Source organism: Triticum aestivum, chromosome 1B (assembly GCF_018294505.1).
Source record: "Triticum aestivum cultivar Chinese Spring chromosome 1B, IWGSC CS RefSeq v2.1, whole genome shotgun sequence".
NCBI lineage: Eukaryota > Viridiplantae > Streptophyta > Magnoliopsida > Poales > Poaceae > Triticum > Triticum aestivum.
The window spans coordinates 18,542,432-18,612,237 of record NC_057795.1 but is presented as its reverse complement, the minus strand read 5'-3'; the positions used below and the strand labels follow the sequence as shown (position 1 = coordinate 18,612,237).

Genomic DNA, 69,806 nt, shown 5'->3' with positions numbered 1-69,806 from the left:
CTTTTTCACTTTTTAGGGGCATATACGCAATATTTAACATCATCCGAGGGCCTGCGCGCAAAACCCCAACCACCAACCAAACACGCCCGAGATCTTCTTCTTCTCCAGTCCAAAAGAGGGAAAGACGACTATTTTCCTCCACCTCGATCCCATCGCCGTCTTCCCCCACACCTCGATCCCGCCGCCGCCGCCGCCGCCTGCCCCCACCCACCATGGCGCGGGCGAAGCCGTCGTCGTCGGCGGCGAAGAAGAGCCAGGCGGCGCAGCAGGGCGGCGGCGCCGGGCACGCGGCGCCGTCCGGCCTCGCGCGGTACCTCGACCCGGAGGCGCCATGGGACAAGGACCGGCTGCTGGACGCCGTGCACTGGATCCGCCAGGCCGTCGGGCTCGCCTGCGGCCTCCTCTGGGGCGCCGTCCCGCTCGTCGGCGCCGCCTGGATCGTCCTGTAAGCGCCCCGAATCTCCCGCCAGCCCCCCGCTTCTTCTTCTCTCTTTTCTTGCCCGTGGAGTCGTCGTGCCGGCAGCGGCTCCCCTCTCGCCTCACCGGCTATCCGCTCTCCTCGACCCCGGGCTCCGCCTCCGTCCCCTCCCCGGTCCGCGCGACGAAGCCGGCCGGAAGGCTCCTCCTTCCGGCCGCCACGCCGCTGACAGGGTGGCCTGGGGAAGCGGGAGAGGCGGTCACCGCCGTCCGCGCAGGCGATCCGCGGCGCCGCGGGGGCGGTGACCGGGGAGCGGAGCCGGGGCGGCGGGCGCGGCGGACGCGGGAGGTCGCGGTGGATGTGGTGGATGCAGTGGGCTGGTGGACGCGGGAGGTTGTACCGGATGCGTCAAAGACAGAGGAGCAGAGACTTGCCGGCGCAGAAATGCTGTGCTCTGGAGGAGCGTCCAGCCGCTCTTGCTCTTCTTGTGCTATGATTGCGGCCATGTAGAGTAGCTCCTCTTCGTCGGACGAGGAATCCAGGAAGTATTGCCAGGCCAAGCTGCGACGGTGGCGGCTCATTTCGTTGCGGGAGAGATGGGGAATGTGATGTGGAAGAGGAGACAGAGACAGGAGTGTGTGTGTGAGAGAGAGCGAGAGAGATATGGGGGATGAACTTGTGTATATGGACATGAAAACTAGCCGTTGGAGAAGTAAAAAAAGGGCAGCCCGGTGCATGTAGCTCCCGCTCGCGGGGGGTTCGGGGAAGGGTCCGACCACTTTGGATGGTCTTTGGTACGGAGGTGGCTCCCCTGACGTACCGCACCCTGCCAACCTACATGCTGGCCCACATGTCAGTGACCCAACTGCAGGGTGCGGTTTGTCAGGGGAGCCTCCTCCCTTTGGTATTTTGCAAGTGGCTGTTTCCAGGACTCGAACCCGTGACTCCAACAGCTTCACCGCTGCGCCAAGGTTCCCCTTCCTTGGAGAACTAGCCGTTACAAATGTTATTTAGGGGGTGCCATTTGGGGGTGCTGCTGGAGTTGAACGAATTTTAGGGGGAATATGTTGTTCAGGGAGTTGCTGGATTTGCAAGGCCTGAGCACAGCACACATGTTCTTGTAGTACCTCAATTGAGGATCTCCTCTCTTTTTTTTTCGGCCTGCCCGGGGTGTATGGTTCTTGCCGTTTCAGTTATTTCTGGGATTGTGAGTAATAATTAGCTGTTTTCAAATTTGGAATGCGTGCAAGGTTTTCGCACAAAATTGAGATCCAGTGTTGCTGCCATGAGCCCATTGAGATGTATTTTTTTGTTGGAATATATGTTTTCAGTCATTAGGGCCCTGTTTTGGGTACCTGTATGTGAGCTCTTGATGGTTATATACTGCCTGACTTCTCACAGGTTCGTGGCCATTTCTTCTGGCATAATTTACTGGTACTATGCGCACCTATTGAAGGTCGACGAGGAAGAATTCGGAGGCCATGGCGCGCTGCTTCAGGAGGGGATGTTCGCATCTTTCACCCTTTTCCTGGTAAAGCCTTTCATTCAACAGTTTTTGTTTCATCAGTTCCAATCTAGTTGTGTCCCAAGCAAATCTGAAAATCATTCTGAAACCCAGACTGCCTTTCTTGGTTCTTTCTACCGTCATGATGTTGCGGTTCTCACTTCTCTGTAACCATTCTGAAATCCAGACTGCCATGTGCAACTGCAGTAGCAAGTACTCCCTCCGTTCCTAAATATTTGTCTTTCTAGAGGTTTCAACGAGTGACTACATACGGAGCAAAATGAGTGAATCTACACTCTAAAATATGTCTATATACATCCGTATATGGTAGTCCATTTGAAATCTCTAAAAAGACGGATATTTAGGAACGGAGGGAGTACATAAAAACTTGAAGTAGTGGTAGCAGATAGCAAGCACATTACTTATTTGGCAATGCATATTCAATCAGAAGATGATGGTTACTGACAAACTGACAAGATGATTGTTGTTGTTGTGTTGCTTGCAGCTTTCATGGATCCTTGTGTACAGTTTGGCTCACTTTTGATGAGAAGCCCCTTTGTTGAACATACCGTGATTTGGGATCGGATTGGCTGGAGAGAAAAAAAATTCACCAGAACTCTGTAGATTATTGAAGAGCCCTAGAACAGCATTGTATCAAAATCGGTTCAGGCAGCAACGTCGTTTCTGAATCCCAGTGTAATTTTGATAGAACCATCTTAGCATATCAGCTGTTGGCAGAACATGTTCGGTATGCTTGACATGTAACTATTGGATATCATTCTCTTGCGTCGGTTCAATAAAATGTTTTAACATGTAGATCATCGTGAGATTTTGTTATTTCGTGATTTCGAGCGAGCACTTGCTTCCAAACGGATGAACAGACGAGCATGAGGTTTTGACAAACAAGACGAGAGTTATGATCAAAGATAATCAAACATTTTACATCCAAGTTACACATGACAAAATCCTGTGGTTGCACAGTAAATTAGTTGTCTAGCTCTCATGAGTTTCTTGCAAAAAATCGCTGCTGCTGTTAGTTTCATGATCCACCATCCATCAGGTGCTGTCTCCTGTGTGATGATCTTCTATTGCCATATGGGAATTCACTTCTTGGTGGGGAATTTTCTCCGTTTGGTCGGTCCTTGTCCTTCGCGTTTCTGTTCTTTCTTCCTCTTCTTGAGTTGCACCTGGTGCGACCTCCCGACCAGCGAGGGTTGCTCCTTCAACCCGAAGCTTCTCGCGACATGTCCCAGGTGGAGCTTCTTCACCATGAAAATCTTCTTCAGCTCACCGCGGTGGGCGGTGTAAGCGCGAAGCCAGGAACAGAAGGCATCTCTGGCAAGCTTATTTGTTGTGGCCTAGATAAGAGAATACGATAGCACACTTGTTGAGATCGGCAGAAGCATGATATTCACAATAAACGTGCAATCGGAGCTGTTCTTCCAGCTACTCGAGATGGCAAGAGTCCACCGAAGGAAGAAAATAAAAAGATGTGTGTTACCTCGGATGCGACGTAATTTTCCAGCGTTCTCTGTACAGAGAGTATCCATGGGTGCATATCTAAAGATATTGGCTTCCTCTTGAGAGGCTTCTCCCCATTCACGGGGAAACCGTCTAAAACCTTTTGGAAGGGGTATTCTGTCAGAGATACACCATGTAGCTCTAGGTCTTTCAAGTAGTCAAGTTCGACAGGTTGGAGAAACAGGAGGGCCTCTCCCTTTTCACCAATCCTTGCAGTTCTTCCAACCCTATAACAAACAACTGATGTTATTGAAACTGAAGCATGCCCAGACGAAGATGATAGTGCAGACGAAGTATGAGGTAAACTGTCTTTATTAGCTTATAACATCAAATCTTCTTTAAAAAAACTAGAAAACGCCATAGCGTTCACAAGAAAGAGCTAAACAGTGTACAAGATTGACAGTAATGAAGAGAAAGAACTATGTGTGCTTGCTTCATTCAGTTGCATATGAACAAAGAATCTGGCAACAATTATGGAGAAACTATGAGACCAGTATAACCTAAAAATGCATGACATGAGATGCTTAAGGTACCTGTGAACATATTCAGAAGCCTCCCCAGGTGAATCATACTGTATGATGCACCTAACTTTCGGAATGTCCAAGCCTCTGGCAGCAACATCAGTACATACAAGGATTGCAGATTTTTCAGAACTGAATCCCAGGTATGACTTTTTGCGGTCTTCCTGGTCCATGTTACCATGTAGACGGAACACCTTGCAGCCAAGAAATTTTTGCTTCTTATCTGTGTCTAATGCGAGGCCACGGCTCCACTCAAGCTGGCTGAGTACAGTGTGGTGGAAATCTACAGCGTCACATGTTGACATGAAAACAACAACCTGCCGAAGGAAGAAGAAAACTAACTCAATTCTCAGGACCTCCAGAGCGTACATTGTGACAAGCAAAACTTGCGGTAAAAATAAAAAGGCTAGTGAAAGTTAAACAGCTTCATGGTATATAGAAAATACCTTCTGGGACACTTGTCTTTCAAATTGAGATTTCAGAATGGTAAGGAGAACCGCAAGCCTCGAACCACATGAAACTGCATAAAACAAAAAGCATTGCGGTAACTACAAAAGCAAAACATGACAAGAATGTAAAGTTCCAAGCGAGCAAATTTCCGCTACCTTTAACATATCTTTGAACCAACTGTGCAGGAAGCTTAAAATCATCAACCGCAGGTTCCACTACATTATTGTGCTTTTTAGGCATTTCGTCCTCATCATCAGATAATAAGGAAGTGTGCTTCTTCCCTAGGGCACTGGACCTCTCAGAAGGCTTGTTTTGTTCGTCAAGTCCAATCATCACTGGGTTCTTCAAACTAATGTTGGCTAAGCGGTTCACCTTTTCGTTGAGAGTTGCTGATAAGAGAAGGTTTTGCCTTTGCATAGGGTCAGTTTTGCTTTTATTCTCATCGGAAGCATCATTCCTGGAACCCAAGAGCCCTAGTATATCCTCGACTGCTTTTCCAAAACCAAGCTCAAGAATGCTGCATGAATACAAATAAACACCGTTGCAGTAAGAGCTGTGTCCATTGGATAAGAACGTCAAGAAAACGATGAATTTATGACTAGCAGACCTGTCAGCTTCATCGAAAACTATCCAGCGCAAATTTGAATAAACAAATGATGAAGTATGCTGTAAGTGGTCCAGAAGGCGCCCAGGAGTGGCAATTAGGATTGATATTCCTAGAGAAAACATGTGGAGTCAAAATACAAGATTGTAGTATGAAGGCAACATTTTATATGAGAAGTTGCGTCAACTCCTTGACGGGACAAGATATACCTTTCCGCAGTCTTGCTTTCTCTTTTGATCTGCTCTCACCACCCATTACATACCCAGGGACAAGCCAGTGAAAGCGATGCACCAACTGCTGCGCAATCCCATAAACCTGCAAGCACAGCTCTCGCGTTGGAACAATTACCAACGCTGCAGGTCAAATAATTAGTAACATCATTCAGAATATCGAGGGTTCTTCACAAGGTAAATAGAGTGATTTACAGTTTTGCAGCTCCATTGAAATTTGATCGATGAATTTAATCAGGGACCCTTCATATAGCAACTGATAGAGTTCAATTATATAGTTATATGATATAGTTTCTGTTGGACCTTTCGGTTATGTTTCAGGCTTTCAGCCGACATATCAATCAGCTTATCAGCAACTTTCCTTGTAAAGACTGGTAACATAGCTGAATTCCATCAGATATAAGTAACTACCAACCAGATATAATGACAAAAAAAATACCATGATAAACAGAGCATATCCACCACGTATACGCAGCAAAAAAGAAAAAGGAACAAGAGCAGAGCGCAATGAGCCATTACCAAAAGTTCCGTGAGTTCTCTCGACACGAGGCTCCCTCATCTGGAGGAGGTGGACGATCGGCGCGAGGTACGCGAGCGTCTTCCCGGTGCCGGTCGCTGCCTTCACGAGCCTGCGGTTGGCAGCGCAAACAACAACGAAGAAACCTTTGAATACAGAAGCGGTAATGCATTTTATGCAGTCGAGCAAAATGAGGTTCTGATGGGCGCGTACAGGTGCTGCCCTGACATGGCGACGGGGATCGCCTGGGCCTGGATCCGCGTCGGCCCCTGGAAACCCATCTTATCTGCACCGGAGAAACGAGACCACAGAACCATCAGCAAGCAGGCTGAAGGGAGTAAGAAGTATACATTAGTTTCTGCAGAATGTGCACAGGCTGTGCTCGGCAGGATACAGAGGCATCCTACTTGGGCATCCCATACACAAAATCTCACCGAAATATGTGAGCTCTTCTGCTAGATTTGACCCAGCAGGCAGCAACCAAGAATCTATGCTCCATCCGTTCCATATTGGGACGGAGAGCCATGAAATTTGTGTTCTTTCTGCACTAATTTGACGGGATGCTGCTGACTAAATGCCTCAATTAGTCGCTGTTTCGACGGGAAGCTCGAACAGGAAGCGGAAAATACATGGAAGACAGTGGACTAGGGACACAGAGGCGTGGGGAGTTGGAGAGGGGGAGGGAGGGAGGGAGGGACCTTGGAGGTGGGCGCAGAGGGTGGGGTGGAGGCCGAGGTCGGCGAAGGAGCGCGAGGAGAAGAGCCCCTCCGCGTCGTCTTCCTTGGCCTTCGCCTTGGCCTTAGCCTTCGGCGCCGCTGGAGCCGCAGCCGCCGGCGGCGGCGGCCTGCCGAGCTTCCTCTTGGCGGCCATGGAGAGGGAGGTCGCGGAGGAGCAGAGGGGGAAGGGGTTTAGGGCGAACCGAAGAGGAAACAGAGGAGGCTTTTTTCCGCCTTCCGAGAGCGTTTACGTACTATACTGAGTCGTTGTTTGGCTGGGCCTGGGCTGTGTCATGTTAGGCCCACCTTGTCAGGCCCAGAATTCATCCAAGAAAAATAAGACCCTCCCCCCCTCACATTTTTAAAAAAAATCGGACCCACTTTCATCGGATGAACAAGATGTCCCTGCTGTCCAAAAGGAAAAGGTGAGCCCTAAATGAAATCATATGAAATGTGAATTATATATTGGGTGAACGAGTTACAATTGTTTTTTTTTATGCGGGAACAAGTTACAATTATAGGTGACTCGTACAAAAATATGATGCCTTTCTCTATGGAGATCAAAGAAAATACGCCATTGTCTGCCCATTTCTGTCGTTTTCGTCAAGGTAAACAGTATTTTGTTTTGTTATTATATATAAGAGCACGGACTCATATTACTTTTATCATATACGGCGCCGAGAGAATATATATACACTATTGTGATACCACGCTTTGTATGATACCACGAAACCAATATCAAAATATAGTGGAAATAGTAACAGAAAAAGGGATTATTTAATGAGAAGTATTGAAAAATTCAACCAAAACTATATAGTATCAACTATCAAGTGGAATGGAAAAAGGAAAAAAGGAAAATAAGAATAGTGCGTCTCCTTTTTTTCAGCGACCTCGGAATTTTTAACAGATTGCGTCTGGATGTCGCAGATGCATGGTTAACACTGCTGTGGATGCTGTAAACAAAATTCAGAGGTGTTTACACTCCTTGAACATTGGTACTACTGTACAACTGTATCGCTCAATTAGGAACCTTGATAATGACTGAAACCTTTCTTTATATGTCCGATGATGGGCCGTCGGGCCTAGGGCGAATCGACAGGATAACAGCTGTAATCTGGACCATCCTCTGTCACAATCACCATGGCTGTTGCTGGGAACAAAACACTTGGTTTACATCGCCACCACAGCTCAGTATATGCTCAGTTTAATAACAAGACCCCTTCCTCTCCCTCCCTTCTCCAAGCTTCTGATCTGATCCTGCTGCTGCTGCTTGATAACCAAAATGTGTGTTTCCCTGCTTTGGCTACTTGCTCAGATCAGATGAGGAGCCTCCTGCAAATAAAAAGGAACAATGCTATTAGGGGCGTCGTAATTTCAAAATCGCCGTGACAAGTACCAGAGGTGAGTCCTTTTTTCTGCTATATTGATGCTAAACATTCTAGGTTTAACCAGGTAAAATAGTAGTTATGCTCGCTTCCGCATGCCCTCGAAAATTCCTTTTTCATCAGTATGGCATGCCAAAATAGTCATAAGCTGAAGATGAGGGAAAATAATAAGTGCTCGCCGAGCGGAATTCCGTTTTACGGACAGACACCAACAATTGGAGTCTGGATCACTCCAGACTAGCAGATGAGCAATGTGAAGTAAAAAATTACCTCACATAAATAAGCTTAAATTTCCCTCTCTTTTTTTGTGTGTATGTGTGCAGGCAACAACCTGATTCATTTGCTGTGGTACAAAGAAAAATCGCATGCGTCTTGTTCAGTTCTGCCAGGAGAATCCTCCATTTGAAGTGGAAATAGGAGGAGGTTTTCCAGAATGGCGATCGAACCTCTCCTTGACGATCTGGACAGCGCCTCCTCTTCCCAGCAGCAACTCACCGTGGACAGCTATGACCTGAGTAGTCCGCTGTTCCTGGCCCAGCCAACAACCACTGGAGCAAGCACGTATCTGCATGCTGCAGCCACCGGCCCCGGGTTGTGCAACTTTAATAGCAGCCTTGTACAAAACCAATTTCAGATTGCCGCAGGGGGTAGTAGCCCTGAGCACCGCCGGATCAGATCAAACGATGCTCTTCACTGCATAAGCCAGATGCTAATGGAGGACGTTGATGAGACACTGGTCGGCATGTGCCAAGAGGAGGCTGCTCTCCAGGCTGCCGAGAAGCCATTCCGTGACATCCTTGGGCCGGTATACCCGCCAGCTACTAACTGGCCGCCATTGCATAGCAACAACGAAACAGGTAACTCTCATAATAGTTGGACCAGCCGTTACAAGAGGCTCTGGAGCGCTAGCTTCAGTAATGACAATTCCAGTTACAGCATGTTACAGCCCTTAACAAACCCGTTGAGTCCATATACCTGCAATAGGAGTCTTTCTCTACAAAAACATCCATTTATAAGTGTTGGACCGACTTTTAGATCTGGTTTCCCTGCCTTGCATCGTCAGAGAGGTGTCAAGGAGGCAACGATGGCTGCTCCAAGTATTGATAAGCTGGTGATATATTTAGAGAATGGCATACTTTCTATTACCAAACTGACTACAAATGAGAAAGTAGGAGAGAGGAGCGAAAATGCAATCTTTGAGGTGGCAGACCCAAGGGACTGGGATATCTTGGAAGGAAGGAGCAATAAACATCTTGCCTTCACCACTTGTGCAATAATTCGAAATGAAAAATTCGACCGGATTCTGCTATGCTATGGTCGGAAGAGTTTTGAACAAATGACAAGATCGCGAAGAGGGATGGCAGAGGAAGGCAACAAGAGCTCGATGAAAGGCCGGAGCAAAGGACATCAGAAGTTATGGCAGAGGAAGGCAACAAGAGCTCGATGAAAGGCCGGAGCAAAGGACATCAGAAGTTATGGCAGAGGAAGCAACCGAGGAGAGAGTTGGTTGATCTCGGGACTCTCCTCGTCCAATGCGCACAAGCTGTGGCAGAACACGACCACCTGGAGGCCAGTGAACTCCTAAAGAAGATAAGACAGCACTCCTCAGCAGATGGTGATTGTACTCAGAGACTGGCATTTTACTTGGCGGATGGCCTCGAGGCACGCTTGGCTGGGATCGGGAGTCAGGTTTATCGCAACCTCATGGAGAGGCGAACAAGTACCACAGATTGGTTAGACGCTTGCAGCCATTTTCATTCATCCTGCCCTTTCGACAGGACGGCACACTACTTTGCCAGCCAAGCAATTCTTGGTGTTTCACAAGGGCAACCAAGGGTGCACATCGTTGATTTTGGTATCGGCTTCGGCCTTCAGTGGCCATTAATGATTCAGAGGTTTTCACAGCAAGAAGAGGGAGCCCCTAAGCTTCGGATCACAGGTATAGACGTTCCTCAGCCAGGTTTCCACCCCTGTGAAATGATTGAGGAGACAGGGAAGCGGTTGGCTGATTATGCAAACATGTTCAAGGTACCTTTTCAGTATCAGGGCATTGCCGCTTCAAGATGGGATACCATTAAAATTGAGGATCTTAACATTGACGAGGATGAGGTTCTGATAATCAACTGCATGTTCCGGATGAAGAATCTCGGCCATGAAACCGAAGCCGTAAATAGTAGGGATAGGGTGCTAAAAACTATGAGGAGGATGAACCCAAAGATTCTTATTTTGGGCATCGTGAGTGGGTTAAGCTGTTCACCCTTCTTCATACAACGCTTCAAAGAGGTTATGTTCCATTATTCTTCAATGTTTGACATGCTTGATGCAAATTTTCCTCCACCGGACAACAAAGCAAGAAAGATGATTGAGAAGATACTATTTGGGCAGGATGCACTTAACATCATAGCATGTGAAGGTGCAGAAAGAACTGAGAGGCCAGAAAGTTACAGGCAGTGGCAAGCAAGGTGCCTCAAGGCTGCGTTCCAGCCGCTTCTTGTCGATCCAGCCACTTTAAAGAACATAGTACAAATGAAGAACAAACTTTCTCATGAGGAATTCTTTGTTGTTGAAGATCGCGGTTGGCTGCTACAAGGATGGAAAGGGAGAGTACTTTATGCTATATCTAAATGGGAACCTAACGAAACACATGATGATAAGTAAGATTCAAACAACTTTTCCTTTCCAGAGATTATATATGATGATAAGTACTTTATGCTGCTGAAGACGTCTTAAACTTTCCGGCAAAGGCTACAGTGGCCAACCACTCTGTTTTACCTTATCTTCGTTCTCATCCCATTTGTAAGGCCATAAAGCCAAAAGGTTTGAGAGACTTCCAGATTATTCTGCTTGTATTGGGGTGAACCCTAGCCGCCAGTGTTCCTGATTGGCCCTTATGGTGTTATCTGAGCTTCGCCCAAGTTCCTCGCAATCAAGCCCCGAATTTGCTATGTTCCGTTGTCGTGGGTGAGTGCTTCCGAATTAGTTATTCAGCCCATAGCTGGGTCTGTTGGTCATTGTTTTGTATAGTGAACAAAAAGATGGCTGTAAAATACTTTGCTTCTGTCGTTCTTTTTAATTCCTGATGAATAAAGTGGATCAGGTGGACCTACAAGACATGAGATTAATGGTAATACCATACCTAGACACTGGATTTGCTGTAAAGTAAAAACCGGCGATATGGAAGATGAGAGGATTGCCATTTCTGATTTTGAAGACGGCAATTGGACTTAATCTAAACTGGAATCCAATAGATTGCACTAATGTCAAACTTCTTGGTGGGTGACGCTTTGGACATGCCTTGTGTCAAACTTCTACTTTAAACTACAAAAGTACAAATATCATTTTGAAAACCAGGAAATCATATGTACATATTGTTTCTCAAAGAAGACGTGGACGACATTAGGTGGTGACCTCCTAGTTCCCCGAGCCCGAGGGGACTACCACACAGAGACAGGGAATGAGAGGGGGAGGGACCTTGGAGGCGGGCCAAGGAGCACGAGGAGAAGTGCCCCTCCTCGTCGTCTTCCTTGGCCTACGCCTTCGCATTCGCCGCCACCGCCAGCGGCGACCTGCCAAGCTTCCTCTTGGCGGCCATGGAGAGAGAGGATGAAAAGCTTCATATAGCTTAGTAACGCTAAACTAAGAGTGAGTAAAAATAGAGTAAACTGAAAACTAGAGTAACAGAGTAACAGAGTATACAAAATATAGTAATTTTTGTAAAAATAGAGTAAACTGAAAACTTGGCTAGTAAAAAAATATTTTCCAAATTACTACATTTTGTACACCGCTTTACTAGATTTTGTATATAGCATTACTAGGGGGTGTAGAATAAGCTAAAGTGCTAAAGTGCTTCTCCTTCTTTGGATTACCTCGGATTTTTTAACAATTCAATTAGGGAACCTTAATAGTGTTGAAACCCATGCAAGCGCTCCTAATAAACCCTTTTTTATAGGTCTGGTGGCGGCCAGGCCTAGAACTAATCGACAGGATAACTGCTGTAATCTGGACTCATTCTCTGTCACAAGAACCATGGCTTACGTTGGGAACGAAGCAACAATGGTAGAGGAACAACAAAAATACAGTATAAATCTAACCATAGCCTCACTATTCGTCTTTCATAGCCCACATCCTCATTACTCCTCTCAAAGCATTGGATCTGATGCTGCTCCTCAATAACCAAGGTGTGTGCTTCCCTACTTTTGCTACTAGCTCATATCAGATGAGGAGCCCCCTGCAAATAAATAATATGAATAGTGGTATTAGGCTTGTTCGTGGGTTCGCAAATCGCTAGGTGTGAAGTTTCTGTTATTGATGCTTAAACATTCTATGTTTAACTGGGTTTAGATTAGAAGAAATAGTTTTCTTGCCCCCCCCCCCCCCCCCCCCCCCACACACACACCATTGAACCTTGTCAAGCTCCGCCACTGATGGCATGCCAAAAAAATCATAAGCTGAATATCTAATAAACAGTAAGAAGCAGAGGGAAGCAGAATTCCATTTTACGGACATTCTAGATTTTAGCACATGGGCAAGGTGGACTGTCGTCTCATATAATTTACTAATTTAGCTTCCATCTTCCAGGAAACAAGCTGATGCATTTGCTGCGGGCCAAAGAAGAATCATATATCTAATATTGAGGTGGAAAGCCGACTTTCCAGAATGGCGATTGAACCACTCCGTGACAATCTGGATGGCATCGCAGCAACCGACCAACCATACGATGGTAATTCCTCTTCCGAGAAGCAACTCACCGTGTACAACTACGACCTGAGTGATCCACACTCGACAGTTCTTAACCCAGCCAACCAACCAAGCACATATCTGCTTGGTGGAGTCACTAGCAGCCTTGGACAAAACCAAGTTCCGATTGCTGCAGGGGGTAGCCCTGAACACCGCCAGATCAGATCAAACGATGCTCTTCACTACATAAGCCAGATGCTGATGGAAGACGTCGACGAGAGGGTCGATATATGCCAAGGGGAGGCTGCTCTCCAGGCTGCCGAGAAGCCATTCCGTGACATTCTTGGGGGGGTATACGTGCCGGCTACTAATTGGCCGCCATTGCATAGCAACAGCAAACCAGACAACTCTGATAAGAGTGGGACCAGCCGTTACAAGAGGCTCAGGACCACTAGCTTCAGTAATGACTATTCCAGTTACAATGTGTTACAGCCCTCAGCAACCCCGTTGAGTCCATATACCTGCAACAGGAGTCTTTTTCTACCAGACCATCTATTGGTAAGTGTTGGATGGACTTCTGAAACTCTCTTCCCTGCCTTGCATTGTCAGAGAGATGTCGAGGAGGAAAAGATGTTTGCTCCAAGTATTTATAAGCTGGTGATATATTTAAAGAATGACGTATTTTATACTTCCCAACTGACTACGAAGTTTAAAGTAGTAGAGAGGAGCGAAAATGCAATCTTTGAGGTGGCAGACCAAAGGAGCTGGGATATCTTTCAAGGAAGGAGCAATAAACATCATGCCATCACAATTTGTGCTATAATTCGAAACGAAAATTTTGACCGAGTTCTGCTATGCTATGGTCGGAAGAGTTTCGATCGAAGAACAAGACTGCGAGAAAGATGGCGGGGGAAGGAAACAATAGCTCACAGAAAGGCCGGAGCGAAGGACGTCTGAAGCTATGGCAGAGGAAGCAACCGAGGAGAGAGTTGGTTGATCTCGGGAATCTCCTCATCAATTGCGCAAAAGCTCCTGTTGGCCAGTAAAATCCTAAAGTTGATAAGGCAACACTCCTCACCAGATGGTAATTGTACCCAGAGACTGGCATTTTACTTGGTGGATGGCCTCGAGGCACGCCTGGCTGGGACCGGGAGTCAGGTTTATCAAAATCTCATGGAAAGGCGAACAAGTACCACAGACTGGTTAGAGGCTTACAGCCTTTTTATTGCATCTTGCCCTTTCGACATGACGTCATACCACTTTGCCAACCAAGCTATTCTTGATGTCTCACAAGGGCGTCCAAGAGTGCACATCATTGATTTCGGCATCGGCTTCGGCTTTCAGTGGCCATTAATGATTCAGAGGTTTGCAAAGCAAGAAGAGGGAGCCCCTAAGCTTCGGATCACAGGTATAAATGCTCCCCAGCCAGGTTTACACCCCTGCGAAATGATCGAGGAGACAGGGAAGCGGTTGGCTGATTATGCAAACATGTTCAAGGTACCTTTTCAGTATCAGGGCATTACTGCTTCAAGATGGGAGACCATTAAAATTGAGGATCTTAACATTGACGAGGGTGAATTCCTCATAATCAACTCCATGTTCCGGATGAAGAATCTTGGTCATGAAACCAAAGCCATAAATAGCACAAGGGACGAGGTGCTCAAAACTATGAGGAGGATCAACCCAAAGATTTTTATTTCTGGCACCGTGAACGGGTACCGCAGTTCTCCCTTCTTCATGCAACGTTTCAAAGAGGTTATGTTCCATTACTCTTCAATGTTTGACATGATTGATGCAACTGTTCCACCGGAAAATGAAGCAAGAAAGATGATCGAGAGGGTACTATTTGGGCGGGATGCACTTAACAGCATAGCATGTGAGGATGCAGAAAGGACCGAGAGGCAAGCAAGGTTCCACAAGGCTGGGTTCCAGCAGCTTCCTGTTGATCCAGCCATCTTAAAGAAAATAGTACGAAAGAAGAACTCACTTTATCATGAGGAATTCTTTGCTGTTGAAGATCGTGGTTGGCTGCTACAAGGATGGAAAGGGAGAGTAATTTATGCTATATCTAAATGGAAACCTGATGAAACATATGATGATTAAGTAAGATTCAAAGAGGTGACAAATATGTGTACTTGATCACTAGGGCCACATTTGTGTTCTTTTAAACGAATATTAACTATGTGTACCTGATCGTTGCCTTTGTATAGTGAACAAAGAGGCGACTGAAATGCTTTGCTTCTATCTGAGATTAGTGGAAATATCATACCTAGACACTGTCTTGCTGTAAAGTACCGCACTGAATATCTCTCAAAACTGGTGAATGCATTAACATTGACATATTAGTACTCTCTGAATATCTGAACGTTCTGGACATGTCTTCTGTCAAACTACGAACACCATTTTGATAATTCAGATTGGAAATTTGAAAATCATATGCATAAATTCTCCTAGCTCCCCAAGGGGACAGCCAAATCACTAGGGCCACCGAGACACGGGGAATAGGAGACGGGGGAGGGAGGGACCTTGGAGGCGGGCGCAGAGGGTGGGGTGTGGTGGGGGCCGAGGTCGGCGAAGGAGTGCGAGGAGAAGTGCCCCTCCTCGTCGTCTTTCTTGACCTACGCATTCGCATTCGCCGCCGCCGCCGGCGGCGACCTGCCGAGGTTCCTCTTGGCGGCCATGGAAAGAGAGGTCACGGAGGAGATGAGGGAGAACCCAAGAGAGAGAAGGCGTTTTCCGCCTTCGGAGAGCGATTACGCACCTGCTGAACTGCCGAGTCATGTTTTAACTGGGCCCTGGGCCCCGGGCTGTGTCATGTTGGGCCTATCTGATCAAAACTTTAACTCCTCAAAAAATATAGTACTATTAAAACTCTTCATACCACCAAAACAGAGTACCACAATGTTTGCAAGAACACGGGGGGCCTCCAAAAGTCAAGGGTTCAAATATAGTCCATGAATGATGAGGCAGAAAGAGAATGCTTTTTGTAAACATAAATGATTCCTGAACTCGGAGACATGAACATGGATTAATTAAGGCCAAATCTTACGGTTAAGGGCAATATCAGATTATGTGTGTGTGACGTAGATGTGGACGATTCTCTTTCTGCAATTGTACAGAAATAGATGAAGGGGGGCAAAATATAAGCCATTTTTGTTTAATCGTCCCGAATGAGGGTTGAAATGCAATTGTACATATTCAATCAAGCAAAATTAAATTCTGATTTAGATGAAGCAAACAAAAATCCATAATAGGGAAAAAAAAGAGAGATGCAAGGCTATGTATTGAATCAAGCAAAATGAAATTTACATATGAATCAAAAATCCAGAATAGATAAAGAATCAAATTGAAGGCTATGTATTCAATCAAGCAAAATCAATCTACTTCCTCCGTTCCTAAATATAATATTTTTTAGAGATTTTAATAAAGACTACATACGGATGTATATAGACATATTTTAGAATGTAGATTCTTTCATTTTGCTCTGTATGTCGTTTGCATTGGAATCAATAAAAATATTTATATTTAGGAATGGAGGAAGTATATACAGCTGGAGAGTTTGCATGTATGCACAGCTGGAGACGTACGCATGCAGACTAGCAGGAAATAATAGTTTTCCTCGCTTGTTCGTTCGACCACGTCGGTCACGTTAGGAAGCGTTCTGTTTTATCCCTAAAATTAGGACGATGGTCCGATATGACAGTTGTCTTTTTACATGTCTGGGGCGCAGCCAGGCCTAGGATTAATCGACAGGATAACTGCTGCAATCTGGACCATCCTCTTTCACAATCACCATGGCTGTAGTTGGGAACAAAAGACTTACCAAGTTTACATCAACACCAGAGTCCTCAGCCACCCCTCCTCTCCCTCCTTCTCATTCGATCGTGCTGCTACTCAATATAACAACCAAGGTATATGCCTCCCTGCTTTTGCCTACTTGCTCAGACCAGATGAGAAGCTTCCTGCACATAAAAAGGAACAATGCTATTAGGCGCGTCGTAATTTCGAAATTGCCTTGACAAGTACCAGAGGTGAGTCCTTTTTCTGTTACTGATGCTAAACATTCGAGATTTAACCGGGTAAAATAGTAATGCTTGTTTCCGCAAGCCTCCTTCGGAGATTCAGTTTTCATTATAGTATGCATGCCAAAACAATCATAAGCTGAAAATGAGGTAAAAAAAAGTGCTTGACGAGCAGAATCCCGTTTTGTAGGCAAAAAGCTGAGCAATGCGAACCAAAATTTACTCACATATATAAGCTTCAATCTCCCTCTTTTTTTCTTTTTTTTTTTGCAGGCAACAAGCTGATTCATTTCCTGTGCTAGAAAGAAGAATCAAATGCGTCTTGTTCAGTTCTGCCAGGATTTGAAGTGGAAATAGGAAGAAGAGATTTTCCAGAATGGTGGTTGAACCTCACCTTGACGATCTGGACACTGCCACAGCAACCTACCAACCATACGACAAAGCTTCCTCTTCCCAGCAGCTACTCACCGTGGACAACTACGAGCTGAGTGGTCCAGTATTCTTGGCCCAGCCAACAACCACTGGAGCAAGCACATATCTGCATGCTGCAGCCACCAGCCCTGGGTTGTGCAAGGTGAACGGCAGCCTACAGACTGCTGCAGGGGGTGGCCCTGAGCACCGCCGGAGTAGACCAAATGATGCTCTTCACTATATAAGCCAGATGCTGATGGAAGACGTCGACGAGAGGGTCGAAATATGCCAAGGGGAGGCTGCTCTCCAGGCTGCTGAGAAACCATTCCGTGACCTTCTTGGGCAGGTACACCAGTTGGCTACTAACCCTCCGCTATTGAATAGCAACAACGAACCAGACAACCTTGATAAGGGTAGGACCAGCCGTTACAAGAGGCTCTGGAGCACTAGCTTCAGTAACGACTGTTCCAGTTACAGCATGTTACAGCCCTTAACAACCTCGTCGAGTCCATATATCTGCAATAGGAGTCTTTCTCTACAAAACCGTCCGTTCACAAGTGTTGGATCGACTTCTAGATCTGGTTTTCCCGGCTTGCATTGTCAGAGAGAAGTCGAGGAGGCAACGATGTTTGCTCCAAGTGTCGATAAGCTGGTGATATATTTAGAGAATGGCATACTTTGTATTTCCAAACTGACTACAAAGGCAAAAGTAGGAGAGAGGAGCGAAAACACAATTTTTGAGGTGGCACACCAAAGGGACTGGGCTATCTCGGAAGGAAGGAGCAATAAACATCTTGCCTTCACCAGTTGTGCAATAATTCGAAATGAAAATTTCGACCGAGTTCTGCTATGCTATGGTCTGGAGAGTTTCGAAAAAACAACAAGACTGCGAAGAGGGTTGGCAGAGGAAGGAAACAAGAACTCACTGAAAGGCCAGAGCAAAGGACGTCAGAAGCTATGGCAGAGGAAGCAACCTAGGACAGAGTTGGTTGATCTCAAGACACTCCTCATCAATTGTGCACAAGCTGTGGCAGAAGACAACCATCTGTTGGCCAGTAAACTCCTAAAGAAGATAAGACAACACTCCTCAGCAGATGGTGATTATTCTCAGAGACTGGCATATTACTTGGCGGATGGCCTCGAGGCACGCTTGGCTGGGAGCGGGGGTCAGGTTTATCGCACCCTCATGGAGAGGCGAACAAGTCCCACGGATTGGTTAGAGGCTTACAGCCTTTTTGTTGCAGCTTGCCCTTTTGTCAGGACGTCATACTACTTTGCAAGCCAAGCTATTCTTGATGTCTCACAAGGGCAACCAAGGGTGCACATCATTGATTTTGGCATCGGCTATGGCTTTCAGTGGCCATTAATGATTTAGAAGTTTGCACAGCAAGAAGAGGGAGCCCCTAAGCTTCGGATCACAGGTATAGACGTTGCTCAGCCAGGTTTTCGCCCCTGCGAAATGATCGAGGAGACAGGGAAGCGGTTGGCTGATTATGCAAACCTTTTCAAGGTACCTTTTCAAGGTACCTTTTCAGTATCACGGCATTGTCGCTTCAAGATGGGAGACCATTAAAATTGAGGATCTTAACATTGACGAGGATGAAGTTCTGATAATCAACTGCATGTACCGGATGAAGAATCTCGGTCATGAAACCGAAGCCATAAATAGTGCAAGGGACAAGGTGCTCAAAATTATGAGGATGATGAACCCAAAGATTTTCATTTCAGGCACCGTAAATGGGTTACGCAGTTCTCCCTTCTTCATAAAACGTTTCAAAGAGGTTATGTTCCATTACTCTTCAGTGTTTGACGTGCTTGATTCAAATGTTGTTCGACGGGATAATAAAGCAAGAAAGATGATTGAGAGGATGATATTTGGGAAGGATGCACTTAACATGATAGCATGTGAGGGTTCAGAAAGAACTGAGAGACCAGAAAGTTACAGGCAGTGGCAGGCAAGGTGCCTCAAGGCCGGGTTCCAGCAGCTTCCTGTCGATCCAGCCGTCTTAAGGATAATAGTATACATGAAGAACACGTTTTGGCATGAGGAATTCTTTGCCGTTGAAGATCGCGGTTGGCTGCTACAAGGATGGAAAGGGAGAGTACTTTATGCTATATCTAAATGGAAACCTGATGAAACATAAGATGGTCAGTAAGATTCGAACTGTTTTTCGAGTGAATCTGTTGATCTTTTAAACGAATATTGACTATGGGTACCTGGTGTCCTGGTCATTGTTTTTGTATAGTGAACTAAAAGGCGACTGAAATACTTTGCTTCTTCTGTTCTTTTTAATTTCTGTTGAATAAACTGTATTGTGCCTTGAAGACATGAGATTAGTGGAAATACCATACCTAGACACTGATTTGCTGTAAAGTAGATCATTCCGCTGAATATCTCTCAAAACTGGCGGTATGGAATATCAGAGGATTGTAATTTCTGATCCAAACAAGGTTCCTATGCATGAATCCAACAGGATGCACTAATGTCCCCATATTATTACTCTCTCCACACAGCTTGGTGGGTGACCTTTTAGATAATGTCTTCCGTCAAACGTTTAGTACCTCTTAAACTAGGAATACTATTTCGGTCATTCAGATTGGAAATTTGAAAAATCATATGTACAGAATTTTCTCAAAAAAGACGTTGACGACATGAGGGGATTTTTTGTGTGAAGTACTCATTTCGCATAACAGGAATCCAATAGATTGCACTAGTATTCACATATCACAAATAAGTGGAGTTTGAACATGTCTTCTGTAAAACTTCTAATTTAATCCATGTATTTTGATCATTTAGATTGGATTGAAAATCATCTGTTCTACCAGGGAACTACCAAATCACTTGGGCCACAGAGACACGGGGAAGCACCTTGGGGGCGGGCGCAGAGTGTGGGCCTCCGAGGTCAGCGAAGGAGCGCGAGGAGAATAGGCCCTCCGCGTAGTCTTCCTTCGCCTACGCCGTCGCATTCGCCGCCGCCGCCGCCGCCGGCGACCTGCCGGGCTTCCTCTTGGCGGCCATGGAAAAGAGTAGAGAGAGGGACGAATCCGCCTTCGTAAAGCGTTTACGCATCCGCTGATGTGCCGAGTCGTGTTTTAACTGGACCTGGGCCCTAAACTGTGTCTGGTTAGGCCCACCTTATCAGGCCTCCCCTCGCAGAAAGAAAAAGAATCACCCACTTCCGTCCTACTCTCTCCATTTTAAAATATAGTGCCTATAAATGTCAAATAAATAGATAAAATATACATAGCGCATTGATTTCTTTAAAGTCAAAAGATATAAATTTGACCAAAAATTCAGAAAAAATATAAAAACGTTGAATACTAAATCACACCACTAGACTCATCACGAAATATATTTTGATATTGTGTATATTTGGTATTATTAAAGATATAGATAAAATTTTCTATAGACTTGGTCAAAGCTGTGACACTTGGCTACCATACAAACCAATGCGGGGTATATTGTGGGACGGAGGGAGTATGAAAGAAGATGTCCCTACTGTTATGTGTCCCTTAAATGGGTTAGATTTTATGGGCCTGGGTGCATTAAATCTTGCGCCTCGGCCCAATAAAATTCTGAAATTTCAAAGACCCTTTCAAATTGCATGGCAAATGTGTAAGTTTAGTACTAATCCGAATATATTAGGCCTAATTGTTCAGGGCTGTCTTTGACCATTGGTAAACTTAATAATATATGAGATGTATGCTGTAAAAATTATATCATTATACGCATACGAATTTTATGGTATACTTATTTGTAACATACACATCATGTATTATTGCTCTACCCGACGGTCAAAGACAGCCTCAAAAAATGGATTAGACCCTATATATTTAGACGGAAGGAGTACCATAATGCTAGTTGAGAAAGAGTAGCACCAGTATAAAACGTGGGTTGTTCAACCACTCCTTGTCGAGAGAGAGAAAAAAGAGTAACAACGTGCGTGTTCACTCACTCACTTCATGCAAAAGCGAGTGGGTCACGTCACATGAATTGAGTTCGAGCTTGAGCTGTGTTATATGTGGCAGTGCACAACCTAGCTCTCTGTGTACATGTCAATACTCGAGCTCGTTGTGGGCACACTTTCTACTTTCAAAGAGCTCTTCCACCATATGTTAGTTGCATTGCTTCACTCTCCTAGACGCTCTCTCTGTGTAGAGGAAATGAAAAGGAGAGAGACTACAAAATACACACAGCAGTATACAGAACACACACACACACGGCCGAGTTACTTGTGCTGACCTGCTTCTCTTGAGACCCCTTTTCTGGTGACCATGTGCACAACCGTCTAGGAGAGCAGGCCTGTCCAAAACCGAGTCCCTCGAGAACCTGCACCAGGTACGGGGTTGTAAGGTTTTTGGGAGTGTCTCGATGCGACTGCTCGCCCAAATTCGACTACATCCATACAGGGGCGGAGCCAGCATACTCGCATTGGGTTCAGCTGAACCCAATGAAATTTTCTGGCCAGGTATAGTATACACATACGTACATGCTTTGACCCCAATAAAAAATACGGTCTGACCCCATCAAGTTTAGAATCGCTCAAGCAAAGCCCAAAAAGGCACAAGGGAATTGCCACCGTGAAAAGCCTCTTTGTGGCTTCCTGCTCGTTTTCATTTTGCATCGAGGTTCATGCCCATTGTGTTGATCCCTTATTCATATTCTCCTGTACGTGTACACGGCAGCCGCATGACCTTTCGCCCTTCTTGTTCACTTCCTCGACTCTGTGATGTGATCTCTCCTATTTGCCATCAATTAGACACCACTCGACACACCAGCGACGAGACGACAACGAGGTCTCGACAGCGGCAAGACGACTATTATGGTTCAAATTCAAGGTATTGAGATTGCATCATTAGTCATCACATCTCCTTTCTGTTGCACATGCCCTAGTTTGCTAATTGCTTATTCCACCGTATCCAGATAATGATGCGGGCACTTCAAGGCCGCCCGCTAGACATAGGCAAAGTGCATCAAATAGCGTGGCTGTAAGCAGTCTTTAAAGCGAGAGGAATTAAATTAGATGTGTTGCCTTACGGCTAGTCGGAAGAGAATTTTAGAGCATGCATGATGATATTAGACAAAGATATTTAATCAGAGTACTAAAGTTGGTAATCAGTTCATGAGTGATTCTTTAATTTGCTATGTGGAGAAAACTATATTTTATACCATTGTATTAATGTTTTGTTTGATCTTGGGGCACTAAAAAATGCAAGTGACTTAACATTCTTCTTTTGCTTGATTTGATGGTGTTTATTTTAAACTTGCCATTTGATTCAATGTTTTCAGGAAGAAGAGAAACTACAGCCAAGACTTGAATTTATGAAGATTTTAAGTACCACTCTATTTACAATATGCAAAAAAGAGGTTCTTGTTCTAAGAGTGTGTAAAATTAGGATTTACACGTAATCGATTTGTATGAAATTCGCACAAGTCAGTGAGTGAACCCAATGGCTAAATTTTCTGCCTCCGCCCCTGCATCCACGGCGACAATTCGTCTGCTTCCTCGCGAGCGGGCAACCACCTCACCTTCAGCACTGTGGCCACCGATGTTGTTGGATGAGAGTTTCCGGTGAACTCATATGTTCTGAATCACTCTTCGTTGACATGTGCCTCTGGCCCTTATGCTAGATGTTCCTAGTTTGTCGTATGCGATTTTTCATGTTACTAATCTTGTGATAATGCTAACCTAGGTCGAGCTTAACCAAAAACTGCCTAATATCTTAACAAAATGAAATCTCCGTGTGTGTGTGTGTGGGGGGGGGGGGGGGGGGGGGGCGGGGGGGGGGGGCGGGGGGGGGGGGCGTGTGCAAGGGCACAAACCTCATCAATTTTACATCGATTTGTGTTAGTGGCCTTGTATAGCTGCAGATAGTAATTTTGATAGTGGCCTTGTACACAAAAATGGAGGGAGTATCAACAATAAATGGAAATAAATTTTACAAGTTAATTGAAGAGTGCCTTCTCTTTTTTTCAATTACGTCAGAATTTTTTAAAAGATTTTATTTTAGTTTCTTCTTCTAGTTTTTTTGACCTGTTCTTCAAGTACTCGTTCGATCCACATTACTTGTCACTGTTTTAGTACAACTTTAAACTGAAGTTGTACTAAAGCACTGACCAGTAATTTGGATGTGCATTTGCATGACCTGATAACTAACACTGTTGTCGATGTTGTAAATAAAATTCAAAGGCAGTTACACTAATTAAACATTTGGTACAAAAAATTAAGATACGGCAGAACATAAGTCAAATCTCATCAGACTAGCTAGGCTTGAAAACCCAGGCCAGCGCTCCTAATAAACCCTTTTTTATAGGTCTGATGCGCAGCCGGGCCTAGGACTAATCGACGTTGGGAACAAAGCCACAGTAATCTGGACCATTCTCTGTCACAATCTTATGACGTTGGAAACAAAGCCAGAAGGTACAGGAACGACAAATTTAGTTCAAATCAACACCGCAACCTCACTATTTATCCTCGCTACTCTTCTCTCAAAGCATTGGATCTGCTGCTGCTGCTGCTGCTTAATATCCAAGGTGTGTGCTTCCCTACTTTTGCTACTTGCTCAGATCAGATGAGGAGCCTCCTGCAAATAAAAAGGAACAGTGGTATTAGGCGCGTCGTAGATTCAAAATCGCTTTCATGCTGTTTCTGTTATTGATGCTTAAACATTCTATGTTTAACCGGCTAAAATAGCTGTTCTCGTGTCTGCAAGCCTTCGGATTTTATTTTTCAACCAGTATGACATGCCAAAACAATCATAAGCTGAATCTCTAATAAATAATTTAGCTTCCATTTTCCTATTTTCTCCTTCCAGGAAACAAGCCAGTTCATTTGCTGTGGGACAAATAAGAACCATAGATCTCGTATTGAGGTGGAAATTAGACTTTACACAATGGCGATTGAACCTCTCCGTGACAATCTGGACAACCTCGCAGCAACCGCCCAACCGTATGGTGATTCCTCTTCCCACCAACAACTCACCGTGTACAACTACGACCTGAGTGGTCCACTTTCAACAGTTCTCTCCCCAGCCAACCAAGTAAGTATCAACAGCAGCCATGGACAAAACAAATTTCAGATTGCTGCAGGGGGTAGCCCTGAGCACCGCCGAATCAGATCAAACGATGCTCTTCACTACATAAGCCAGATGCTGATGGAAGACGTTGACGAAGAGGTCGACATATGCCAAGGGGCTGCTCTTCAGGCTACTGAGAAGCCATTCCGTGATATTCTAGGTGAGGTATACGTGTCGCCTACTAACTGGCCGCCATTGCATAGCAACAACAAACCAGACAACCCTGATAAGGACTATTCCAGTTACAATGTGTTACAACCTTCAGCAACTCCGCTGTGTCCATATATCTGCAATAGGAGTCCTTTTTTACCAAACCAGCCTTTGATAAGTGTTGGATGGACTTCCGGATCTGGCTTCCCTGCCTTGCATGGTCAGAGAGGTGTCGGGGAGGAAAGAACCTTTGCTCCAAGTATTGATAAGCTGGTGATATATTCAAAGAATAACATAGTTTATATTTCCCAACTGACTACGAAGGCGAAAGTAAGAGAGAGGACCGAAAACACAATCTTTGAGGTGTCAGACCTAAGGGCTTGGGATATCTTTCAAGGAAGGAGCAATAAACACCATGCCATCACCACTTGTGCAATAATTCGAAATGAAAATTTCGACAAAGTTCTACTATGCTATGGTCATTCTGGCCGAATAACAAGACTGGAAGAAAGGATGGCGGGGGAAGGAAACAAGACCTCACTGAAAGGCCGGAGCAGAAGTAGGAAGCAACCGAGGAAAGAGTTGGTTGATCTCAGGACTCTCCTCATCCACTGCGCACAAGCTGTGGCAGAACATAGCTACCTGTTGGCCAGCGAACTGCTATTGAAGATAAGGCACCACTCTTCAGCAGATGGTGATTGTACTCAGAGACTGGCATTTTACTTGGCGGATGGCCTCAAGTCACGCTTGGCTGGGACCGGGAGTCAGGTTTATCGCAACCTCGTGGAAAGGCGAACAAGTACCGTAGATTGGTTAGAGGCTTATAGCCTTTTTCTTGCAGCTTTCCCTTTCGGAAGGGCGTCATACTATTTTGCCAACCAAGCTATTCTTGATGTCTCACAAGGGAAACCAAGGGTACACATCGTTGATTTCGGCATTGGCTTCGGCTTTCAGTGGCCATTAATGATTCAGAATTTTGCACAGCAAGAAGAGGGAGCCCCTAAGCTTCGGATCACAGGTATAGACGTTCCCCAGCCAGGTTTCCGCCCCTGCGAAATGATCGAGGAGACAGGGAAGCGGTTGGCTGATTACGCAAATAGGTTCAACGTACCATTCCAGTATCAGGGCATTGCCGCTTCAAGATGGGAGACAATCAAAATTGAGGATCTTAACATTGACGAGGATGAAGTTCTCATAGTGAACTGCATGTTCCGGATGAAGAATCTTGGTCATGAAACTGATGCCGTAAATGGTGCAAGGGATAAGGTGCTCAAAACTATGTGGAGGATGAACCCGAAGATTTTTATTTCTGGCACCGTGAATGGGTTACTCAGTTCTCCCTTCTTCATACAACGTTTCAAAGAGGTTATGCTCTATTACTCTTCAATATTTGACATGCTTGATGCAAATGTTCCACGTGATAATGAAGCAAGAAAGATGATTGAGAGGATCCTATTTGGGCAGGATGCTCTTAACATCATAGCATGTGAGGGCGCAGACAGAACTGAGAGGCCGGAATGTTACAGGCAGTGGCAAGCAAGGTGCCTCAAGGCTGGGTTCCAGCAGCTTCCTGTCGATCCAGCCATCCTAAAGAACATAGTACACAGGAAGAAGTTATTGTTTCATGAGGAATTCTTTGCTGTTGAAGATTGCGGCTGGCTGCTACAAGGATGGAAAGGGAGAGTACTTTATGCTCTATCTAAATGGAAACCTAATGAAACATATGAGGACCAGTAAGATTTGAATAGTTTTTCAAGTGCACAAACATGTCAGCAACTTACCGCCTCTTCAGCTATTTGCATGATTCTGAACACAATGGGTCTAAATTGCTGAATAACGTAAGATATTCTTTTGTCAGATGAGCATTGGGAAGTACCATCTTGGAAGGTGGGGATGGTGATTCGAATGTTGATATTCAACATCTTGGCAACTACACGACCATATGTAGCAAAAGGCAACTGTACATATTCAACATCTTGGCAACTACACGACCATATGTAGCAAAAGGCAACTGTACATATTCAACATCTTGGCAACTACACGACCATATGTAGCAAAAGGCAACTGTACATATTCAACATCTTGGCAACTACACGACCATATGTAGCAAAAGGCAACTGTACAATACTTTGTCTCTGTCGTTCTATTTAATTCTTGAACATACCAGACATGATGAGATTAGTGGAAATACCATACCTTGACACTGATTTTGCTGTAAAGTAGTAGATTATTATTGTACTGCCTATCTCTCAAAACTGGCGATATCAGATGATGAGAGGATTGTCATTTCTGATTTGAGACGGCAATTGCAATCACCCCCTCCGTGTCGCTGCTTCAGTACAAAATAAAGCAGCGACAGTTAATATGGATCGGAGGGTGTAATATAAACAAGGTTCCTATGCATGAATCCAATAGAATGCGCTAATGTTCACATATTATTACTGTCACCATGTCACAACTATGTGGGTGACGTTTTGGACATGTCTTCTGTCAAACTTCCAGTGCTCCCTAAACTACGAACACCATTTTGATAATTCAGATTGGAAATTTGAAAATCATATGCGCAGATCTTCTCAAAAAAACATGTGGACGACATTAGGGGGAATAGGGGGGGGGGGGGGGGGCTTGGATGCGGGCGCAGAGGGTGGGTCGAGGGAGCGCGAGGAGAAGTGCCCGTTCGCATACGCCGTCGCATTCGCCGCTGCCGCCGGCGACCTGCCGGGCTTCCTCTTGGTGGCCATGAAGAATTTTAACTGGGCGTGGGCTGTGTCATGTTAGGCCCACCTGATCAGGCCAGAACTCACTCATTCCAGAAAAATAAGACCCTTCTTGCGGAATGTATCTTCTGCACCGGTGCACCGGACGCCATACGGCCATAGTGCATATTAAAATGTCTCAAAAAATCTGAAAACAATATAACACATTCACACAACATTAATGTGTATGTTGCCACACAATTTCATACTATCCAAATTCCAAACATTTGCACGAGATACAAAAATGAGAAATTCCACATCATTGTGATAATGGGCCAAATCTAAAGCCCAACTTATGTCAAGTACTATTCAGTGTCAATTTTGTTTTTTTACCTCGACCAATGTTTTGAATTTTGATTTGAAATTGTGTGACAACATAGACCGATGTTGTGTGAATGCTTCAAATTTTTTAAAGATTTTAAAATGCGCTACGGGCATCCGGTGCACCGGTAGCACCACAAGCACCGGTGCATGAGATACATCCCCCCTTCCCCCGCAGGAAATAAAAGAATCATACCCACTTCTGTCGTACTCTCTATTTCGATATATATTGTGTATTAGATTTTTTTAAAGATGAATGATATAAAATTTGACCAACTTTAAAAAAATTATATTATTATGTAGAATACTATATCAATAGCACTAAATTCATCACAAAATATATTCGCATATGGTGTATATTTGATATTGTGGATATAGATCAATTTCTCTGCCAAGAAAGCATTAGCTCAGTGGTTAGGCATGCGATTGTGCAGGCTAACAACCCGGTCTCAGTTCCCAAAATTGACGGGTGATGCACATGGATTTTCCCAATTTTTTGAGGATCAAACTTAATCTGTGGTAAGCCCAATCATCAAGATAATATATTGGTACGCATAAAGAAATCTTTGAGAAGCATGCTTGATGTTTGGTGGGAGCACACATCAAGATAAAAATCTTGATACTCATACTAAAATGGTTGTGTGCATCTCTAGTTGGTGCAGAGGCCAGGAGAAGTGAAATTCTCTCCCAAATTTTAAGGTCTCATCTCAATAAGCCCATTGAGAAACCTAGCCCTCGCATTATCCTCAAGGTGGCGGCATCGACGCATCACCACCCTTCCAACGTCCCTCCGCATTGTCTCTCCCTCATCACCGTCGGCTACGACTGCCAGGGCAAAGCCCCTCGCGGTTGTCGACAGCAGTGGATTCACTCCGGCGCATTTGCCTAGTGTCATCGCGCGTCTGGCCTGTCCTTGTCCCAGTGTTCTCCTCTTGGGTTGTTCATCCACTGAAGGTGCTCGAACATGTGGTTCCCGACCTTAGCTACTGCAACTTTTCGCATAGACTCCCGAAGAAATTGGGCCGACCCCCGCATTGCTCTTGGTGGCTTTGGCGTTGCGTCCAGGCTGAGGTCACTAGCGTCCTCTCCTTCATGCACCCTCTTCTTGCCGCTACCTTTGTGTTGTTGAGAAAAGCCATCGCAGTGAGTGGTGGCGGGGCAACACGTTGTGCGGCACGGAGGCGGAAGTAGTGGAGGAGGCTTTGCAGGAAACGACTCCGTCCCACAGCGGCGGCCTTACTACGGATTGCGATGGCCATCGAAAGGTCTTGATGAGGGTTTCTTCCTCTCAATCCGATGGTTGACTTTGACGGTGACATGAAAACTATGGACAACGGCTTGATGCAGAGGGATGTTTATGCAGCGGCGACGGTGGTACATCGCATGTAGCTACTGGGATTGTGGAAAAGTGGTGGCTGCAACACTTGAATGGCGCCGATGATGGTGCTACTCGAGCACTCAGTCTCGAGCTCCATGGTGAAAGCCTAGGTCTGGCTGAGTTGGTTATACTTGGCTATGGTGATGTTTTACGCCGTTACCATGTTGAAGGCATTACTCAGATATTCTTGGACTAACTCTTCACGATGAAAACCTAGATTCTGGCTTTAGGTGATTGGATCCGGTGATGGCGGCGCTTGAGCGTCACTGCTGTCCTGAAGGTCTTATTGTTGAAGAACCTTGTCGTTCGTGTGGTATCGATGAGATGGTTGATGTTGAAATGGTCATTGTTGTGGTTTGCCTATTGTGGATCTGATCACTTTGTTTTTTCCTTTTTCCTTTTGCCTAGGCATAACTTTGGTCTTATATGACTTTGCTAATTGATGGCATGTTTTTGTGTGCATGCGTTGGTGTTGGTTGTGTGCATCCTAACTATGTAGAGGCTGAGTGTGTGCTCATTGTATTTGTATCCACTTGATGCTTCATTTTGATCAAATAAAACCCACCCTTTATCGAAGAAAGATCAATATCCTCTATAAATTTTGTCAAAATTTGTGACCCTTGACTTTCGTGAAAACCAATATGCGGTGCGCACTATATTATGTGACAGAGGAGTATGAATGATGTCCATAATGATCTATGTCCCTTAATTGGGTTAGATTTCGTGGGCCTCTGTCCATTAAATCTTGTGCATCAACCCAGTAAAATTATGAAATCTCAAAGGCCGATTTGAATTGCATGGCAACTGTGTAAGTTTAGACTCATCCATACATATATACAACGCCTAATATGTTGTCGAGGTTGGCTTTGCTAATTGATAAAATTAATAATACTCCATGAGGGCTTTCCTCAAAAACAAAATAAAATTCAATTTGTAAGGCTCATTGTCTTGGGAACATGCAAATACAATTGTATCCACATTATTTTTGGTCATATTTTTATAATTTAGAATAAACCAATGCATGAAGGAGTGAGAGGGCCATGCATATAGTGGTAATATGTTGTTTAGCCCTTAAGTAGGTCCTTCTTGGTTGAAGTGATTTGTAAGATGAGCCCAATAAACCAGAAGGGAGCGAGTATATGAGATGTGGTAGCCATAAAAATTATATTATTAGAAACTATTTTCATATACCAATTTAATTCAATTCAAAATGTTGACAACTTCTACTTTTCGTCATCCACCTTAGAAAAATTTCAATACATTTTTCACCTGCTATTTATTTTCACCCCAATATTTAGTTTTTCTAGGCAGGTACCTTTCGTCCATAATATATCCTTTATGAAAATATTCTCAAATTTCAACCAAAATTTATAAAGCTTTCATTTCTTGACTTACAACTAAGACAACTTTCAACAAAAAAATCACCCGGTATTTCTTTTCTCCCCAATATTTCATTCCCAATGTTTAGTTTTTTTGGGCTGGTACCTTTCATCCTCAATGTTTCCTTTTTTGGAAATATTCTCAAATTTCAAAGAATATAGTCAAGTTGTATTTTTGTACACCCATCTAAGAAAACTTCCAACACATTTTCCACCTAGTAATATTCAAATCCAGTATTTCTTTTTAGTTTCGTGCAGGTGCCTTTGCTCCCCAATGTTTCCTTTCTAGCAATATTCTAAAATTTCAACTAAAAGTACACAAATTCCATTTTCTAACCTCCAACTAAGACAACTTTCAGCACATTTTCCACCTAGGTTTTAGAAAAATGTAGGTGGACTTTCAAATATGTATTCTTGTCAAACGTTCAATTTTTTGGTGAGATTTTAGAAATTTGATTACCTTTGATCTGGTTTGGGATGTAAGTATAGCCTTCTTTCCTAGAGACCCTAGGTTATCAAACCAAAGGTGTTGCTTGGCAATGAGATTTCTGCAAGAACTTGTTGTCTCAAAACTTCCTGTTTTCAGACCAATCATAGAGATGATTGAAAACACAATCCTAAGGAAATAGGCCAAGTCTTAAGGTTTCACCTATAGTGGTGTACATGCGTTTGGGTTTCACCTGCATCAGTGTACGTAAAGCAAAGAGGGGGAGGGGGGTTCCATGTTCGGAGAGCGTTTACTCACACCTGCTCAAGGGCCGAGTCATGTTTTGACTGGGCCTAGGCCGTGGGACGTGTCACATTAGGCCCACCTGATCACGCCAGATTTCATTCACGAAAAATTAGACACCCCCCCCCCCCCAAAGAAAACAAAAGAATCACACCCATTACCGCAATGGTCCCTCCATCCCAAAACACAGTATGTATTAGACTTTTTTAATTCAAACTATATAAGATCTGTTCAGGTTTTTAGAAAATTTGCAAACAAGTAGAATACTAAATCTATACCACTAGATTGACCAGGAAATATATTTTCTTATGATGTATATTTGGTATTATAGATATAGATAAATTTCTCTATAAACTATCAAAGTTCATGACTCTTGACTTTTGCAAAAATCAATGCGTAGCTATATTATGGGACATAGGGAGTATGAACGAAAATGTCCCTATTGTTCTATGTCCTTCATTTGGAGGCCTCAGTTCATTCAAATCTTGTGCATTAGCCTAGTAGAATTCTGAAATCTCAAAAGCCTATTTGAATTGCCTGGCAAGTGTGTACTTTTAATACCTCCTCCATAGAATTATATAGCGTCTAATACATTGTTTAAGGTTGCCTCTAAAAACTAATAAAAGTAGTAATATATGAGATGTATGATAGTTAAAATTATATTATTATAAACTATTTTCAGGTAATTTAGTGGTATACGTTTTTGTAACATGCACATCATATATTATTGCTACTAGTGTGTATGCACGTGCAATGCACGTCTTAACAGTATGTTGTGATTCTGACAAAAGGAGAGAAAAAACATACATTACTTTGTAAATGAATTCCGGGCAAAAAATTATATTGTTGATGGGCCCAAATTGAAGTTTAGAAATTTACTAATTGCTAGTACAATACAACCACTGCCTGCTGTCACCCAATTTTTTTTGAAGAAAATAAAGAAAGATGTACGTGGTGGAACCCACAAATTGTTTACTTCAGCTTTTGTTTCTCCTCCTGGACCATTTCGCATGGGCTCACAGCCTACGTTTATTTTTTACTCATCACAACCTGACAATCGCAACATGGCAGAAGAGGCATATGTCTTCTTTTCTAGGAGGAACAATGCGATGGTTTCAGAACCCAGTAGATTCGGCTGCAGGCTACTGTTCACTGCAAATCCCTCTAATCCCAGCCGTTAGATTTAGGAGACCAGTGGCTAGGATTGATGCTCCCAAACGCGTACACTATATAAGTACATATAACCGGATTCGTGGTCAAAGGCAACGTCAAAAAATGCATTAGACCCTATAAAGTTGCATCTGCAGAAACCAAGCATATACTAGGTAGTTAGTGAAGATGGTGGTAACTCATCCAATTTATCACACATACGTGACCAATCTCAAAGCTTTATATGATACCACTATACCACTCTCAAAACAAAGAGAAAATAATTATGAAAAAAGTCTGATGGTATAATGAGATAAAGTACAACAAACTACCATCCAAAAACTCAGCCATTCTTTGAATAGTGCCTTCTTTTTTCTTTTGAATACCAGTATACCTATATACTATCAACTATCAAGTGAGAAACAATACATGTTTCTTTGAATAGTGCCTTCCTTTTTCTTTGAGTACCAGCTAAATGCTAATTTTTCCATTATATACATCAAGTGGAAAAAAAGACAAATTTCTTTAAACAGTGCATCTCCTTTTGTTTTAACAATTCAATTAGGAACCTTAATAATGACTGAAACCCAGGCCAGCGCTCCTAATAAACCCTTTTTTATAGGTCTGGTGCGCGGCCAGGCCTAGAACTAATCGACAGAATAATTGCTTGTAATCTGAACCATTCTCCGTCACAGTCTCATGACATTGGGAACTAAGCCATAAGGTAGAGGAACGACAAATTTAGCTCACATCAACACCACAGCCTCACTACTCTTCTCTCATAGTCCTCATCCTCGCTACTCTTCTCTCTAAGCATTGGATCTGATGCTGATGCTGCTGCTGCTGCTGCTCCTGCTTAATAACCAAGGTGTGTGCTTCCCTACTTTTGCTACTTGCTCAGATCACCCCGATCTCTCCCCCCTCCAGCCCCCCTCTTCCCCTCCTCCCCGCCGCCGTCGCTGGCGCCCATAGCCGGCCTAGCCCCGGGGTGGCAGCTGGTGGCAGCGGCCCCCCTGCCTTTCCCCTCCCGGTGGCTCTCCGGCGTGGGGCGGAGCTGCGCCGGGGGGTGCTCCTCGGCGGCGACGGTCTTGCTGGCGGCGGGGTGCCTCGTCGCAGGGCGGGCGAGCAGCTGCACGACGGCGGCGTCGTTGGCGGCGGGGTGGCGCTGTGGGGCGGAGCTGCGCCAGGGGGTGCTCCTTGGCGGCGACGGCCTTGCTGGCGGCGGGGTGCCTCGTCGCAGGGCGGGCGAGCGGCTGGACGGCGGTGTCGTCGTTGGCGGCGGGGTGGCGCTGCGGCACGTCCTGGCGGCAGAGCTCGGCCCAGATCTAGGCCCTACGGGGCCCATCTGGTCTTGGCCAGGCCGGCGGCGGGGCGGGTTGGCGGCGTGATTCCCGGGAGGCAGGGGAGCTGCGTTGCGCGACGGGGGCTGGCGGTGTCGACGCCAGCCTGCTGCAGCACTGCTGGCGGGGCTTAGCGGGCCTGTTTCAGGCCTAGCCGGGCCAGGGGTGCCCTGGTATGCCCCGCTGCCGTGTCCGGTCGGCTACCGCGATGGTGCCGAGGCGCGGGCTTCTCGCACGATGGCGGTGGAGGTGGTTCCCTCCCGCTCGGCCTTGGTGCTGCTGCTCTCGTCGTGTGGCGCTTCTCTCCGGTCTTCTCGGCCTCGTGTTGGTGCTCGTAGTGAGACGGCGTGGATGGCGGCGCAACCGCGATGGCGCATTGGGCGGTGGTTTGGTTGGTAGGCTCCGGATGGGCGGTGGTGTTTGGCGTGCGGGAGAAATCCTTGCCGGCTCGTCCGGCTTCGATGCGGTGACACCGGCGGGTGCCACCATTCCTTCTTGAAGGGTGTCGGTGGTAGCCATTCTCCACTTCCCTCCGCGTACCGGGGGAAACCCTAGGACTCGTCCAGGCAGCAGCGTCGTCGACGTCGCATACCTTCTTGGAGGTGCTGCTTGGTACGCGGCACTCAGAACCTCGGGCTGTGGTGTAGTGTCTCTGGAGGGCGCAGCGGTGGCGGGGCTTCCGCGCTTAGTCGAGTTGCCGTTGTTGGCATTTGTTTCTTCTTCCTTTCTTCTTTGGGCTTGTTGTGCTGCTCGCCCCAGCATCGCGTTTGTACTGTTGGTTGGTGCTTTGGAATACAAAGCGGGGTGAAACCCTTTTTTGGTAAAATTGCTTTAGTTATGGATGCTTAAACGTTCTATGTTTAACTGGCTAAAACAGCTGTTCTTGTGTCTGCAAGCCTATGGATTTTTTTTCCAATCAGTATGGCATGCAAAAACAATCATAAGCTGAATCTCTAATAAAAAGGAAGAAGCAGAACTCCTTTTTGCGCTGCGGGATTATAGGACATGAGCAAGGTGAACAAAAATTCGTCTCACATAATTTAGTTTCCATTTCCCTTTTTCTTCGTCCAGGAAAGAAGCTGATTCATTTGCTGTGGGACAAAGAAGCATAATATATCACATATTGAGGTGGAAATCAGACTTTCCACAATGGCAACTGAACCTCCCTGTGACAATCTGGAGACTGTCATAGCAACCAACCAATCATACAAGGGTGATTTCTCTTCCCAGCAGCAACTTACCGTGTACAACCACGACCTGAGTGGTCCACACTCCACAGTTCTCTCCCCAGCCAACCAAGCAAGTGTCAACAGCAGCCATGGACAAGACCAATTTAAGATTGCTACAGGGGGCAGCCCTGAGCACCGCCGGATCAGATCAAATCATGCCCTTCACTACATAAGCCACATGCTGATGGATGACGTCGACGAGAGGGTCGACATATGCCAAGGGGAGGCTGCCCTCCAGGCTGCTGAGAAGCCATTCCGTGACATTCTTGGGGAGGAATACGCGCCGGCTACTAACTGTCCGCCAATGCATAGCAACAACAAACCAGACAACCCTGATAAGAGTGGTACCAGCTGTTACAAGAGGCTCTGGAGCACAAGCTTCAGTAATAACTGTTCCAGTTACAGCGTGTTACAACCCTTAACAAACCTGTTGAGTCCATATACCGGCAATAGGAGTCTTTCTCTACAAAACAGGCCGTCGATAAGTGTTGGACCGACTTCTAGATCTGGTTTCCCTGCCTTGCATTGTCAGAGAAGAGGCATCAAGGAGGCAACGATGTTTGCTCCACGTATTGGCAAGCTGGTGATATATTTAGAGAATGACATACTTTCTATTTCCAAACTGACTATAAAGGAGACAGTAGGAAAGAGGAGCGAAAACTGGGATGTCTTGGAAGGAAGGAACAATAAACATCTTGTCTTCACCACTTGTGCAATAACTCGAAATGAAAATTTCGACCGAGTTCTGCTATGCTATGGTTGGAAGAGTTCCGATCAAACAGCAAGACTGACAAGAGGGATGTCAGTGGAAGGAAACAAGAATTCAGTGAAAGGCCGGAGCAAAGGACGTCAGAAGCTAAGGGATAGGATGCAACCGAGGAAAGAGTTAGTTGATCTCAGGACTCTCCTCATCCATTGTGCACAAGCTGTGGCAGAAAACAGCTACCTGTTGGCCAGTGAACTGCTATTGAAGATAAGACAACACTCTTCAGCAAATGGTGATTGCACTGGGAGACTGGCATTTTACTTGGCGGATGGCCTTGAGGCACGCTTGGCTGGGAGCGGGAGTCAGGTTTATCGCACCCTCATGGAGAGGCGGACAAGTCCCACGGATTGGTTAGAGGCTTACAGCCTTTTCGTTGCAACTTGCCCTTTTGTCAGGACGCTATATTACTTTGCGAGCCAAGCTATTCTTGATGTCTCAAAAGGGCAACCAAAGGTGCACATCATTGATTTTGGCATTGGCTATGGCTTTCAGTGGCCATTAATGATTCAGAAGTTTGCACATCAAGAAGAGGGAGCCCCTAAGCTTCGGATCACAGGTATAGACGTTGCTCAGCCAGGTTTTCGCCCCTGCGAAATGATCGAGGAGACAGGGAAGCGGTTGGCTGATTATGCAAACATGTTCAGGGTACCGTTTCAGTATGAGGGCATTGCCGCTTCAAGATGGGACACCGTTAAAATTGAGGATCTTAACATTGACGAGGATGAAGTTCTCATAATCAACTGCATATTCCGGATGAAGAATCTTGGTCATGAAACCGATGGCATAAATAGTGCAAGGGACGAGGTGCTGAAAACTATGAGGAGGATGAACCCAAAGGTTTTTATTTCTGGCACTGTGAACGGGTTACATAGTTCTCCCTTCTTCATACAACGATTCAAAGAAGTTATGCTCCATTACTCTTCAGTGTTTGACATGCTTGATGCAAATGTTCCACGGGATAATGAAGCAAGAAGATGCTTGAGAGGATCCCATTTGGGCGGGATGCACTTAACATAATAGCATGTGAGGATGCAAAAAGGACTCACAGGCCAGAAAGTTACAGGCAGTGGCAAGGAAGGTTCCTCAAGGCTGGGTTCCAGCAGCTTCCCGTAGATCAAGCCATCTTAAAGAAGATAGTACACATGAAGAACTTACATTATCATGAGGAATTCTTTGCTGTTGAAGATTGCGCCTGGCTGCTACAAGGATGGAAAGGGAGAGTAATCTATGCTATATCCAAATGGAAACCTAATGAAACGCATGGTGATGAGTAAGATTCGAACAGTTTTGCAGACTGCGGAGACAACTTCCTTGCATGGTTCTCAACACAATGGGTCAAATGTTCTGAAGACGGCAAGACATTCTTTTGTCAGAGATGAGCATCGGAAACTATCTTGGAAGGAGATGGATGGACATTCGAATGTTTATAATCACCTTGTTTTTATTTTGTCCAACTGCGCAACATACACGGCAATATGTTGGAAATAAATAGAAGGCAACTGTAAAATGGTACCTTGAGTGTTCTTTTTAATTCTGAACAAACTCTTTTAGAGAGCTGCTCTAAAAGTGAATCTGGTGTTTTTTTAAACAAATATAGTGTTAACTATGTGTACTTGGTTATTCTTTTGATCCATTTATTGGGCCTGTTAGACATGAGAATGAAGGAAACACTATACCTAGGCACTGGTTTTAATGCAAAGGAGATTATTGAACTGTCTACTTCTCAAAATTGCACTGTAAATTAAGGTGACATGGAAGGTCAGAAAAATAGTCATTTCTGAAATGAAGACGGCGAACAAGCTAGGTTCCTATGCACAAATCCAATAGAATGCATATGCGACGTTTTGGACATATTACTCTCTCCATATCACAGATTCAGAACTAGGTCTAGGTGGGTGACGTTTTGGACATGTCTTTGGTCAAACTTGTACTACTTCAAACTACGAATATCATTTCAATCATTCAGATTGGACAATTTGGATGCCATATGCACAGATTTGTCTCAAAAATAATAATACGTGGGCTACATTAGGGGGTGAGCTAAAAAAAATATATATGTTCACCGAGGGGACAGCCATACCACCAGGGCGTCGGGAGACACACACGGGGAGTCGGAGAGGGAGAGAGGAGGGAGGGACCTTGGAGGCGGGCGGGCGCAGAGGGTTTAGGGTTTAGGGTTAGGGTGGAGGCGGAGGCCGAAGTCGGCGAAGGAGCGCGAAGAGAAGAGGCCCTCCGCGTCGTCTTCCTTCGCCTACGCCGGCGGCGACCTGCCGAGATTCCTCTTGGCGGCTATGGAGAGAGGAGGGCGCGAGGAGACGAGGGGCGTTTTCCGCCTTACGAGAGCGACTACGCACCTGCTCAAGTTTTTTTTAGACTGAGTCGTGATTTAACTGGCCCTGGGCCCTGGGCCTTGGGTTGTTTCACGTTAGGCCCACCTGATCATGCCAGAACTTGCAGGCATAATAAGACCCACTGCTACCCCTAAAAAAAGACCCACTGCTAAAAAAAAGGCACGATCGCTCCGTGAACCATGTGGTTACGAATAAAATTGCAGGCAAATATAGGTGATGTCTTCCGATCATTCTGATATATTATCTGCATTTTTCCGAGTTCATATCAGCTTGTTATAATTTTTAAAGTAATGGTCAAAGTTATTTGAAAATTCATAACAAGTTGATACAAACTCAGAATAAGTGCAAATTAGATATCAGGAGGTTCAGAAAACATCACCTACATTTGCATGTAATTTTATTCATGAAAAAACTATTTTTATGCCTTTTATTTTTTTAATAATGTTAATAACATCAATAACCTCAGGTATTTTAAATAATTTTTTCCCTGAATGCAAATGGCAGCACAAAAATATGATGTTTTTCCAACATTTTGATATCTTATTTGCATTTTTGCAAGTTCATATGAATTTTCAATGTATTGGTCAAACGGTCAAAAGGGCACTCGGACGATCTGAGACATAAATCTAAGGGCAAAACTGAGCAGAGACGAAAATTAAGGGCAAAACTCGTGAGGTGGTTCCGACTAAGGGAGGAATGCATTTGTCCCCAAGTTCTTTTGCGTTGAGCTGCTTCTCCGGCAACCCGTCCCAAGTTCTTTGCGTTGGGCTTTCAAAACTGCGCCCCTTGACAAGTTGCACCGTGTTAGGGGCCACTAGTAGAAAACGGGCCTTTAGTCCCAGTTCTGGAACCGGGACAAAACAAAACAGGAGTAGTACCCAAAACCTTTAGTCCCGGTTGGACTATGAACCGGAACTAAAGGGGCTCCATGTGGCCGTTGTCTGGAGCTCCGCCTTTAGTCCCGGTTGGACTATGGACCGGGACTAAAGGGGCTCCACGTGGCCGCAGTCTGGAGCTCCACCTTTAGTCCCGGTTGGTAACACCAACCGGGACTAAAGGAATTTCTGAATTATTTGATAATTTAATCTCTAATTACCCCTCATTACACTCATTCCAAATCGTCTAATTTCTCAGCCGGTCACCCACCCTCTCACTACTCCAGTCTAAGCACGCTTAACTTCCGAGTTCTATTCCCCCTCGTTTCCAAGTCTGCATTTGTTGCTTTCCTGACAATAGTAAGCTGTCAATCCTATTAACCCTTAGGAGTTAAACTTGAGCATGAAGTCACACGTTTCACCGTTTGAATTTAAAACTATTATTCTAAAAAAACATAATTATTTAGTAACACTAATATTTCTTGAATAAGTAATTTGACCATAGTTGACCATAGTTTGACCAAAGTTTGACCAGAGTTTGACCAAAAAATCAAAAAAACATAAATTTGAGCATAACCTTTTTTCCTTTCAGAATTTGAGGATTCTAAAAATTTGCAAAACACCCTATGGCCATCGAAATTAGAACCGACTTTTCATGCTGAACATTTTGATATATTATACGTTTTTTTCCGACATCATATGCAAAAGTTATAGTTGTTTTCCTTTTTCATAACATTTTTTGCAAAACATGTCCAAAATTGTGTTTTTTAGTTTTCCTAACTAGTAGATGTAGTAACATAATTACATCTCGAAGGATTTTAATTTTTGAAGTTTTTACCATTTTTTTATTTTTTTCAAAACTGAAATGGCGATATGGGGGTTGGTGGGGTAGAGTTTGAAAATTGCAGAACCCCTTTATTCCGGGATGGTGTCCATCAAATCCTACCGTCGACTACATCTACTAGCACCGTCCCAGCCAGAGTCGCAACTAAGGTTAACCAAGCCAGAGTCACGTTCTATTAAAGTGGCAAAAAGAATTACTTTTTAATATAGCAAAACTAATTCTATCAATTATTATTAAAGGCTAAACAACTATTAATACAAAAAAGTAGCAAAATTAATATTAATTAATTATAAAAATTTATCTACTGTTGTCTAACAGAAGCATACTACAACATGTTAAAATCTACAGAAAGAACTAACTAAAAATAATTAAAAACAACAATTAAAGGACTAAAACAACTATATGAGCAAAACAGTAATGTTTTAATTAAAATCCTGATTTAAATTATGCTAAAAATAACCAAATAAATCTTACTATGACAACAATCTAACATGTGACTAGGAGCAAAAATAATTAAATTAAAAACTATTTTAAACTCAAATTATTCACAATCTAGGGTTTGAAGAAAATTTGAAATAAATAAATTTAAATCATTCAAATTTGAAAACTAATGGCATAAACAGAAACTAGACAAAATTTTGAATCTAATGCAAAAAAAGAATCACTCAAAAACATCAAATATCCTAAAAGATATAAGCAATTTAAAACAGAAACAAAAAACAAAAAACAAATGAAAAAACAAAAAACAAATTTCATAACCCCTTTAGTCCCAATTGGTGGCTCCAACCAGGACTAAAGGGAGGTCCCATTTGAACCGGGACTAATGCTCACATTAGTCCGGTTCGTAATGCAACCGGGACTAATGTGTAGATCGAGCTTGGACCAAAGCCATGTTTTCTACTAGTGGGCAGTAAGGTTTTTAGGGATCATCTCAGTGTGACTGTTCGCTCAAGTTTGACTACATCCACGACGATCGTTCGAAATTATTCCTCTACAACAAGCAGACACCTTATCTTCACTATCATGGCCCTGTTGCACCTCAAATTTGGGTGAACTCATATGTTCGGAATCTCTCTCTCTTGACATGTCCCTCTGACCCATATGCATATATGGTAAATGTTCCTAGCCTGTCGTATGCGACTTGTCATGGCAGTAATCTTGTGATGATACTAATTTGGATTAAGATTAAGAAAAAATTATCTAATTTCTTAACAATCAAAAAACCTCATATGTTTTGGAATTTTTGGTTCACTGACTTTGCTGCTGCTTTAAAACATAGCCCCTTTACAGGTGCTCATTTCAAGAGGCAGCATACCAAAATCATGATCCGGCGAAATTCATGTGCATTATTGGCCAGAGGAATCGCCGGGCCGATGAACGGCCCGTCAATCACCGAGATGATGCACAACCGTGGCCATCGGCCCAAGGTGTCGCACGTGTTAGCACATTGTATAGAGGTGTGGTACCCTTGCAACGGATCAACGAGATCCGTCACCAATGCCTCCCCTGCACCGTCTTCCTTGTTGCTGATGCCTTGCTTCTGCAACAGATCCACCGCCACTTGCAATTGGCAATCTGCGTGCCGATGACCAGCCGCCAAGTAGAGAATTCGGCGGCCATCGAGGCCTTGATGTTCCTCCCTCCATTCCGCCAAAGCTCCTTGAGATCGTCCTTTTTTCTTTTTGATAAACTTCTTCTCCTTTATTCATTCATAAGTAAAGTAGCATCCTTTACAAGTAAAGCGATAACCTCATCAGGGGAGTTATCCATCCAAATCCTCAGAGAAGAAAACCTAGCTAACCTTGCTAGTTCATGAGCTACTCGATTACGTTCCCTATTACAATGATCATAAATGACATGGGAAAAACCTAATGACATGAAATAACAGTCATCTATAATGGATGAAGCGACTGAAGAAGAGTAGCCTTGGCTCAACGCATTCACCACCTCCACGCTATCCGAATTCACTTCAATCTTACTACATCCGACGGTATTAGCAAGTGTTAGCTACTACTAGATCTCAATCTCTAGTATTGGTCGAAGTAAGGGCATAGTAGCTAGGATCGGATTACAACCAGGATCCACATGCAAGCGCATCAAAATACTAGCAAGAAAGGGAATCAGTGCGAAGTTTTGGAGAGGCCAAGCTCGAGGGAGCTCGGTATTTTGAACAGATCAAAAAACATATTTAGAAGTTTCATAAAAAATCTGATATTTTTCCATGGAAACATATATGCATTCCGCAAGAACATGTTAAATTTCGTTTAAAATCTATCCTGTGATTCTTTTACCTTTTTTTTAGGGGTATGTGATTCTTTTACCTTACATGCTGTTACCCACTCACTCCCACAGACACACGAGTTTGCATACGTCAGCCCACACCTAAAGCGGGCCCTGGATTGTCATGGGCCTCTGGCCCATAGCAATGCTGTGATGTTGTAAATAAAATTCAAAGGTACTCTCCCATGGAAAATCCTATCTGCCGCATTCTGCAATAGATTGTCGTTATTTCGCACAGAGCGAGCGATCAGCGATCGACATGGGCCGGCCCAATTATCCGTAAAGGAACACGCTACAGAACTTGACGATGTCCCGGACTAGGGGTACTAACCTAGTCGGCCCATGTTCCTCAGATTGGACCGATGGGCCCTCATTCGTTCTAGGACTTCGGAGGCTGTACACAGGAGGTGTGATCAAGATTACAACTGCCCAAGACTTGTGTATACTCCAAGACTTCTCCTACCGCCTCTATGTCAAGATACCGACCTTGTAACCGTAGATGCCCTACCCGGCGTGTATATAAGTTGTAGGGTTTAACTCATAGAGGAGACATCAACACAATATCATTCACCTAGCCCTAGAGTTAGACCACACCTCACGATGTCGATGTAGATCAATTCTGTACTCGATAAATCTATATCAATATAAACAAGAGCAAGACGTAGGGTTTTACCTCCATTAAGAGGGTCCGAACCTAGGTAAAACATCGTCTCTCTGTTCCTGTTACCATCTGTTCAAGTTCCACAGCTCGGGACCCCCTACCCCGACGTCTGCCGATTTTGACACCGACAGTACCGCTCGGTTTTGGGAACGCTCTAGGAGGTCCCTGTCGGTTTTTTCTCGTTTTAGGAATGTCTATATCTATTTTTTTTTCTTTTTTCATTTTTCTTTTTCCTTTTTTCTTTCTGTTTTGTTTTTTTATTTTCTTTATCTTTTTTTCGTTTCTTTCCTTTTCATTTTTATTTTCCAACGAATCTCTAGAAATTTAAAAAGTGTTTTTTTCACATTTCCTTCACAAATTTAAGTAAATGTTCTGAAGTGCAATAATTGTTTGTTTCATTTTAAAAAATGATCAAAAATTCAATAACGTTTAGAATTTTCAAAAATGATTACATATTTTTATTTTTTATGTATTAAAAATTGTTTGCATTTTCAAATTGTTCTTGATTTGCACTTTTTGTTGTGTAAATTCAAAAAATGTTCGCAATACTCAATTTGCTTTTTGTTCCCATGCTCAATTTTTTTCTCGGTTTGATTTTTTTTCTCTAAATTAAGAAATTTTCAAAAAATATTCCGGGTTTCAAATATATTTTGTTTCCATGTTCAAATTTTGTTCTCTAAATTCAAATAATGTTTGGGACTTTAGATATTTGTTCGCATGTTCAAATTTTGGTCTCGATTTAAAAATTTTGTTCTCTAAATTAGAAAAATGTTCGCATTTTTCAAAAAAATGTTCAGGATTTTAAACTTTTTGTTCACGTGCGCTCTATTTTTTATGAAAAATTGGAAAATGTCCAGATTGTTTCAAAATTTGTCGTGTTTTGTCAAAATTGGTTGCTGGAGTTTTCAAAAATCTGTTCGCGATTTGTTTTCAAGTGTTAAAATTTTGCGGCCGTAATTAGGTGTTTTAGCATTGTGTTGTACTTTGTTCTTCTAACTCGACAGATAAGTTGGCTAGTAGGTCACGCCCTCCGCTGGTTCGAATCCCGCCAGCTTCCATTTTCTCATGTTCGTCATTTTTCTACCTCGCATATGTGGACCGGCCCAGTTTGGGCACCTCCCTCCGCGTCAGGTTCCTACACAACCCATAATGCGTCGTATAGGTCTTTTTTCCCATAGACACACGAGTTTGCCTTGCGCTTGCGGCGGCTGATACATGATGACCCACAAGTATAGGGGATCTATCATAGTCCTTTCGATAAGTAAGAGTGTCGAATCCAACGAGGAGCAAAAGAAAATGACAAGTGGTTTTCAGTAAGGTATTATTTGTAAGCACTGAAATTATCAGTAACAGATAGTTTTGTGATAAGATAATTCGTAATAGATAACAAGTAAGAATAGTAAACAAGGTGCAGCAAGGTAACCCAATCCTTTTTGTAGCAAAGGACAAGCCTGAACAAACTCTTATATAAAGCAAAGCCCTCCCAAGGACAAATGAGAATTTCTGTCAAGCTAGTTTTCATCATGCTTGTATGATCCACGTTCGTTACTTTGATAATTTGATATGTGGGTGAACCGGTGCTTGGTACTGCCCTTCCTTGGACAAGCACCCCCACTTATGATTAACCCCTCTCGCAAGCATCCGCAACTATAAAAGAAGAATTAAGGTAAACCTAACCATAGCATGAAATATATGAATCTAAATCAGCCCCTTACGAAGCAACGCATAAATTAGGATTCAAGCTTCTGTCACTCTAGCAACTCATCATCTACTTATTACTTCCCAATGTCTTTCCCTAGGCCCAAATCATGGTGAAGTGTCATGTAGTCGATGTTCACATAACATCACTAGAGGAAAGACAACATACATCTCATCAAATTATCGAACGAATACCAAATTCACATGATTACTTATAACAAGACTTCTCCCATGTCCTTAGGAACAAACGTAACTACTTACAAATCATATTCATGTTCATAATCGGACGGGTATTAATATGCATAAAGGATCTGAACATATGATCTTCCACCGAATAAACCAACTAGCATCAACTACAAGGAGTAATCAACACTACTAGCAACCCAACCCACAGGTACCAATCTGAGGTTTTCAGACAAAAATCGAATACAAGAGATGAACTAGGGTTTGAGAGGAGATGGTGCTGGTGAAGATGTTGATGGAGATTGACCCCCTCTCAATGAGAGGAACGATGGTGATGATGATGGCAACGATTTCCCCCTCCCGGAGGGATATTTCCCCGGCAGAACAGCTAAGCCGGAGCCCTAGATTGGTTCCACCCAGGTTTCGCCTCGAGACGGCGGCGCTTCGTCCCGAAACCTTCCAGGGCAAAAGACACCATATAGCAGAAGATGGGCATCGGGGGCCTGCCTGGTGGCCCACGAGGTAGGGGCGCGCCTAGGGGGGTAGGGCGCGCCGCGCGCCCTCCACCCTCGTGGCTGCTGGGTGGCCCCCCTCTAGTGCTTTCTTCGTCCACTATTTTTAATATATTTAAAACTGACTTTCGTGAAGTTTCAGGACTTTTGGAGTTGTGCAGAATAGGTCTCTAATATTTGTTCCTTTTCCAGCCCAGAATTACAGCTGTCAGCATTCTCCCTCTTCATGTAAACCTTGTAAAATAAGAGAGAAAAGGCATAAGTATTGTGACATAACGTGTAATAACAACCCATAATATAATAAATATCGATATAAAAGCATGATTCAAAATGAACGTATCAATACATAAGCCAACACCTAACGCAGGCCTTGGGTTGTCATGGGCTTATGGCCCATAGCAATGCTGACAATGTTGTAAATAAAATTCAAAGGCATTGGTAAATACTACAGATACAATCTCAAAAGGAAAAAAAATACTTCAGATACGGCAGAACATAAGTGCACATCTCATCCAACTAACTAGGCACCAAGAATTTCAATTTTGACCTAAGATAATCAAGAAAATGTCTGATTGTTTTAATGAGATAAAGTACAACAAACTATCCTTGGAAAATTTGACCCAAATAAATCGGGAGCTCAATCCCGACGACCCGGATCCCATCAAGCAAAACGATCCAACGGTCATCAGTTGCTAATCTCTGTGAGCATCCGGTGGCCAACTGGGTTCTTGTTTTAGGATGCTGGCGACGTTATAAATAAAATTCAAAGGTATTTTTCCAGAGGAAATCCTATCTGCCGCATTCTGCAGATTTTCGTTACTTCGCACAGAGCGAGTGACCAACGATCGACATGGTCCGGCATAATTATTAGTAAAAGAACGTGCTACAGTTCCCATCGGTTTTGGGAGCGTTCTAGCAGGTTTCGATCGGTTTTTTCTCATTTTAGGAACCTTCTAGAAGGTAAAGGAAAGGTTCCTGAACCGGTTTTATGTCTTTATCTGTTTTTTCCTATCCTTTTTTCATTTTCCATTTTTTATTTCCTTTTTGTTTTTATTTTCTTTGTTTCTTCAAATTTTGTTCATAAATTTAAATAAGTTAAAAAATAGTATGCTTCATTTTAAAAAATGTTCAATTTTTTTTAGTATTTCCAAAATTAATTAAATTTACTTATTTTTTTATGTATTAAAAATTGTTTGCATTTTCAAAATTTGTTTAGGATTTTAAAATTGTTCTTGATTTGAATTTTTTGTCCTGTAAATTCCAAAAATGTTCGCAATATACAAATTTTTTGTTCCCAAGTTCAATATTTTTTATTGATTTCATTTTCATTTTTTCTATAAATTAGAAAATGTTCAGATTTAAAAAAAAATCGGAATTCCAAATATATTTTGTTTGCATGTTCAGAATTTGTTCTCAATTTCAAAATTTATTCTCTAAATTATTATTTTTGGGATTTTGAATATTTGTTCCCATGTTCAATTTTTTTCTTGATTTAATTTTATTTTGATAAATTAGGAAAATGTTCAGGATTTTCAAATTTTTGTTCACATGCGTCATATTTTGTTGAAAATTAGAAAATATTTAGAATTTTTCAAAAATTCATCGTGTTTTGTCTAAATTGGTCGCAAGTTCAATTTTTGAAAATCTGTTTGTGATTTGCTTTCAAGTGTTAATTTTTTGCGGCCGTAATTAGGTGTTTTAGCATCACGTTGTACTTCGTTCAGTATAACTCGACAAACAAGTTGGCTAGTAGGTCGCATCCCGCCAGCTTCCTTTTTCTCATGTTCGTCATTTTTCCACCTCACGTCTATGGGCAGGCCCAGTTTGCCCCCCCCCCCCCCCCCTCTCTCCATCAGGTTCCTACATGACGCAGAATGCGTCCTATAGGATGTCTCTTTTCACATAGACACACGAGTTTGCCTTGCGCTTTGCGGCGGCTGATACATCGGCCCACACCTGACGCAGGCCTTTGGTTGTCACTCGCCTCTGGCCCATAACAAGGCTGACGATGTTGTAAACAAAAATTCATAGGTATTTACAGACCTTAAACATCAAGCATTGGTAAAATACTTCAGATACAATCTCAAAAGAAAAAAAATACTTCAGATACAGCAGGACATAAGTGCAGATCTCATCCGACTAACTAGGCACCAACAAATTCAATTTTAACCTAAGATAATCAAGAAAATATCTGATTGTTTTAATGAGATAAAGTACAACAAAGAAAATTTGACCAAAACCATCAAGTGGAAAGGAAAGATTTCTTTTCTATGAACATTGCATCTCATTTTTTGGATTATCTCGGATTTTTTAACCTGCAACAGTAGGAGAGGATCCTAATTTGATTAAATTAAATCAAAATGTACTGTACATGTTTACATGATTTTTTTAACAATGCAATTAGGAACCTTAATAATGATTGAAACCCAGGCCAGCATTCCTAATTAACACTTTTATCCTCTGATGCGCAGCCGGGCCTAGAACTAATCGACAGGACAACTGGTTGTTATCTGGACCATTCTCTCTCACAATCACCATGCCTGACGTTGGGAACAAAGCAACAAGAAGAGGAACAAAAAAATTTAGTTTACATCAACACCACAGCCTCACTACTCTTCTTTCATAGTCCACATCCTCACTACTCTTCTCACAAAGCACTGGATCTGATGCTGCTGCTGCTCAATAACCAAGGTGTGTAATTCCCTACTTTTGCTACTTGCTCAGATCAGATGAGGAGCCTCCTGCAAATAAAAATGAACAGTGGAATTAGGCGCGCCGTAGATTCAAAATTGCTTTAGGCGTGCTGTTTCTGTTATTGATGCTTAAACATTCTATGTTTAACCGGCTAAAATAGTTCTTCTGGTGTCTGCAAGCCTTCAGATTTTGTTTTGAATCAGTATGGCATTCCAAAACAACCATAAGCTGAATATCTAATAAAAAGAAAGAAGCATAAGATGAGGATTAGAAGAAGGAGCTCTCTTAGCAGAATTCCGTTTTACGGGCATTCTAGATTGTAGCTCATGAGCAAGGTGAACCAAAATTTGTCTCACATACTTAAGCTTCCATTTCCTCTTTTCCCCCCAGGAAACAAGCTGATTCATCTGCTGTGGGGCAAAGAGGAACCAAATCTTTAATATTGAGTTCGAAAGGACACTTTCCAGAATGGCGATTGAACCTCTCCGTGATAATCTGGACGCTGCCGCAGGAACCGACCAACCATACCATGGTGATTCCTCTTCCCAGCAGCAACTCCCCGTGTACAATTACAACCTGAGTGGTTCACACTTCTTGGCCCAGCCAACCACTGGACCAAGAACATACTTGTATGGTGCAGACATCAGCCCTGGATTGTGCAATGTCAACAGCAGCCTTGGACAAAACCAAATTCAGATTGCTGCAGGGGGTAGCCCTGAGCACCACCGGATCAGACCAAACGATGCACTTCACTACATAAGCCAGATGCTGATGGAAGACGTTGACGAGGGGGTCGACACATGTCAAGGGGAGGCTGCTCTCCAGGCTGCCGAGAAGCCATTCCGTGACATTCTTGGTGAGGCATACGCGCCGCCTACTAACTGGTCGACATTGCATAGCAACAACAAACCAGACAAACCTGATAAGAGTGGCACCAGCTGTTACAAGAGGCTCTGGAGTACAAACTTCAGTAATGACTGTTCCAGTTACAGCGGGTTACAGCCTTTAACAACCCCGTCGAGTCCACATATCTGCAATAGTGGTCTTTCTCTACAAAACCGTCCGTTGATAAGTGTTGGATCGACTTCCAGATCTGGTTTCCCCGCCTTGCATTGTCACGGAGGTGTCGAGGAGGAAAAGACGTTTGCTCCAAGTATTGATAAGCTGGTGATGTATTTAGAGAACGGCATACTTTATATTTCCCAACTGACTATGAAAGCAAAAGTAGGAGAGAGGAGCAAAAATGCGATATTTGAGGCGGCAGACCAAAGGGATTGGGATATCTCTCAAGGAAGGAGCAATAAACATCATGCCATCGCCACTTGTTAAAATAATTCGAAGCGAAAATTTCGACCGAGTTCTGCTATGCTATGGCCGGAAGAGTTTCGATCTAATAACAAGACTGCGAGAAAGGATGGCGGGGGAAGGAAACAAGAACTCACTGAAAGGCCGGAGCAAAGGACGTCAGAAGCTATGGGCTAGGAAGCAACCGAGGAAAGAATTGGTTGATCTCAGGATTCTCCTTGTCCATTGCGCACAAGCAGTGGCAGAAGATAACCACCTGTTGGCCAGTGAACTCCTAAAAAAGATAAGACAACACTCCTCAGCAGATGGTGATTGTACTCAGAGACTGGCATTTTACTTGGCGGATGGCCTTGAGGCACGCTTGGCTGGGACCGGGAGTCATGTTTATGGCAATCTCATGGAAAGGCGAACAAGTGCAACAGATTGGTTAGAGGCTTACAGGCTTTTTATTGCAGCTTGCCCTTTCATAAGGGCGTCATACTACTTTGCCAACCAAACTATTCTTGATGTCTCACAAAGGCAACAAAGGGTGCACATCGTCGATTTCGGCATCGGCTTCGGCTTTCAGTGGCCATTAATGATTCAGAAGTTTGCACGGCGAGAAGAGGGAGCCCCTATGCTTCGGATCACAGGCATAGAAGTTCCCCAGCCAGGTTTCCACCCCTGCGAAATGATCGAGGAGACAGGGAAGCGGTTGGCTGATTATGCAAACATGTTCAAGGTACCTTTTCAGTATCAGGGCATTGCCGCTTCAAGATGGGAGACCATTAAAATTGAGGATCTTAACATCGAGGAGGATGAAGTTCTCATAATCAACTGCATATTCCGGATGAAGAATCTCGGTCATGAAACCGAGGCCATAAATAGCACAAGGGATGAGGTGCTGAAAACTATGAGGAGGATGAACCCAAAGGTTTTTATTTCTGGCACCGTGAATGGGTTACATAGTTCTCCCTTCTTCATACAACGATTCAAGGAGACTATGCTCCATTACTCTTCAGTGTTTGAGATGCTTGATGCAAATGTTCCACGGGATAATGAAGCAAGAAAGATGCTTGAGAGGATCCCATTTGGGCGGGATGCACTTAACATAATAGCATGTGAGGATGCAGAAAGGACCCAGAGGCCAGAAAGTTACCGACAGTGGCAAGCAAGGTGCCTCAAGGCTGGGTTCCAGCAGCTTCCTGTGGTTCAGGCCGTCTTAAAGAACATAGTACACATGCAGAACTTACATTATCATCAGGAATTCTTTGCTGTTGAAGATTGCGGCTGGCTGCTACAAGGGTGGAAAGGGAGAGTAATTTATGCTATATCTAAATGGAAACCTAATGAAACACATGGTGATCAGTAAGGTTCGAACAGTTAGTTGTGCAGACATGCGTAGACAATCCTGCTTCTGTATCTCCTTGCATGGTTCTCAACACAATGGATCTAAAATGCTGAAGACGGTAAGACATTCTTTCATCAGAGATGAGCATCGGAAACTATCTTGGAAGGAGATGTGATGGAGATTTGAATGTTTATACTCAACATGTTTTTATTTGGTCCAACTGCGCAACATACACTACCATATACTCCCTCCGTCCGAAAAAACTTGTCCTCAAATGGATGTATCTAGCACCATGTTAGTGCTAGATACATCCATTTGAGGGACAAGCTTGGGACAAGCTTTTTCGGACGAAGGGAGTATGTTGGAAATAAATAGAAGGCGGCTGTAAAGTAGGACCTTCAGTGTTCTTTTCAATTCTGAACAAACTGTTCTAGAAAGTTGCTCCAAAAGTGAATCCGGTGTTTTTTAAACAGATACAGTATTAACTATATATGTATGTGTGCTTGGTTATTGTTTTGATCCGTTTATTGGGCCTCCTAGACATGAGATTAATGGAAACACCATACCCTAGACACTGATTTTACTGTAAAGGAGATCAAAATTGGTGACATGGAAGGTGAGAGAACTAGTCATTTTCTGAGATGAAGACGGCAACTGAGGTTCCTATGCACGAATCCAATAGAATGCATATGCGACGTTTTGGACATACTACTCTCTCCATATCACAACTTGTACTTCTAACATTGGAATATCGTTGCAATCATTGACATTGGAAATTTGAAAGAAAATAAATAAATCATATGCACAGATTCTTCTCAAGAAATAAGTGGAACAAATCAGGTGGTGAAAAAACCATATGCTCCCCGAGGGGACTGCCAAATCAGCAGGGCCACAGAGACATGGGGAACCGGAGAGGGGGAGGGACCTTGGAGGCGGGCGGACGCAGAGGGTGGGGTGGGGTGGGGTGGAGGCCGAGGTCGGCGGAGGAGCGCGAGGAGAGGAGCCCCTCCGCTTCGTCTTCTTTCGCCTACGCCGCCGCCGCCAGCGGCGGCGACCTGCCGAGGTTCCTCGTGGCGGCCATGGAGAGAGAGGTCGCGGAGGAGAACCGAAGAGGAGGAGAGAGAGAGAGAGGAGCGTTTACCGCCTTCGGAGAGCGATTACGTACGTGCTGAACTACTGTGTCGTGTTTTAACTGGGCCTGGGTCCTGTGCAGTGTCGTGTTTTAACTGGGCCTGGGGCCTGGGCCCTGTGCTGTGTAAGGGACACACTATGGATCTCTCGATTCCTCACTACACATAGAATGTCTCAGGATGCTCAAAAAAAAAACATAGAATGTCTCAAAAAAAAAAAAACTCACTACGCATAGAGGATTTGATTACAGAGTAGCCATTACAAGGAACTGGGAAAGAGAAAAGGAGAGAGCTGAAGGTAGGATAAGAGCCGCCGCCATCGGGTTTCGTTGATCCACTCGATGCCTTGTCCAGCCCCTGGGTCCTGATACTTGTAGTAGTTGTGATAGTAGCTCCAGCGAGAGCGAGGCACTTGGGCCTAGCCCATAGCCGGCCCATGGTGGCAGGGATGCTGACATCCCCTCCCCCTTAACAACCGGCTTGCCCCCAAGCTGGTGCCAGCATTTCTTCCCTGATTCATAGGAGTGGTTCCTTGCGAACACCAGCCTGAGCATATGCAGAGTGCGATGAGAGAGCCAGGGAATAAAACACGGTACTCGCAGGCCTTGAACATTTGCAAAGTTCATTCGTCCTAGATTCCATTCCTCACAAGAAGAAAGTGCTGGCAGAATTAACTTCACTGCACACTGTTCATCGCTTTGCACTCCCTCGGATTTGAACCTCTCATACATGCAGCAAGGGAACCTACAATAACGGCACTGGGATAGATGCAAGTCCTCAACTGAGAGCAGCCCGCAACTGAATTGTCGCATCGTGATAAGAGTTTGAGGATCATTTTCGGAACTAGAGTTCATTGCATGGAAGCCACCATAGGTAGCAGAACTTCTAGAATTCCACTAATAAACAATCTTAATCAGAATCATGAAGCTCCTGGAAGACTAGTTCATATGGCCCAAATTGCGTGAACTGACGAACAAAAATGATTGAACGTTGTGTGCTTAGAGCACCCATTTTCTTCATGCCCAGTAGATGTGCAGCCATAGTAGCAAGATAGGAATGCTTTAGTTCAGTAGCAGTAGTAAAAGAGCACGCACAGAGTTCTGTAAGCGAATTTTTACCTTCACGGAATAGCTGCTTGCTGAAACATAAATCATCATTGTCATGTTTCAAAGACCATAAGCGCACTAGCTGAACCAGGAGTATATTTATGCAGTTCCCAGGAAGATTGCACACAAGATTTCCAACATGACATAATTCCCTCTGAAAAGGTACTAGTAATCAAACCCCTCTCATGCACTTGGACAAACAGAAATAGATGATCCATTAACCTTTCAATTAGAAACGACGGCCACGGAGTGGGTCGGACCTCGTTTCCCTCTGCTGATATGAGATGCCCACAATCACACTGCTGCAAATCCTCTAATGGCACACTGACTGCAAACGACGGCCACAGAGTGGGTCGAAGCTCATCCCCTTCTGCAATATGGTGCACTAGAAATGATGGCCATGGTGTCGGCCGTATCAGCAGCCCTTTGTGGCTTGTGGGTGGCGAGACGTCCAGGCCATGGTTTTGGAACGACGATGTTGGTGTGATTGGCAACGCAAGTGATGATGTGGTGATGACTTGGTTTAGGCAATTGTTGCCCGCCAGCACGAAGGTGTAGATGGTGCAGACAAACTTGTCACCCACGGTGATATCGACGACCCGAGTCGCTGTCGCCACAACCTGGTTCTCCTCCTGTATCTCACCTTCGTTCGTTGGCAGGATAGGGATGGTACTGTGGAGGTCAACCGAGGGCTCGGGGCCGATTCCAATGGTGGTGTGACAGACCTCCTTGTCAGTGAGGTCGGTGACGGGCTCGGGGTAGATAGTGGTGACCTTGTTAAAGCTATTGGTGGAGACAACTTGGTTCGAGCCATCAGTCGAACAGGTGATGTGCGCCATCGTGATGCAGGAAGGGGGTGTGTCGTGGATGACCTCAAGGACCTCTTGGCGTTGGAGTAGGAGATGTCGGGGATGGGCGTGGTCGAGGCTTGCTTCGTGGTTGAGGCCGCCGGATGGACAAGCGATGTAACCACGGGAGGGTCACCCACACGGGCAACACCCAACATTGAGCTTATCTCCTCCGCCTTAGCGCACAATCTCTTGAGATACCACAACAACTGCTCATTGGCAGACATGGCATCCCACTCTGGTGGTTTGACAGTGAGCATGGCATTGCCGCCGGTGGAATTGGGAGAAAAATTGGGGGAAATTTGAGGGGGAAGGGTGGTGCCTGGCTCTGTATACCAGATGTAAGGGACACACTATGGATCTCTCGATTACTCACTACACATAGAGGATTTGTTTACAGAGTAGACATTATAATTATAAGGAACTGGGAAAGAGGAAGAGAGAGAGCTGGAGGCATTGTTGGGGAAATCGTTACTGGTAGCTGCTTGGTTGGATGGCAAGTAGGAGATTAATTAGCTAATCGGCAGGTTAATCAGCCAATTAATTAGTTAATCAGATGATTTATTAATTTATTGGCTACTCAGTGACCCTATGAGGAGGGATTAATCGTCAAGTTAACTGGTTAATCAGATGAATTCTTGAACAGGGGCTGAAGGTAGGAGAAGAGCCGCCGCCACCGGGTTTCGTTGATCCACTGGATGCCTTGTCCAGCCCCATACTTGTAGTAGTTGCGATAGTAGCTCCAGCGACAGCGAGGCACTTGGGTCTAGCCCATAGCCGGCCCATGGTGGCAGGGATGCTGACATGCTGTGTCACGTTAAGGCTTCACCTGATCATGCCAGCTCATCATTCTAATATGTCTTAAAAAAATGGAATCATATGAATAAGATGTGAGTTCCATATATTGGGTGAACAAGTTACATTCATTGGTGACATACGCATCAATACAAGGTCGCATTGGCACGGCCTAGGCGAAAACCAAGCACAAAACTAGGTATTGTAATTAGTGAAGATGGTGGTACCTCAATGGCCATCAGAAATCAAATTTAATGTTCAGTGACCTGTCTATCTCATCAAACCAGACTGTAATTTCATAATGAGAGATGTGTTGCCGATGACGACGGGTAGGTAGTCTTACTCAAGTTATCAATTCAAGAATAAGAACGAGCTCATGCAGAGTCTGATAAAAGATACTCCCTCCGATCGATAATAATTGTCATGGTTTTAGTTTAATTGTCGTATCGTATCGATCAGAGGGAGTAATATTTTTCTTCCCTTTCTTACACAAAAAAATACGATGTTTTCTCTCTTTCAAATCAAAGAAAGCACAAACGTTGTCCATTTCTGCAGCTTTCTTTAAGGGTAAATAACATTTTTTTTTCTGCTGTCAATCGCGGCGGTTGCTGTTTTGATACGTTGGTTTTATGGGGCCTTAGCACGACGACTTCCCGACTATCTATTACAACAAGGTTTGGCCGGCTAAAAGTGAGGGAGGGGCGATGACAGTGGCGCGCCTTCTGCTCGCTTCAGTGCTTGTAGTCGTCGTCAGGTAGTCTACACATCTATATGTTACTTTTTATTATTTCTAGTGTTCGTTGTACTATCATTATTGAAGATGAATAGATCGAAACTTTTTCCCACAAAAAAAAAGTAATTCGAGGGAGAGGGAGTACAACAAAAAGTCTGATGGTTTAATGAGATGAAGTACAACAAACTACCCTCCAAAAATTCAACCATTATACATATCAACTAACAAATGAAGAAAATAAATAAATGTTCCTTTATATAGTGCCTCATTTTTCCATTACAACAGAATTTTTAACAGATTTTGTTTTATATTCTTCTACATTAGCTTTTTTTTACATGTTCTTCTAGCAGTATAAATAGAATTTGGATGTGCATTTTCATGACCTGATAACTAACACTGCTGTCGAAGTAGTAAATAAAATTGAAAGGCAGTTACAGTAATTAAACATTTGGTATCTCCTTTTTTTTGAATAGTGGAAAAGAAATAAAATTTTCTTTGAATAGTGCATCTCCTTTTTTTCGATTACCTCAGATTTTTTTAACTATTCAATTAGGAACTTTAATAATGTTGAAGCCCAGGCAAGCGTTCCTAATAAACACTTTTTTATGCCTCTGGTACACAGCCGGGCCTAGAACTAATCGACAGGATAATTGCTTGTAATCTGGACTCATTCTCTGTCACAATCACCATGGCTGACGTTGGGAACAATGCCACAAGGAACAAGAGGAACAACAAACTTAGTACACACCACCACAACCATTGGATCTGATGAGGAACAACCATTCTCTCAAAGCATTCAATCTGATGGAACAACCATTCTCTCAAAGCATTGGATCTGATGCTGCTGCTCAATAACCAAGGTGTGTGCTTCCCTACCTTTGCTACTTGCTCAGATCAGATTGTATTAGGCGCGTCATATTTAAAGAAAAATGAACAGTGGTATTAGGCGCGTCATAGATACAAAATCGGTTTAGGTGTTCTGCTTCTGTTGTTGATGCTTAAACATTCTGTGTTTAACCGGCTAAAATAGTTGTTCTCATGTGTGCAAGCCTCCAGAATTTATTTTTTGAAGCTGAATCTCCAGTAAAAAGGAAGAAGCAGAAATTGAAGGGAAATAAAAAGGAGCTCGTTGACCAGAATTCCGTTTTATGGCCATTCTAGATTGTAGCACACTCGCTAGGTGAACCAAATAATTTAGCTTCCATTTCTCCTTTTTTCTTCTTCCAGGAAACAAGCTGATTCATTTGCTAAGACAAAGAACCATATATGTCATATTGAGGTGGAAAGTAGACTTTCCACGATGGCGACTGAACCTCTCCATGACAATGTGGACAATGTCGCAGCAACTGACGAAAGTGATTCCTCTTCCCAGCAGCAACTCACCGTGTACAACTACGACCTGAGTGGTCCACAGTCCAAAGTTCTTTCCCCAGCAAACCAAGAGAGCACATATCTGCTTGGTGGAATCACCGACCCTGGGTTGTGCAGTAACAAAAGCAGCCTTGGACAAAACCAATTTCAGATTTCTCCAGGGAGTAGCCCTGAGCACCGCCAGATAAGATCAAACGATGCTCTTCACTACATAAGCCAGATGCTGATGGAAGACGTCGACGAGAGGGTCAACATATGCCAAGGGGAGGCTGCTCTCCAGGATGCTGAGAAGCCATTTCGTGACATTCTTGGGGAGGTATGCGAATCGGCTACTAACTGGCCGCCATTGCATACCAACAACAAACCAGACGACTCTCATAAGAGTGGGACCAGCCGTTACAAGAGGCTTTGGACCACTAGCTTCAGTAATGACTATTCCAGTTACAATGTGATACAGCCCTTAGCAACCCCGTTGAGTCCATATATGTATAATAGGAGTCTTTTTCTACCAAACCAGCCGTTGACAAGTCTTGGATGCGCTTCCAGATCTGACTTCTCTGCCATGCATTGTCAGAGAGGTGTCGAGGAGGAAAACAGGTTTGCTGCAAGTATTGTTAAGCTGATGATATATTTAAAGAACGACATACTTTATATTTCCCAACTGACTACAAAGGCAAAAGTAGGAAAAATGAGCGAAAACGCAATCTTTGAGGTGGCTGACCAAAGGGGCTGGGATACCTTTCAAGGAAGGAGCAATAAACATCATGCCATCACCACTTGTGCAATAATTCGAAATGAAAATTTCGACCGAGTTCTGCTATGCTATGGTCAGAAGAGTTTAGATGGAATAACAAGACTGCGAGAAAGGATGGCGGGGGAAGGAAACAAAAACTCACTGAAAAGCCGGAGCAAAGGGCGTAAGAAGTTATGGGTTAGGAAGCAACCGAGGAAAGAGTTGGTTGATCTCAGGACTCTCCTCATCCATTGCGCAGAAGCTATGGCAAAAGACAACCACCTGTTGGCCAATGACCTCTTAAAGAAGATAAGACGACACTCCTCAGCAGATGGTGATTGTACTCAGAGACTGGCATTTTACTTGGTGGATGGCCTTGAGGCACGCTTGGCTGGGATCGGGAGTCAGGTTTATCGCAATCTCGTGGAAAGGCGAACAAGTACCACAGATTGGCTAGAGGCTTACAGCCTTTTTCTTGAAGCTTGCCCTTTCAAAAGGGTGTCATACAACTTTGCCAACCAAACTATTCTTGATGTCTCACAAAGGCAACCAAGGGTGCACATCGTCGATTATGGCATCAGCTTCGGCTTTCAGTGGCCATCAATGATTCAGAGGTTTGCACGGCGAGAAGAGGGAGCCCCTAGGCTTCGGATCACAGGTATAGAAGCTCCCCAGCCAGGTTTTCGCTCCTGCCAAATGATCGAGGAGACAGGGAAGCGGTTAGCTGATTATGCAAACATGTTCAAGGTACCATTTCAGTATCAGGGCATTGCCACTTCAAGATGGGAGACCATTAAAATTGAGGATCTTAACATTGAGGAGGATGAAGTTCTCGTAATCAACTGCATATTCCGAATGAAGAATCTTGGTCATGAAACCGAATCCATAAATAGCGCAAGGGATGAGGTGCTGAAAATTATGAGGAGGATGAACCCAAAGGTTTTTATTTCTGGCACCATGAATGGTTTACACAGTTCTCCCTTCTTCATACAACGATTCAAAGAGGTTATGCTCCATTACTCTTCAATGTTTGATATGCTTGATGCAAATGTTCCACGGGATAATGAAGCAAGAGAGATGATTGAGAGGATCATATTTGGGCGGGATGCACTTAACATCATAGCATGCGAGGATGCAGAAAGGACTAGGCCAGAAAGTTACAGGCAGTGGCAAGCAAGGTTTCTCAAGGCTGGGTTCCAGCAGCTTCCTGTCGAGCAAGCTGTCTTAGAGAAAATAGTACACATGCAGAACTCACTTTATCATGAGGAATTTTTTGCTGTTGAAGATCGCGGTTGGCTGCTACAAGGATGGAAAGGGAGAGTACTTTATGCTATATCCAAATGGAAACCTGATGATCAGCAAGACTCGAACAGTTTTTCAAGTGCACAAACATCCATAGGCAACTTACCACCTTTGTAACCACTTGCATGATTCTCAACACAATGGGTCTAAATTGCTGAACACTTTAAGATAGATATTCTTTCGTCAGATAAGCATTGGGAACTAGTATCTTGGAAGATGGGATGGCGATTAATGTTGACATTCAACATGTTTTGATTTGGTCCAACTGCGCAACTACACAATCATATGTAGCAAAATGGCAACTGTACATACTTTCCTTCTGTCGTTCTATTTAATTTCTGAACAAACTGTTCGAGAAAGTTGCTCTATAAGTGAATCTGGTGTCCTTTTAAACGAAAATTAACTATGTGTACTTACTTGGTCATTGCGTTTGGTTCGTGTATTAACTATGTGTACTTACTTGGACATGAGACTAGTGGACACTGGATTTGCTGTTTTCTCAAAACTGATGATATGGAAGATGAGAGGATGGTCATTTCTGATTTGAAGACGGCAATTGTACTCAATGTTCAAGAAAGTGTTCTTAGGCAGCGCTTAATACAGGCGGGAGGAGATAGGGGGATATAAGGCGTGGGCCGGAATTGGCTTGGCGGCTAGGGTAAAAGGGTGGGGAGAGAAGAGAGGCCGAGAGAGTGTTGCGGTGGCGGCTGTCCTTCTTCGATTCGAGCGGCCCCTTTTCTCTGATTCCAGTAGCGGCTGTGGCGATCCTCCTCCTCCTCCTCCTATGTGCTCCTGCAGTTAATTGCTATCTGCCTATGTGCACCTGCTGCTGCTGTTAATTGCTATCTGCCTATGTGCCTATGTGCTCCTGCTGCTGCTGTTACAGTTTGTTGATTCAAATTTTTTTAGGAGTATGGAGTCAGGAAATAATGCTAGTGCTGCTGCAGCAGCAGAAGAGAGAGCAAATTCCTATTTTTCCTTGCATATTATTCAAAAACAGCCTAATTCTGGCCAACTTTAAAAAAATGTACAGTTTTGATCTTTCAGATCATTATGGAAATTTGGAAAATCATACGTACAGTACATAATTTTTTTTCTAAAAAAAAGTTAAGAGGCCAACATTAGGGGGTGAGCTCCTAGTTCCTGGAGGCAGGGACTGCCAAATCACTAGGGCCACAGAGACATGGGGAATAGGAGACGGGGGAGGGAGGGACCTTGGAGGCGGGCGCAGAGGGTGGGGTGGTGGAAGCCGACGTCGGCGAGGGAGCGCGAGGAGAAGAGCCCCTCCGCGTCGTCTTCCTTCGCATTCGCCTCCGCCGGCGGCGACCTGTGGAGCTTCCTCTTGGCGGCCATGGAGGGAGAGGTCGCGGAGATCCGAAGAGAAGGAGAGGGGGGCATTTTCCGCCTTCTGAAAGCGTTTACGCACCTGCTCAGCGCCGTGTCGTGCTTTTATTGGGCCCGGGCCCTGGGCCGTGTCACGAAGATGTCCAGGTTCAAAAAGGAAAAGAGAGCAAAGATGCCCCTACTGTCCACTACGAAGAAGAAAAATATGTTTTTATTTCGAAAAAAGAGAAGGATGACCCTTTAGCCGCAAAAAAAAATGATGACCCTCGGCCTCTGCTTCATGGCGATGCATGAAACTGTTTTATTAATTATTCATCAAGAACTTAAAAGGTAATACATCATATGTCCTTCATATGTACTCCCTCCGTTCCGATTTACTCGTCGTGGTTTTAGTTCAAATTTAGAGAGTATAATAATTGGATGGAAGAGCTCATTGAGAAATTGTTGATACTATCTTGGAAGGAGATGGGATGGAGATTCAAATGTTGATACTCAACATGTTTTGATTTGGTCCAACTGCGCAACTGTAAAATACTTTGCTTCTGCCACTCTTTTAAATTTCTGATCAAACCGTTCTAGAAAGGTGCTCTGTAAGTGAACCTGGTGTTCGTAAACGAATATTAACTGTGTACTTGTTTATTGTTTTGCTACATGAGACTAGTGGAAATACCATACCTAGACACTGGCTTTGCTGTAAAGGAACCTATTGCACTGCCTAACTCTCAAAATTGGTGACATGGAAACTCAGAAAAATAGTCATTTCTGAAATGAAGACAATGATATATAAACAAGGTTCCTATGCACAGACCCATTAGAATACATTAATATCCACAAATTATGTAATATAGGTCATCTGCACAGTTACATAAGTGCAAGACGAATCATAACAAACAACCCTTAATTCTCTCAGAAACCCCTGAAGGGATGTTTACCCGTGTAAGTTCTAGCTACTAGAGTGGGTGATGTTTCATGTGTTTAAAATGAACAATACATAAATATATGGGAAATGCTATTCAAGTTGAAGTTGGTTATATTGTTAAATCTGGTAACACTGTGAGGAGCTTAGATATCTATATAATCTTTAGCGGAATGGCTCTAGGCAGCGCAGATTATTTTCTTGTGTTGGCAGAGCATCGGAGAAAATCTGGGGGATGTAGCTCAAATGGTAGAGCATTTATATGGCTTATAAAAGGCAGGGGGATCGATACCTCCCATCTCCAATTTATTTATGTTGGTTGCGAGATCTTATGGGTTTCACCTCTAGCCTACCCCAACTTGTTTGGGACTAAAGGCTTTGTTGTTGTTGTTGTTGTTGTTGTTTTGTTGGCAGAGCATCGGAGACAATCTGGAAGGAGAGGACATGCCACTTCTACTTTTGCTACAGAAGGAGCATGTGAAGTTGGGTGTTTATAGCCCTAACAAATTTACAATCCAGATTATACTAACCAACGATTTGGTGGGACTATAAATACGCAACATGGATAACCCTAAACGTTGTTTAAACTAGCAAATGGATTAACTTAAAACTAGATCAACCAGAACATCATGACCGCATGACCCCAAGCATGTCCGACCTTTAGTTACAAAATAAACTAACTGCAAATACTAAGTGTGTACATCCAAATTAGGACAGATCAACCAGGTAACAGAAGGGCCATAAACATTTTATGCAGAATCCATTGACCACAAAGAAAAGAGATAAACACAAAATTTACTATGGAATAATAGTGCGTAGAATAAAATGTTGCATTTCCTCAATTAATAAACAGAACACTAACCTGACCCAGTACAAATTCCATATCGCCTAATTAAAGATACTGTCCCATTTCATTGGCCAGAATGATCTTGTCCTCTTAGAAGCGAGTAGCAATTTGTGCAAAAACAGACTTAAAATCTGTCATCGGTGTTCCTTCACCTTCAGGTTTTGAAGCCAGATCAAACGCCTTGAACTTTGCTTCCTCAAATAGCAAGGCCTACTCAGGAAAGGCACAGATGGATCAGTGGTATGACCACTAGCTAGTAAGACATAAATAGATGCAAGAAATATATTTGGTAGATGATGAAAAAAATATTGAGCAGTAGTTTATCTACAGAAACATGTGTTTTGTTCTATAAAGGTACCTGTATGCAAACTTCTGCAACATCTGCCCTGGCAATAGTTTTTGTTTCCGTCTTCAAGATCTCGTCATCCTTTCCAACAATCAACTCACGCACCCCACCATCTTTGTCTTGTAGTCCTCCAGCCCTGGAAAGAGATGGGATATGGGAAAGGTATTTTATCAGCACACGATTGTTGGTGGAAAATACTCCAACGATTAATGTCCCTATGAAATAAATTGGAATTTTTTATTTCTTATACAAAATTAATGTTCTTTGTGGTGCTTCATACTCCATAATGCACTTCTGTTGTTTTGTTGTTTTCTTCATTCATCACATATATAAAATTATTTCTATGACTGTGCATCTTTGGAGAAAACAGTGACTGTCAGCCTATTACATAACTCAAATGTGACAAAAAAAAAATCTTTGCAGAACATGGCAAGAATAGCACTACCGAATGAGTCTGTGTTATAACCTTATAATTGTGTATGGTAGACCAGAGTCCGCTAGGTACTGCTCTGCCTTCCGTTTCCACACCTGCAAATTAGAAGAGCAATTGGCCATTCTAAGTTTCAAAATGGTACATATTATATGTTTATGCACACACAAGTATAGGGAATTAGAACATATACAAAAATCGTCGAGCATGCTATATACCAGTATATTCCCATTCCCAAGCTTGTTTAATGGATGGTTGATATCTGTTCCGCCCATGGATCCAACCAAAACTATCTGCTTTACACCAATGCTCTTGGCTGCATGGATAATTAAAGATGGGAAACTTAGAGAGCAGACAAGAAAAAGGTCGACCGGAGAGAAAATGACACATCGATGCTTCACCAATCAATCGTTTCAATGAACATGCTAAACATTGTATAATGCTCTAACAGAACAAGAAGAAGGTGAAGATTTACCAGCATCAATTTGGTTCTTTTGGCCTATCCAATCCACCTTAAATCAAGGGAAAACAGCAAAGGACATTAATTAACTCTAAAAGAAATGCATAAGTTGTCATTGCTAATGTGACTAATGTCATTGCCAAGCGATTTTTGCCGGTTACCTGCTCAGGATCAGACCCTTCCTCAAAGTAAAACTCCGGCCGTCCACCCTTGCTAGGATCGAACCCGGGCTTCATCTTCGGGACCCCACTGGTGAGGATGATGAGCGCGTCGATGCCCTCAATCGCCGGAGCAATGCTCCCAGGATCCCTGATGTCGCCGATGAACACGTCGTCGCCGCCGCCTATCTTACCCTTGCTGTCCGGCGTCCTGACCAGCCCTCTGGCCACAAACTGGTCTGCCCTCTCCTTCAGCTTCTTGTACACAATTTGGCCTGGGTCACCACAGCGCAAGGGTCAGAGGCGCACGCCGGATCACAGCACGTAAACGGCAGTGTAAATTTTAAATCAATAGGAGGTTCCATAGGTTGTGAAGCATCTTGATTCCAAGAAACCGCCGCCTCCGCCGGTAAATTCTCCCACAAATGCAAACTGAATCCCATTGGAACAGCAAGAGAAGGCGGCATCGTGCAACAATGTGCGGCTACAGGACGCGAAGGTAAAGAAGCTAGCGGGATGTGTAGTATCTACCTGTCCGTCCTCCGGCGCCGGTGACGAGCACGGTGGGGGGCGACCCGGCGGCGGCCGCCGAGACGGCCAGCCCGGCCCGCCTGGGGCCCCGCATCGACGGGACGACGCGGTGGCAGGGAGGACGGAGAGGCGGGGCCCTGAACGGGGAAGACAGACGCATCGTCGCCGCCGCCGCCGCCGCCGTGGCCATATTTGCTCCGTCCCCCTCCGGCGAGTGAAGCGAGAGTTGTTGTCGGGTGTGCCGGCGGGCTGAGCGGCTGTCACTCTCCTTATCGCTTCGACGGTGGGCCCGCGTGTGAATGTGGGCTTCACAGGGATTTCAGGTTTGTGGGCCTAGGCCCACTTCCCAAGTTAACATGGGCCTATTTTCTTCGAAAAGTATACTTAGCCCAACCTACAGGCATGGTCCATATACAAATTTGGATCACCAAATCTTTGCGTCACAATGGCAGTTCAAATTTCATCTTCCCCACAGCAGTCAACCCTAGTTATGCGCATAAAATTGTCTCAAAAAAAATGTTATGCGCATAAAACCTACTTCCTCGGAAATGTCGGCACAAAGTGTTCACACTTTCGGCTTAGTGTGCGCATTTCCTTTTTAAATGCAAGTTTTAGGCTCCACTCCCCTTGAAACTACTTTCTGTTGTAGCTTGTTTTTTAAGTGTTCAAACTAGCTGGGAGGCTCCACTTCCCTTGAAACTACCATCATGAGTAACATGCCTTCTTTTTTTGGCCGACAATTAATAATGGAAACTCGGGTTGGACGCTATTTCAAACATTCTCCATATTCCCCCCCTTTTTCTTATCGCCTCCTTGTTTTCCACCTCCTCCAACTATATATATATGGCGTGTGTGTTGTTGTCGCGCACATCTACCACCCTCCCTTCTCCTCCTACAATTACATTTTTTCATTGCATGCAAACCTAGCCTTGGTTCCACATAGGATATAGTCAAACAAAACATTCTCGAGGCAAACCTTACCCTTTTTCCGGCGGAGATAACCTATATACCGCCTTCTGACGCTTATGGCTAGGAGGCGACGGCATCTAAGGCGACGGGGAGGAGGAGGAGGAGGAGGAGGAGCAAGACCGTGGTGGGGAGGGACAATGCCATTGCCATCGCCGGTGATCCGAGGAAGAGGAGTGATGACTGAGATGAGAATTAATATCCTTCGGTTGGACTACTCAACATACTACTACTACATTACATTTTTTTAATTGACGAACATTTTTTAAATTGACGAGGATTTTTTACAAATTTGTGTACATTTCTAGGAATTGTGAACATCTTTTAAGCCTGTGAATATTTGTTTTGAATCAGCGAAACACTTTTAAAAATTGGGGGAATTAATTTTGTAATTCATGAACATTTTTTTATTTGAATGAGCATTTTTGAATCGAGGATCATTTTTGTAATGAATGGACATTTTTTAAATTTTGTGAAGCCTTTTTAAAATACATGAAAAATTTTAAACTTTGCAGAAAATTTCTCAATTCCATAACATTTTCTGAATACGCCAACATTTTCTGAATATGTGAATATTTTTTTGTAAAATCACAAACATTTTTTGATTCCGCGAACATTTTTTTCAAAATGCACAGTTTTTTCAAATTACTTTTATGACTGTGCGTCTTTGGAGAAAACAGTGACTGTCAGCCTATTACATAACTCAAATGTGACAAAAAAAAATTCTTTGCAGAACATGGCAAGAATAAGTCTCATACCACAAATAGCACTACCGAATGAGTCTGTGTTATAACCTTATAATTGTGTATGGTAGACCAGAGTTCACAATAACATGCGGGGTATCATCTAGTATCTTTAAATTCAGTATGCTCCCTAATTTCGGAGCTCTCTCACGTGATTTGTTTATCGAGGATTTTTCTGCTGTCGCCACCACTTGTTTCGCGATGATCCAATCCGGAGACCTTTTTCCGGTACTTTCCTGGAGGGATAAATCATCGCCGGATGCATCTCCAGCAACCTCGTTGCCACCATGACCATGTGTGAATAGTCCTCTTTGAACTATGGGTCCATAACAGTAGCTAGTTGGCATCTTCTCTCCCTTGCTTTTCCTTCTCTCCCTTGCTTTTCAATCAATGGTCACATGCGCTGCTCTACATGATTGTGTTCCATCTGATGTAATTCTCGGTGTGTTTGTTTCCGTGTGATGAATTGCCCCTTTATGATCAGATCCATATATGGTTTTTGTTGTAATCTTTCGGTTTCTTTATTGCATGATTTATAGATATATATGTTTGTCGGTTATATTTCATGAGTTGCCGTTTCCTTTCTAACACCCTAGTATTCGTCACAGTTCATTGGATGACAAGTGCAGACATGCGAATGCCCTCACCAAAAGCCTGATAAAATTCCTTTGGGGGAGGGGGTCAGAACAGGTTGTAAATGATTCAGATGGTGAGGTGAGCATGCAAGCATAGGGTGGTTGACCTTACCCATCACTTTTTGGCGCTTCCGCTGTGCCACATTTTATGGAATATTCCTTGGATATGGCTATCCTGAACTACACAAATTTTAAAATCAAACACATGGCAACCACTTAAAAAGTGGCTATCCTTAGCCACACAACCAAACACACCCTTAATTATGCAAATGCATTACAACAATGCTACATTTAGAGTCAATAAAAGCCCCTTCAATAATATACTGCTCGATGAATATGAGTAATACAATAGGCTACACCAAAGTTGCTAGGTCAATATCCTGCCTACGGGATAACATGACAATAAAAAATGTTCAATCCTTTGAAAAATATGAGAAGTTTTTGCTTTTCTCTTCTTCGGCGGTGCAAACTTTTGATCGCAATTTTCACTTCTAGGCCGGTATACTGAGCCCTTGCCCAATTTTTGGTTGACAATTAATTCTCTGAACTTAGGTTGGACGCTATTTCGAACATTCTCCCCCTTTCTTGTCGCGTCCTTGTTTTCCACTTACTCCAACTATATATATTTGTCGTGTGTTGTTGTTGTCGTGCGCATCTACCACACCCTCTCCCTTCTCCTCCTACCATTGCAGTTCTTTTCGACTTGCGTGCGAGCCAAGCATTGGCTCCACACAGGAGATAGTCGACAAACGCCACCAAATAAGACACGACTCCACCCACACGGTACACATACCCTCCATCGTTGTCGACGTGAAAGAAGGACAAGAGAGGGCACCCACAGCTTGAAGCAGGGTGTTTTTTCTTTTTTCTCAACATGGAACTTTTGGCTTGGGGATTTAATAGAAGTTTCATCGTTCTGAATTTGATTAAGTAAAAGCCTGGTTTTCGACTGTTGAAAGTTGGATTGGTGTAGATGAAATCATGCATCGGCCAGAAAGTGTTTCCTGGTTGTAGCTTTTTTTTCTTCGGTGGTAGCTATTTTCACACGCATTATTTCTAGCCAACAAAACTCAAAATGGTAGTACAGGTACCATCACAAGGAGCTGCGATAACAACACATAGTTCGAGCGGGGTGAGCGCTGAGCATGAGGCAGCTACCTGCATGGTTTGGCAGGAGGTGCGGCCGCGGCATGGTTCGCATCGTCTGGCGTCTCGAGCTCCGGCTTCGTCCCCTCGGCCCATCCCTGCGTGGCTCCATGGTCGATCCTGCAGGTGTCTTGTTACTGGACACCGTGCAGCGAAGTGCAGGGGTCCCTTTCGGTGCTCTCACTGCCTCGGGAACGGCCATCGGGCCCGTGAGTGTCGGAACGCTTGGCGTCCCCTCAGCTTGCTCGATAACCCTACTGCTTCGTCATTGTCCCGCCTCGACACCATTCATCATCTTCATCCACCTTCATGTCAAGCCCAATCTAATGCCACGCTTCCCTCCAAGGCGATCCAACGTGACTCCTGAGCGTCGGTTGTTTCTTCTTCTGCTGGTTCTACAGCCTCAGCTGAGGTGGCACTTCAGTCTGTCTTTACTGCACAAGCCGAGCTGCTACGCTCTGAGCTGCAAGGCATGGCTTCCTTGCAGATGGTGAAGGCGATTCAGCCTCTGAGTGATGTGGTTGATTCAATGCATGGATGGCTGTTGCGGGCTGGGAGCCTTCTGGAGCGTGCAGAGGTTGCTCTGGGCAGGCTATCTCCTGCGACGGCCGAGGCGCCACTCCCTCCTATGTCGCCTCCTTTGCCAAAGCTTGTCGTTGACTTCGAGGGCGACAAAGATGTGGATCTCTATGGCTGCTTCTCCCCTCGTGGTTTGGGCTTCTCGCCCCGTGTTGGGTCCAGTTCGACGCCCCAAGTGTTGCCGGACTTCGAGGGTGTGGCCTCCGTCGAGGTAGTGCCTCCGGTGTTGCAGATCATGCCCGAGCTGCAGATGTTGAGTGGGGAACTTGTTTCACCTTTGTCGATGGAGCAACTCAAGTTGGACTCTCCCCAGGCTTCGGAGGTGGACTTGGTGTCCTCACCACCCCCCATGGAGCCTTGTAAGGCGTCAAACAGCCTACCTCTCAACGTCATGGAGAGCGGAGTTTTAGATTTACAGGGCCAGATTGGCTGCAATTGCTACTACTAGCAAACCCCAAGGAAGTCAGGTGCAAGATTTTGTTAATGATGTGGCAGGCATGGAATCTGAGGAATAATGTAGTACATGGGGATGGAAAGGATACAGTTACAGGATCAGTGCAGTATCTTACGAGGTTACAAGATGAATTGCTGGTAACTGCATGTGGTCTAAGGGAGCATTCTGACAACGGCAAAGTGTCACTACACCCTGCTAATCCGGAAGCTACAGCCCCCATTCCTCCTAGTCATTGGATAGCTCCCCCGCTAGGAATGGCCAAGGTGAATTCTGATGCGGCTTTCATAGGAGAGACGGGAGACACATGGGGTGGCGCTGTGGCCAGAGATCACTTGGGACGTGTTTTCATGTCCATTGGAAGGCGCCTGAACCGGTGCAGTTCACTGGAGGAAGCAGAAGGGGCTGCAGCGCTGCTAGGCTTGACTGAATTTGCGAAACGTTTCAGAGGTCAGGTAATACTAGAAACTGACTGCATGTGTTTCGGCCGAGAGCTGAAGGGGGGCATGCAAAGCAGGTCTGCTTACTGTGCCACTCTTGCGGATGTGAAGGAGAAGCTCTCTTTGTTCTCCTGCTCGGGAATAAGTATTGTAAGCAGGAGCAAAAATAAGCTGGCGCACGAGCTCGCGGCCGTCGCGAGAAGATCAGGTGATTTTATTATGGTCGCCGACGTCCCAGTTGACGCTAAACATGTAATGAGAGACGAAAGTGTTCTTACCATGGCCTAAGTTGTATTCATGGTTCTCAAAAAAAAAAAACTGTATATATCTGTCGTGTGTGTTGTTGTTGTTGTCATGTGCATCTACCATCCCCTCCCTTCTCCTCCTACCATTGCAGTTCTTTTCTCCTTGCGTGCGAGCCAAGCATTGGCTCCACATAGGAGATAGTCGACAAGCGCCACCAAATAAGACACGACTCCACCCACACGGCCGGCGTGATAGGAGGACAAGAGAGGGCACCCACAGTTTGAAGCATGTATTGGTTCTTTTTTTTCTCAGCATGGAATTTTTGGCTTGGAGATTTAATTCTGAGTTTGAGTAATTAAAAGCCCGGATTTCCATTGTTGAAAGTTTGGATTGGTATAGATGAAATCATGCCTTCAACCAGAAAGTGTGTCTTGCGGCCAAGAAAACTGAAATGGTATTTTTCTTTTTCACCATCGTCGTCGCTGAAAAAGGAAGGGAAGGAGGCCCAGATCCAGTCCTCTAGATTCTCCATTAGAGCAGAGCAGAGATGGGAGGAAAGCCATGTACTCCCAAATTTTACATGGGTGGTTTGAAAACACGAAGGAGGACCGTTACGATTCACTTTGGTTCCCGCCTTCGGGCTTTGTCTTGCCCGCATGCATGCAGAAGCCAACAACAAACAGCTACCAGCAGTATACTTACTGACTAGAAAACGATCGAGGTCAGTTACTTGCGGGTCTCCCGGCAGTCCGTCCAAGCTCGACCTCCGATGGCGAGCGTACGCTGGCGGCTGGCCAGTGGAATCAGTACCGGACGCGCGCGGACCCCACGATCCCCGTCGCCGCCCGCCACGACATCGGCCGCCGGCGAGGGGCGCGCGCGCTCCGCGACCTCTTGGTGGGGCGCCCACGCCCACGATAAGATCGACAGGGTGAGAGAAGCAAGCCACTGCATTCACTCCCATTCATGCACCACTCTCCTCTCCTCTATATACATCCATCTCCAGTTGTCGATCTCGCCAGTAAATATACATCGCTCCAAGAAGATAGGAGGAGGAGGATGGAGGCGGCGAGGTCGTCCTCCGCCGAGACGACGACGGCGTCGACGGGCGCCATCGCCGGCCGTCGGCTGCTCGTGAGGAGCTACTCCGCCGGAAGCAGCAGCAGCGGCCGCGTGAGGGCGCGGGTGGTGCGGCTGAGGAGGAGGGCCAGGGAGCACCGGGCGCCGCTGCCTCCACATGCTCCTCTGCTGGCGCGACGACACCTGATGCCATCCGGCCTCGTCGTCCGTCCAATCTCCATCGCCATTTCCATACAGCTCGGCCAGCTAAGTAAGCTCGCTCGCTCGGTAGCTCCGCGGGTCACTCCGTTTGATTAGTTCTCCTCCCTGCTGTTAATTCTCTGTACAATTAGCAACCCCGGCGGCCTGTTGATCGACCGAGCTTATGAATAACACCCGAGACAATGTTGTTGACTTGTTGTGTTCTTCGTTTCGTTTTGTTTTGTAATTTGGTCACTGCTGACACCGTTGGTGGTTTCTACATTACCACATTTTCTTCGTCACTTA

At 44.3% G+C, this 69,806-nt stretch overlaps 5 protein-coding genes, 1 long non-coding RNA gene and 4 pseudogenes across 9 annotated transcripts in view; 7 read left to right on the top strand and 3 right to left on the bottom strand.

The window, feature by feature from the left end:
* LOC123104262 (respirasome Complex Assembly Factor 1) overlaps positions 1-2,738 on the top strand; it is a 2,763-nt gene extending 25 nt beyond the window's left edge. The window contains exons 1-3 of the mRNA XM_044526049.1: positions 1-445; positions 1,820-1,949; positions 2,428-2,738. The exon at positions 1-445 is cut by the window's left edge and continues 25 nt beyond it. Of these exons, the coding sequence (XP_044381984.1) occupies positions 213-445; positions 1,820-1,949; positions 2,428-2,466 (402 nt within the window). The 5' untranslated portion in view covers positions 1-212 and the 3' untranslated portion in view covers positions 2,467-2,738. The remainder of the gene's footprint in view (positions 446-1,819; positions 1,950-2,427) is intronic.
* A 77-nt stretch (positions 2,739-2,815) lies between these two features.
* LOC123104225 (DEAD-box ATP-dependent RNA helicase 17) lies at positions 2,816-6,697 on the bottom strand. The gene is made up of 10 exons (XM_044525992.1): positions 6,464-6,697; positions 5,979-6,051; positions 5,768-5,877; positions 5,228-5,371; positions 5,022-5,130; positions 4,570-4,931; positions 4,411-4,484; positions 3,977-4,281; positions 3,424-3,670; positions 2,816-3,280 (listed from the first exon to the last, which is right to left on the bottom strand). Exons 1-10 carry the CDS (start codon positions 6,633-6,635, stop codon positions 3,026-3,028), a joined length of 1,851 nt encoding a protein of 616 aa, XP_044381927.1. The 5' UTR covers positions 6,636-6,697; the 3' UTR covers positions 2,816-3,025.
* A 574-nt stretch (positions 6,698-7,271) lies between these two features.
* On the bottom strand, positions 7,272-15,283 carry LOC123104272 (uncharacterized). 2 transcript variants are annotated; one of them, XR_006450233.1, is made up of 3 exons: positions 15,069-15,277; positions 11,958-12,094; positions 7,272-7,813 (listed from the first exon to the last, which is right to left on the bottom strand). It is a non-coding gene; the product is annotated as an uncharacterized lncRNA (long non-coding RNA). The 2 variants fall into 2 exon arrangements; XR_006450234.1 differs by lacking the exon at positions 11,958-12,094 and having other exon boundaries at positions 15,069-15,283.
* Positions 12,523-14,646, top strand: LOC123104218 (scarecrow-like protein 9; annotated as a pseudogene).
* Positions 15,284-16,941: 1,658 nt separating the features above from the next.
* Positions 16,942-19,120, top strand: LOC123076050 (scarecrow-like protein 9; annotated as a pseudogene).
* Positions 19,121-23,870: 4,750 nt separating this feature from the next.
* Positions 23,871-25,940, top strand: LOC123084914 (scarecrow-like protein 34). The gene has a single exon (XM_044506452.1). It carries the CDS (start codon positions 23,871-23,873, stop codon positions 25,938-25,940), a length of 2,070 nt encoding a protein of 689 aa, XP_044362387.1.
* Positions 25,941-34,405: 8,465 nt separating this feature from the next.
* LOC123076041 (scarecrow-like protein 34) lies at positions 34,406-36,630 on the top strand (annotated as a pseudogene).
* A 10,356-nt stretch (positions 36,631-46,986) lies between these two features.
* Positions 46,987-63,274, bottom strand: LOC123104196 (uncharacterized protein At5g02240). 3 transcript variants are annotated; one of them, XM_044525974.1, is made up of 9 exons: positions 63,035-63,274; positions 62,507-62,778; positions 62,361-62,397; positions 62,104-62,201; positions 61,922-61,983; positions 61,468-61,591; positions 61,125-61,319; positions 50,910-51,660; positions 46,987-47,396 (listed from the first exon to the last, which is right to left on the bottom strand). In XM_044525974.1, exons 1-7 carry the CDS (start codon positions 63,222-63,224, stop codon positions 61,200-61,202), a joined length of 903 nt encoding a protein of 300 aa, XP_044381909.1. In that variant the 5' UTR covers positions 63,225-63,274; the 3' UTR covers positions 46,987-47,396; positions 50,910-51,660; positions 61,125-61,199. The 3 variants fall into 3 exon arrangements, with proteins under 3 accessions (XP_044381909.1, XP_044381896.1, XP_044381904.1); XM_044525961.1 differs by lacking the exon at positions 50,910-51,660; XM_044525969.1 differs by lacking the exons at positions 46,987-47,396; positions 50,910-51,660 and adding an exon at positions 57,131-57,389.
* LOC123076030 (scarecrow-like protein 30) lies at positions 47,818-50,005 on the top strand (annotated as a pseudogene).
* On the top strand, positions 55,897-58,119 carry LOC123076019 (scarecrow-like protein 33). The gene has a single exon (XM_044498486.1). The coding sequence runs from the start codon at positions 55,897-55,899 to the stop codon at positions 58,117-58,119; it is 2,223 nt and encodes a 740-aa protein (XP_044354421.1).
* Positions 63,275-69,806: the final 6,532 nt, after the last annotated feature.

Coding starts and splice junctions, on each gene's coding strand:
- LOC123104196 (XM_044525974.1), bottom strand. CDS start 63,224: ATGGCCACGGCGGCGGCGGCGGCGGCGACGATGCGTCTGTCTTCCCCG. Junction 62,202..62,360: donor AAAGAACCAAATTGATGCTG/GTAAATCTTCAC, acceptor TTATCCATGCAG/CCAAGAGCATTGGTGTAAAG. Junction 61,592..61,921: donor CTACCATACACAATTATAAG/GTTATAACACAG, acceptor ATCTCTTTCCAG/GGCTGGAGGACTACAAGACA.
- LOC123084914 (XM_044506452.1), top strand. CDS start 23,871: ATGGCGATTGAACCTCTCCGTGACAATCTGGACAACCTCGCAGCAACC.
- LOC123104225 (XM_044525992.1), bottom strand. CDS start 6,635: ATGGCCGCCAAGAGGAAGCTCGGCAGGCCGCCGCCGCCGGCGGCTGCG. Junction 5,372..5,767: donor GAGAACTCACGGAACTTTTG/GTAATGGCTCAT, acceptor TTTGACCTGCAG/CGTTGGTAATTGTTCCAACG. Junction 4,932..5,021: donor GTTTTCGATGAAGCTGACAG/GTCTGCTAGTCA, acceptor GTATTCATGCAG/CATTCTTGAGCTTGGTTTTG.
- LOC123076019 (XM_044498486.1), top strand. CDS start 55,897: ATGGCGACTGAACCTCTCCATGACAATGTGGACAATGTCGCAGCAACT.